This window comes from Melospiza melodia, chromosome 1 (genome assembly GCF_035770615.1).
Source record: "Melospiza melodia melodia isolate bMelMel2 chromosome 1, bMelMel2.pri, whole genome shotgun sequence".
NCBI classification, from domain to species: Eukaryota; Metazoa; Chordata; class Aves; order Passeriformes; family Passerellidae; genus Melospiza; species Melospiza melodia.
In genome coordinates this window covers 162560844-162632932 of record NC_086194.1, presented here as the reverse complement: position 1 = coordinate 162632932, position 72089 = coordinate 162560844, and the positions used below count along the sequence as shown (strand labels likewise).

General features: G+C 41.5%; 1 long non-coding RNA gene across 1 annotated transcript; it reads right to left on the bottom strand.

The window, feature by feature from the left end:
* Nucleotides 1–13912: 13912 nt before the first annotated feature.
* Nucleotides 13913–26706, bottom strand: LOC134430635 (uncharacterized). The gene is made up of 3 exons (XR_010030870.1): nucleotides 26597–26706; nucleotides 15102–15201; nucleotides 13913–13959 (listed from the first exon to the last, which is right to left on the bottom strand). It is a non-coding gene; the product is annotated as an uncharacterized LOC134430635 (long non-coding RNA).
* Between the last annotated feature and the right edge of the window lie 45383 nt (nucleotides 26707–72089).

Below are 72089 nucleotides of genomic sequence, written 5' to 3'. Positions count from 1 at the left end.
TATGTTTAACAACAATGTATTCTTTGTGTTCAAAATTTCCTGAGTTCTTTCCCTCTCCAAGGACATATGAATGACAAGCAATACTTTTTGAATTTGTCTAGTTTATTTTTTCCCTGCCTCTTTGTCTATGGCTTGATGGCAGACTGTCCACCTCTACAGGGACGCATTTAATCCCTACTACAATCAATTCTGATATCATTGAATATTATTATAAATTGAGATGGAAACTGGGGAATATGAGAAAATAAGCATGCACAACATAGGAAAAGGCAAAGTTCTGCAACTCCTAAGTCCTAGTAAACTCCCGTGAATTTACACATAAGAGGAAGGCCTAAGAAAGAATTCAAGCCCTGGTTATGCTTTCAAAGCCTTGTATAGAAAGTGTACATTTTCTTCCTCCAAAGGGACAGTCAGTCTGCTCTGCTCTATGACCTCCCAAGTGGAGGAGTTACAGACCTCCCCAAACTGCAATGTCTAACATACAAGTGTGAAAGATCCTGGGAAGCAGAGGAACACAACAAACCCACAGAAATTACCAGGAACATTAATACAGCTTTTGCTATAAATTCCTGACTGCAGTCTTCTCTGCAGCAGGCTCCTAATGTGCTTCTTTCTGGACAGACATCATATATAGATGCTTGTGTGAGCTTGAGTGAAAGACCACACTGAGGTGAGAGTATCCACTGCCAGCATCAGGGCAAGTGAAGACCTTCACACTGTCAGAGAGACTGGGGAGTGGAAATTGAGACTGATTAAGGACAACAGGATTTGGTCATTGTCTGCAAGTGGTTCAGGTTTCCTCAGACTGAGAAGGTAGCTCTGTAATTTAAGCTCAACAACACAGGGCACATTTCTAGAAAGCCTGTCAAGCCACAGACAGTCAACAGGGCTTGTAGGCTTCAAATAAAGATAGTTATTCCCCAGTCACACACAACATCTATTCTCCAATTCTGAAACAGAACCACCATAAATGGTAACAAATGACACTGAACATGAAGCTGCAAAACGTGGTATGTTATTTAACATCGACCGCTCCATTTAATTAAGGGAGCACAATTACTTAAACATGCTTGTGATGTAAACAACCATGCAAATTGCATTTCTAACTACTATGACTGTACCCACAGGTAATTAGAAGTAGCAATTTATTACTCAGTGTAATAATTAGAAGTAATTACCTGCAAGAAGCAATTAGAAATAGTAATTCATTTCTTAATGCACTGAGCTTCTTTTGCAGGGTGTGTGTGTATGTGTGCATGTATGTTCACGTGGATAATTATCATTCAATTATAGAATATTTTGGGTTGGAAAGAACTTCTAAAGGTCATTTAGTCCAACTTCTCTGCAATGAGCAAGGACATCTTCAACCAGGTTAGTCTGCTGATCTAGGCCAACCTGACCTGAATGTTTCCAGGGATGGGGCACCTACCCCATCTCTGGGCAGCCTGTTTCAGCGTTTCACCCTGATGCACAATTAGTGTTACTTAGAGTTACTTCAGGAAATACATTTATTCAGGGCTTCTGATTCTGTCTTGCATGGAAATTACCTAATGTATGGGTAAGATTGATTATAACTCTATACTAATTATCTCCAAACAGCATTTGTCAAGAAGCAAATGTCCTCCAGCCAATAAGTTGGCTTTTTTCTTTCTAAGGTCAAATAGTGGATGGACAGCCTCAATGAAAAAAATCTATAACAGTAACCAGATCCAAGACAATTTTCATATTTTAATTTGCTCACAACTCCTCATGGAATAGCAGGCACAGGTGAAGCACTGGAATAGAACCTAGAGTTCATTAACAGTCACACATAATAATATTAGAAAAAGCATAAATTATCTGTACCGTGGCATAACTGTTGTGTACTTATTAGAATTTTAGAATGTGCCCTGGCCTAAATTAACGGGTAAGAGGAAAATAAGAAAGCTGCCCAGGCAGTCTAGTGAAAATGTGTTTTGCACTTTGTAAATAAACATTCAAAGGCTGAGCAAGCTGGGGGTATTTAGCCTGGAGGAAAGGAGAGTGAGAGGGGATCATATTGCTCTCTACAGCTCTCTGAAAGGAGATTGTAGCCAGGTGGGAGTTGATCTCTTGTGCCAAGTAATAAGGAATAGGACAAGAGAAAATGGCCTCAGGTTGTGCCAGGAGAGGTTTAGAGAAAGGTATTAGGAAACAATTCTTCATGGAAAGGGTTGTCAAGCATTGGACCAGGCTGCCCAGGGATGTGGTGGGGCAATCCCTGGAGGTATTTAAGGATGTGTAGATGTGGCTCTTGGGGTCATTGTTCATTGGTGGACTCATCAGTACTGGCTCAATGGTTGGATTCAATGATCTTTGAGGCCTTCTCCAACCTCAATGACACTTTGATTCTATGACAAGCTCTTTGTATCAGGCAAACCACTTCCTGCCCCCAGGAGGTTACAAACATCAGGGGAATACAGCAAGGAGAACCAGGCAGATTTCGCGGAGGCTAAGGAGATTTGCCTCAGGAAATATAAACAATCCATGTTTGTTTGGAGGGACACCAGATGAAAGATAAAACAACATGTCAAAAGCAGAAAACAGTGGGCTAGTCCCAGTCAAAGGAACGGTGAGACTAGGAATTAACAAATACAAATGAAAATACCATAACAGAACTGCAGATCTATTTCCTGATTGTCAAGTTGTTGCCTTCAGTCCAGAGTTTAGACCCTTGTGCTAAAACAATCTTCTCAAGCAGAATTCCCTAGAGAAGAGGGAAAAACACTCAGAAGATACTTTTTCACCATATTCCTTCTCTTGTTTAACTGTAACCATGATCATTATTGCTGAGGTGTAGTGAAGCACAAGTGAAAGGAGACTCCAGCTTTCTTCACTGATTTTGTTATCATTATTTATCTTTATTTCACTTTAGCTGTTGTATTTTCACTGTAATGTTTGATAACTGGAGAAAAACAACATCTCTGCCAAAGGTATCCTGGATCAGGGAATTATCCCAGATGGGGAAAGAACAGGGATATTCACTGAAAGGTCATCCTGATCTGAAGCTGTGGTATGACTGACACTGAAATGAAAAGCTGCAGTCTGTTGCCAGTGTCCCTGCCTATGTCAGAGACATTGGAACTAGAAGATCTTTAAGGTCACTTCTGACTCAGACTGTTTCTATCATAACAGGTTTATAACTGTAGAAAAGAGTCATTGCTCGTGTCCTGGTGAGCACTGAGTTTCCAACAAGGATCAAGCACTATTTTCCGAAAGGCACTATTAATGGATAATTCCTAATTTTCTAGAACTAGATGACTTTTAGACTCCCTTCCAATCCAAATTATCCTATGATTCAATGTTTCTATGAACTTGCCAGAGCTGCCCTCTGGAGATTTTTTCCTTCTAAGATTCATTTATTCCAATCCCACAGTTGTAAGGGCAACTCTAAAAACAGTCTCAGCTAGATTTCAACTTTTAGGTCTCTTATGTGCTCTAATAAAAGCAAGAGAGAAATTTCATCCCTAGCTGGACAATTTCTAGTCCTCAGGCTAGAGATAATACAGTAAGAGGAATTGAGGGTAGAACAGCAGTTAATCATTGCCCTCACCTGCACACATAAGCAGGAATCTGAAATTTCAACCCGGGCCTTAGTTTATGTCAGTAAGGTTGTCAGTTCCACAGACAGCATTTTTCTTTTGTTTCTGGAAAGAGTGAGGTCAAGAGAAGATGGACTTTGGCCAAAAGCTTTAGTCAGCATGAGTTGTCAAATTGTCTTTTTAGGCTGTATGCATGACACACTACAATCATGCTGAGAAAGAGATGGTTCACCCCACTTGTAATCTCAGTGGCAAAGTGTCACAAAGTTCAAAGGACAAATAAAGTCTGTACTTTCCTTTAGTCTTACTGGTACTGTTCAAGCAAAGAGCAAGCAGCATTTCTATGTGAAAGGGTTTCCAAGGACTAAGGACACTGGATTCCCACAGCAAGACAGAGCTGGGAAATCCCACTTGTGCACTTGAACTATAGAATGGCTTGGCTTGAAGGGACCTGAAAGACCATCATGTTCCACCCCCTTGCCATGGGCAGAAACACCTTTTACTGCACCAGCTCCTCAAAGCCTGATCCAGCCTGGCCTTGAACACTTCCAGGAATAGAATCACTACAACTTATGGGAGCATCTGTCCTTGCCAGTTTGGAGGTATCAACCCAGACAGAGCTTCAGGCTGTGAACACAGCCCTGGAAGTCTCAGGCTTCAGGACATGCCAGAATGAGAGGGAAAATATGGTGTTTCCTGTGAGGAAGTGATGGATGCAGTTGAAAAATAAATTATTTGGGATGATATGGACAAAAGAGAAAAAATCAATGAACAGGACTTCAGTAAGAGCATCTAAAACTTTTGCAAGCAAGCAAGAAAGAGCAAACACTTTCATACTGTGAGGGTGACCAAGCACTCTAAAATGTTGCCCACAGAGGGAGTACAGTGTCCCTGCTTGGAGATATTCAAAATCCACCTGGATGTAGCCTTGGGCAACCAGCTCTGTGAGGTCCTGCTTGAGCAGGAAGGGTGAGGCCAGATGAGGAGTTAGGTCCTTCCAACCTCAACTGCTCTGTAGTTGTGTGAGTCATAATATAATCAGTTTTGAAAGCTGTGAACCACTTTCTGTGTTTGAATACAAAATATTATTCAGCTTGAGTTATTTCTCTTTAATGAACAAAGAGTACTTAACCAGATGGTTTCACTGTCATCTAAAAGAGAAAGCCCTCAGACCCGTTCAGCTTTCATTTAGCAAACAGCCATATTCTGTTCCCGATGACACTAAAATCAGTGGTAAGATTACCATCCATGTCAGAAATGACCCTCCATATAAGCCAAGTAGAACAGCCTTGGTGTCGAAGTCACACCAGAATGAGTAGATGAATGAAGATGAACACCATGGTTTAATCATAAATCATAGCCAGGAGGAGAACCAGGCACACTGTGCCTGCTTTCCTATAGCACGGAGGATGAAGAAACCTTCTGTTCAAATTCCACCATGCTTGGATAAATTATGGACTCCTGACTGGTATTTACATTCCCACAAGGTTTACAAAGCAAGACACCTCAAAAGAAATAGGTGGAATCTTCACAGATTCATGCCAATAACTCTTAAGCTCCTAAGCCAGTGTCTGTGATCAAAGGCAATCTGCTGTGCATCCACAACAAAACAGTCCTGGAAGCCATGGTCATCGGAGATGAGATTAAAAGGTGATGATAGATGCATAGACTACAAACAGATGTTAGTGTGAGTCAGTTACTAGGTCACTCATTATCAAATCTATTCCAAAACCAGGCTCCATTAATCTACTACTCACAAATTATTGTTTACAAATTTTTATTTTTGTCTTATTGTAAACAAGTTCATGAGCTTAATTCAATATTTCCTTTTGTGTTTTACGTGAGTGAAATGGAGCCTTGATTTTAAACTAATCAGAAGCATTTTATTGCAGTCACTTTTACTAAAGCAATATAGAGTCATCCTATTTACTGAGTGAGAAACAGTTTAGTGACTGTCAGTAGAATCCTGGCATTCAAAAGACCTGACCCTGCTTTTGTGCTCTGTCCTGCCAGGACTTAGGCATGACCTTCCATGGGGCTTGCATGTACCTGAACAGACATATCAAAGTGTGAGTTTTGTGAACATTTTAATTTAAATCAAAAGGGAGTTCATGCATTGATTCTTCAGACCAGTCTAATTTCTCTGCTTTCTCTCCAATCTAGAGTTGTTACAGAGCATATAGACTGGGTTCCTGATGAAACTAAAGCAGTTGCTGGGCTTTAAGAGGGCACCTACCTAATGCACTCCAACCTCCAATGGACATTCAATCCATGGAAACAGGTGGGAGCCAATTCAAAATATCCTGTGCACCCTGAGGAATATGTAGGGTGAAGAGCAGATCTTTGACACTCAGTGTTTCATTCTACAGATCTGCTCCTATTGCACCATACTGCTTGAAAATGTACATATAACTCCTGTGACTACAAGACTGAAACCTCATATGAAAGATCTCTGTAAATAGGGCCTGAAGATGAATATTTATCATTATATGCCATTGAACTGTATATAAATGGGATATAACTTGTGCACCTAGCAAGTTCTGGCTCTCTTTCTAGAACTGAGTTTTACTGCTTACATATAAGACTCAACTCAGAGATTCCTCAAATTTCAAAAGCTTTGATTTTAGAAAGTGCTGTCTGTTTGTCACACACCCACAAACACATGCATGTTCACATAAACACATTCAAATATTTATACAGAGTGACATTTAAGGAGTCATTACTGTTGTTGGCTACATGTTCTATTTCAGATTTTAAATAGCTCGTGACACTATATACACCATTTTTATATCTGGCTTTTCATTTCCAAAAATGCTTTTCTAATATTACAATTGGTTTGGTTTATCCTTCATAAATGAGCAAAGAGAACTCTTTTTATTTGTCTTTTGTTAACATCGGGTTAAGATGAAAACAGTAATGGCAGCACGGCTGTTCTGATACAAACACAAATCTAGCTACATGAAACAGAAACTCCTTCCTAATGAGGATTTTATTTCTGCCACTTCAAGTAAAGAATCATTTTGTTAACAACCTACCAAGACCACTATTTTGATATTAACAAGTCTAAAATCCATCATCTGGCTAGAAAATTAAAGGGACACCAAATCCTGCATTGATTTCACAATTTCAAAATTTTTTAATCACAATTTTATTATCTCATCTGAGAATCTCAAAGGGAAGATATCTGGAATATTTTCATGAAAATCTTGATAAAAAGTGCCCTCATTTTCACCTTGTTTGAGCTAATTGGTGTAGTGGGCTGTGTGAGTGTTTACTCCTGCTTGTGCCTGTGGCTGGGAGCTCATTGCACTCTAGTTAAAGGTGGCTCCTGGGGGAAAAAACAGCAAAATTTTAAAGCATCACAGTTTTCAGTTCTATTGCTGCTATATACAGCACACACTACTGCTCTGTCTCAGTTGCCATGTCACTGGAATTCCCTGAAAACACCAGAGTGAAGTCCTGAATCAAGAACATCTTCACTGGCCAGACCTCGGGGACTGAACACACACAGGAGACAGGCAGTGCAGCATCCCTGCCTTCTCCATGCTCTGGTAGGAGGTGTCAAATGTTCCAGGCACATAAGATTTGCAATATAGACACAGCTCCATCACACATCCTGCACATCACAGTTCATGGAGAGAGCCAAAGTGACAAGCCTTCACCCAGCCTTCTTCTTCCTTCTCCATGACCTACATAAACTCAGAACTGATGGCTGTTAGAGAACAAAGTGGATGCAGATTTGCTACTGCATATTTGTTGAAATTTTACTGGTTTTTAAATTAAAATATATATATTTTTTCACTTATGCATGCAGGATTTTATGAAAACTCACTCTTTTGCTGAAAGATAAAATGCCCAAAGTTCTCTGTTGTCAACAACAAAAGTAGGGGAAAGTGTACTTTTTGTCTCTTTTGTTTGGCACTGGATTTTGCTGGGAAAAAACATGCATGTAGACTGAAACTGGCCCAGTTTATAGCTCATTCCAGCAGGATATCTTTTTTTCCATTAAAAGAAGAATCCAGCCTACCTGCAGGCATTTCTAGCAGATGAGGGAAATATTCAATCAAAAAGCAAATGAAACATCAAGGGAGCTGGCAGAGCTAAAGAAATCCCTAATGCTTTGCTTCACTAACACTTCTCAGAAATCATGGATCTAGGGCCTAACAGGATCTAAACCACAGGAGCCAGATAAGCTCAATATTATCTCGTCAATTTGTACACTACCTAAGGATTAAGTGAGGTTTCAAGCTCTATGGAAGCTTTTCTCATTCAGCCCCTGGAACTGTTGCTTTGTACAGCTGACCAGCTTTTCCACCAGCTCTGACCACTAAAGCAAACTTCAGGATTACTTGGCAGAGACTAATGTGAAGCTACAGCAGAAGCAAGTATCACACAGAATAGGCACCATTGCCTTTGGGAGTAGTCATTTATTTGGTTGGAAGCCTGATTTTGTTTGGTATCCTTTAGAAAAATTGATAGAACACAAAGTTCTAGTACCTCCAGTCTTGAATCATTATTTTCTTGCAACCCATGGTGCTTTGATGGTGCCTAGTTCTGTCTCTTCACTGGAAGTGCTATGTGAGGATTACTTGCAATTTAAATAATATTAGTGCTAATATTACATACCTGCTGCACTATGAAAGGCCTCAGAAAGAAGACTTAGCAAACAAAATTTCTTCTGCACATGCATCACTTGCCTATGAGTTCTGTGAGCTGTTATTCTTGTTATTAAGCAGGAATGTCATTCACCAAGTTTGACTATCAGAAAGAGCTAGAAGTTATCCATCAGTCAGTGTCAAATCAGTGTCCATCAGTCAGTGCTTTGACTGGCACCTCTGTGCTGACTGTGAAACCAGTGCATGAAAATTGAGAGGCCCTTATTGGTTGTTAAAGACAAGGGGTAGAGAGGGAGAGCTAACAGTGCACCTTGGACATAGCCCACATCAGGTCAGGGCAAGGCACCTGGTGAATTCTCCCCCATGGTTTTAATGGGCCATAGGACGTTCTGTTCTTGCCTTTCTGCTCTTTGTTCTTGTGCTGTGCATAATTCAGCACCAGCTGGGCTTGGCTCCAGCAAGATCAGGGTTTCAGAGAATAATAAGGAAGGGCATATATTGCCAGTGAAACCTAACATTTCCAATAAATTATTCATAGAATGGGTTGAGTTGGAAGAGAGTTTCAAGATCATCTAGTTCTAAGACATGGACAAGGCTTCCGCCACCATCAGGCTGCATTTCTTTGAAAAAGTTGAGTCAGCTTTCACCTATCTCAACTCCTGTAAGGAATTACAAACTAAATTTGTGAAGATATCATCAAAGGAGACCACCCTTGTAGGTAAGGACCTAGAAAAGTTGAAACAATGGTAATGAAAAGGAGAAGTATAAGGCTGTAGAAAGGCCTCCCACAAAAGCAGAGTTCTTGAGGAATAAATCCATGCCACCACTTATAAAGGATGAAAAGAGGAGACATCAACAACACAAAAGTGGGAGAGACTATCAGCAAGGCAAACAGAAAACCTTGAGATTTTTAAAAGATTAAATGATTATAAAAGGTAGAAAAACAAGATACAGAAAGACACAATAGCAACGAGTTATAAACTGTTGTAAAAGCAGGTGCTGCCAAAGAAGTCCTAGCGCTCACAAAAGCCAAAAGAAAGCAAAAGCAGTTATAGGATGCACTAACTGAATTATTTCCAATGGATCTGTGCAAATATTACCACATTGTATGGGATTTTAGAAGGATCTAATTAGAACTAATATGTACTGTATTGGTAATCTAGTCTCAGGTCAGTTAATTCAGACTGAAGCAGGTTGATGAGGGAAATGAGAACTTGTCTTACAAGAGAAGCCTGGGAGACCTTGACTTGTTTAACTTTCCAAACGAAAGCTAGATGGATTGGTTTGCTTTCTACAGACATTTTGAGGAAATAAGTACCAGAAGACCTATTTAAACTATAGCAAAGAAAAAAAAATTAAAAATGGCAGCAGAACAAAAGGATTTAAACAGGTCATGAATAAATCTAAACTAAAAATTAGAAGTTTTATAACAAATGGCACATAGAGAGTAGAGATTCTGAAATAGTCCTGCCATGGGAGCAGTAGTAAAACATTACTTGATTTTAAAATAAGAAGTTATTTTTCTAAACAGGGTAGATATGTCATGTCGGCATGCAATAACAGAGGCCAATGGTCAGAGATTCCTGCACTCTCTTCCTGTCCTGTGTTCTCATGAATCCCCAGTTAGTAATATCTGTGTAATTTGTACTGTGGCTGGGGACCCATCAAAAGCCTGTGTTGTCCAGGCTGTGTAAACTGCTGATGAAAGACAGGAAGTCACCATGGCTCTTCTGTGACTTCCCATTTTCCTCATGCTGGTGCTATGACCCAAAAAGGGTTCTGCCTTAAAGTTCATACTTCATGCAAAAATTTTGGTGGGCAAAAATACACCAAATCCCATTATTATAAGATAGTGGAGACTGAAAGGAACCTTAGGGGGTCCACCTTTTAGCCCAAACCAGGCTTAGCTTTAAATCAGATGCTTTTGTTGAGTTTTTATCTATTTTTTGTGTCTTGAAAAACCACAAGCAGAGAAGATGTAGGACATCTTTGGATAACTTGTTTCACTTCTTGAATGCCCTCATGGGGAAAAAGTTTCTCCCTTATAAACCTATTCTGTTCCAGTCTACTCCTCTTGACTCTCATTTTCACACCATGCATTGCCATGAAGAGCCTGGCCCCATCATCTCTGTAACTTCCCCATAGATACCAGGGGACCCCTTTCAGGTCCATCAAAGCCTTCATTTCCTCCAAGTGAAGAAGACCAGGTCCCTCAGCTTGTCCACATATGGCATGTGCTCCAACTCCCAACCATCTTGAGGACCCTTCTTCTGTCATTTTATGATGAGGTGTCAAGAACAACATGTACACAATGTTATTATAAGGTGTTATTTTATTATAAGGTGTCAAGAACAACGTGTACACGGTGGCCAAACTTCTTACACAGGCTACCAAGAGGAGAAACTCTAACTGCACTTTTACACCAGTCAGATATTTCTCATGCATAAAAGAGGGGTGGACCTGCTGCATGTTCCATCCTTTCAAGCAATGTCCTGTAACTCCTATTCCCAGTATCCAAGAGCCTTTCCTCAAAATCCAGCATTTCGGCATTACACTTCATTACAAGAAGGGAGAATGCATTGTGTAGCACAGCCCTGATCACTTGTGTTGTCCTGCAAAACCAAGAGCAAGCATGGAATTCCAGCTGATGTCTTTGAGCAGAGAACAGAGCCAAGGAGTCAAGCATATGGGACTTGGAGGAGATCTACATTTACGCATTCTTCAGTTAAGATCCTAATTACCCTTGAAAGTAGAAACTTCAGTACTGAAATCAAGAGAAACAAAAAATCACATTTCTAGCAAATCAAGTAATCCAAAATACTTACCTCTTCAGAAGCAGCCAGCTTCAGAGATCACATGGCAAAAGATGCCACTGCCTTTTGGCAGAAGACAAAAACTACAAAGGTTATAGAAGTATAAAAAAGGGAACCTTCAAACTAAAAGCATACAAATTTTCTTACCTCTGTAATTAACCCTGACAAACTTCCACATTCACTTAAGTACATAAAAATAGAAGAAGAAATAAAGAACTCAAAACATTCAATGTCACAGCAGATGCTGATTATGCTACAGAATTCCATCTCAGTTCTTTGCATTAGAGTTCAGCAACTTCTGGTTTAAATATTTCAGCTGTTCCTTTGCTCTTGCCTGCTACACCTACAGAAACAGTGCAAGCCTTGAAGCACAGTGGGAAACATTAGACATAGTTTATGAGGACAGCAACTAGCAATTCGGAATCCAGAAGTGAGACCAGCTTGAGCTGTTCCCTTTCTCCCCTCTCTAAAGGCTACAGCTGCCTCTGCCAGGATAGCAGGGCTTTGGTGAACATTGCAGCTGTGGCACAGATATTGCCATCTGCACAACCACAGGCGGCTGCACAATCAGCCAAGCATATTTCCAGTGTTACACAGAACCACCTTCCCTCTGCCTCCTTTTCCAATGTACATCTGCTCACTGCTACAGTTAACTAGAAACAAATCTGTTTCTTAGCTAACTATGTCAGTTTACTTGCATGTGTCCCATCATGCAAATACTTGTAGGATATTACCAATGGTGATGGCTCAAAAATCCTGAATTACAAGCCAGTATTACTTTAGAACAGTTCTTCCTTCAGAAGGTTGAATTTTAGGAAATATTTATGTTAGTAATCCTTGCTATCAATGGTTTGCAATGGAAAGATTAAAAACTGACATAAAAAAGCCACAATATTAAGCAACATGCAAAATGATCCAGAGCAGAGCTTTTCTATCCTGAAGATCAATGCAGGCACTTTCACTAGATGGTTTTTGAATTTTCTAAAATTTTAGACTTGGAAGACAAGGAAAAGTCACATAGCCAAATCAGTCTGTAGCAGCAAAATTTCCTGCCTTCCCAGCATTCCTGACATCTGCTCTCACTCCAGTTCCAAGAACAGATGAAAGCAAGACAGTGAAAACAAACCTTTTTGTTTATCCTGCTTTTTTCTTTTGAGTCTCCTTCAAAGCATAAAAGGTGAGATTAACTTAGAGGATGTAGAAATCACAAATCGTCTTGGCATGGCATTGTATTGGAAGGACTAGAATTGATTATCAGGATCAAAGCACCAGTGCTCTCAAGTAAATCATGTTCTGCATGCAGGGATTTAGTATGAACTACGCTTTCAGATAGAATAAAAGAAACAAAAATGTAATGCAATACAGTCATGTAACAGAGAATGTTACAGAGAGGCTGAAGGCTCCAAACTTACAGGGGCATCATCTATTCTGGGAAAGACACACTTTCAGATTAATTTAATTGTAGGAAATATCAAGATAACTGAAATGTTACTTCAGTGGGTTCTGGGGGGGAAAAACCAACCAAAGAACCAATAGACCAAACAAAACACCAACCAAGCCAGACCAGTAATGAGTCTGTCAGTGTGGATGTTCAAAACACCAGATATGATTCCATCCAAGCCCCAAGAGCAACCTTGACCTCCATTCTCCTCCCTATAGCTGCAGTAACTGCACCTCTTAAATCAGTCACCTCATGTGGACACAGAGGGGAGAAGGGAGCCCCAAGCCCAGCCATGATCTCTTCTTCTGCCTCTTCAATGGGGCACATCAGCTTCATTTATTTCCAGGGATTTGCATCTGAGGCTTATGCATTGGACTTACCTTATATGCTCATATGCTCAAAGCTCATAAGAATGCATTCGTGAAGGACTGGAAGTACTCCATTTCTCTAAAAACCAGCCTGCAAACCATGGAGACAGGATGGTAGAACAAAATCACACAGCAAACTCCTCTTCCCTGGTCTACCAGGTCAAGAGGCAAAGCTCCTCACAGAGTGGGGAGGAAGTTACAAAGCTCTCAGCCCCAGTCTTTTACAATATGTCCTTATTTGCCTCAAACTGTGCAGAGCCATCCAAGGAGTTCTGAAAAGAAGGCTGAGATCTCTGCTGCTGCAGAAAAAGAGATTACACTTGAGCTCTCTCTGCATGCAGGTCTCATAAGCGTGATAAAACACATGAAAACACCTCCTTTGACATGGGAAGTTGAGCTGCTTCAGATGACATCAAAACTTACTTGCAGCACTACTGTTCTTGCTGTGTTCTAGCCATAAGACATGTTGGATTTTTTAATATAAACTGTTGCTCAAAAAACTTGTTTACTGTGCCGTTCAGTTGTCAACAAATGAAGCGAGACAAAGGTAACTTTAAAGAACATGTGTTCAAATATTTAAAATTACATTAGATAGAGCACTGACTAACAATGCAATATTCTTCTGCTTCATTTATTCAGTGCTCAGTAGTCTACTGTATAACAGTAGCATCTGGCTGTGTTGAGAATCTTTTGTGAGACCTCAGAAGTGAAAACTCAGACAATAAAACAAATATCCCACAATGCAAGCTTAGCTGCTAAAGCGAAATTTAACCCAAATACATTATTAACAGTGAAAAACATTTTTCCAGACTCTAGGACAAATTGCAGGACAGCAGTGTCTTTCATGGTGTGCTGTTTAACTAAGAAGGCTCTGCAGAGCTCTCCTCCCCCTGCCCCATAAAAGTCACACTGGCTCCATCAGTGCACCTGCAGAAATGACAAAGGCAAAGGAGGAGGCAAAGCTGCACTTAGCATCTGCCATCCCTCACAAACTGGAAATATGGAAACCAGAGGGGGCGAATATTCCCAAAGGAGTAGGGATGTCTGTCTTGTCTTTTTTCCTCCTAGAAACAGCACAGTATTTTGTGAACTAAATCAGAGAAAAGGCTTCTCACCATTAGAGCTAATTCCAGGGGAGTTCGTGGTCCTGGGAGTGTCATTCTGCAAGAAACATGAAGGCCAAAGATATGAGGACAACATTGTCCCAGCCTGAAAAGCTTGCTGCTCTTATTGCAATAATGGGCTCCCCCAGAAAACACTGTCTGCCCACATTTACTGGCTAGTTCTGGTCACACCAAGAGGAATTAAATACATGGTTAGAAGGAGTGAGCACTTCCAAGTCAATACTTGAACTGATTGGATTAGTGAACCAACCAAAGGTTTAAATCAATTATCAGTTTTTCCATAATGATGGGAGACAAATAGGAACAATTAAAAAATATTTTGTGGATAAAGACCAGGAAGAGCAGTAATCAGCCAAAAATCTAAATAATTATTTTATTGACTGAGAGAAATTACTGTTATTTCTGATAGGGAAGGAAGGGAAGAAAACAAGGTCAGGTATGTGTTCTGCATGTAGAATCAGCTGTTCAAGTAATACACAACTTTTGCAGCGTCTGATGAAGGTTACATGGAAATTCATTGAGTTTGGAGAATGGGCATCTTTGTTCTTAAAAGAAGATTTCAACCTGCTTGATGCTGCAATTTTCTGCATTTCAAGGGAGAAGTTTGTTGTTTTTTTCTTTGTAGCTTTTTGCAAATATCCCTGGCATCCTTGTTGTGAGGGGAGGAAATTATTAAACCAAAGAGTTGAAGAAAAATTACATTTTTCCATAGAGGTGGATGTGAATGGGGAATGCAGGGACTAAAATATTCTTAGAAAACTCCTGGAGGAAAAACACCTATCAGCATGGCCCAGGTGCAGAGACAGACACCATGAGAGTCCTGACATCTGCCTACAAAAAGGAATGAACACCCAGAGCAAGGAGTGTTAAACCTTGCAAGAAGTGAGAGACACCTGCCTCTATCACTGTTCAGCTGCCTAAAACAAAAAAGCACATGGCAGATGCAGCTGCACCAGCTGGGCCCACCTCTGCAGCAAAGCTGGAGCTTTTGAGTGAGGGCAGGGCAAGAAAAGCATTGAGAGTTTTCATGACTGAGCACCAGATCAGATTTCTTTGGAGCAAGCTCCACCACACAAAAGATGCTCCTTGGAATAGTTTCTCCAGCATGCACTGTCACTTGAGTGACAAAGACAGCATACTGTGTGTTACCCCATATCATTCTGCTGGTGGCAAATCTACCTTGGAATTTCATCCTGGATGCTAAATGGTGGCTCTGCTCTGGAGTCTGAGTGATTCCATTTCACATCTTGTGCCCCCTCTTTCTGCTGATGCTTGCCTGCTAAAAAAAAGATATATATAGCAGTACCATGAGTGCAGAGTAATTCCTCTGGCAACTTACTATGAGCCAATCTGGGACTATTCAGCCAAGCATTGCCTTTGCTTGACTCCCACAGCTTTTAGAGTCTTGGAGCCTGGTTGGATCCAACTTCCAGGGAAAAATTACTCTCTGATTATAAATATAGCTCACAGGCTGCTGGGCCTCCAAGAGAGGGAAGATGACCCCACCAGACACCTTTGCTCAGGTGTAGCCGGCTGTGATCACACTGAGAGTGCCAGCCCACATCTGTGAGCGAGAGATGCAAACAGTAGAGAGTAAAACAAATCTGCTCTCACCCCCATTGTGGCCATTTGAAATCCTTCCCACTGGCTTTCTGAGGCTTCCTCTAAAACTGGTTATGAGGTGCTGTAAAATCAGAATCTCCAGTGTCAGATAAGAAACTGTAAAATAAAGCATTGAGCCAAACAGAAAATGGCTATCCCTTACTCTTACATTTGCAGTTCCTCTTCCTAACCAACCCCCCCCCCCAAAAAAAAAAACACCAAAAAAAAAAAAAAAAACCAAAACCAAAAACAAAAAAAAAACCAAAAAAAGCCTACAGCTGTTTAAACTGCTGTTTGCTTTATCAAAAGTTGACTGGGTCTTCTCAGTGCATCCTGTTTTCTGGGCTCTTTGGCCAAGGGTGGGCCATGCCAGTGCCCCCACTATGGCAGTAGCCTATGTGAGTAAACCCAACCAGAACCAGCTCTGGCTCACACTTGTTCTGCATCATTGCAAAGTACTCACTCCCCTGTGAACAGACAGCAGCAGATTGAGCAGATGCTCAGTAAGAGCATTCAAATTTCTAAATAAATGCTTTTCTTGTCTGTGATGCACTTTCAGAAGCAGTACAAATAAACATTCAAGGATGATAGCTAAATCTATCGTCAGGTTCCACTTAGCACTTGTTCTAAATTGAATTTTATGTGTTTGCATTAAACACAATTGGGGTAGGGAAAAAAAAAGGAAACCATCAGCAGAAAAATCTTTCTTAACTAAATTCTATTTTTTTTTCTATCTGTAAGTGAAGCCATTCTGTTCTGTGAAACATTGACAACAGTTGCTTTGCACCAGTTCACAAGTAGATTGAAATCCTCATGAACTGAAGAATATGAAAAAAAATAGTTACCAGTGTAATCAAATTCTTGATTAAATCAGAGACAAGTGTGAAGTGAAAGTAACTGCAATGGAACTATGACACAGCCATGAGTTTTTAGAGTTTTAGGTAACTCATCCTGTGCTATTCAGCAAAACACTGAGCAAGTGGAGCTTAGTGACTGCCACAAAAGGTGGTCTTGAGACAGATGTGAGTGGTTGACAATGCATGGCCTCTGAAATGCAAGAGGTCATGTTTTATAATCAGAAAGGATTCTCTAGCATGGGAATGTATTAATTTATGATAACATTGCTCTTAGATTAGCCACAAGGCCCATCAGGTCATGGAATATGCTGATAAACTTGACAGTAATCAGAATATATGATTATTGGAAAATGTTCACAGCTGTTAGAAATGAGCCAAAGGTATTCATACACTGTTATTGAAGATTTGGCTTTATGACACCAGATAATTAAAGCATTACCCATTTAGCCTTTATGGCCAGTATATTACCGTTTATTTTTCAAACGCTTCAAGCTACTAAATATGATGAGGAATTAATAATAAAAGAAATAAAGCAGGAGAATAATTCTACTGAGCCAAGTTTCACATATATAATTGATGCTCATTCCATTACCAGAGGCCAAACGTTCCTTGTTTCACTGACATGAATAGCCCCATTGATAAAGTGCAAGCGCAAAGTGATCCAGCCTCCCATGAGATCCTGATGTGGTATTCCAAGCTCAAACAATATTGTACTACTTTAAATGGATGATAAATTCTCAGGGATTGAAAAATATTGATGTGGCCCCGTTACTTTGTAGATGTAAAAAATTACACATGGTCCAATATTTTGAGTGAAGGCATTTTACAGCAACAGCCATTACTAGAAATCCTTACCAACATTTCTTCAAGAGTTTGTTGAAACACTTGGAATGTAAAGTATTCACAGATAACTCTTATTTTTCTTTGGCTGAAAGGGAACATTGTAAAGTAAAACCACTCCTGGAAGTTTTCAAATGACACTGAGTATGGTAACCAGTGCCCTTTTTTCAGGGCAGAGTAAAGGTCTGCAGCTGCTGTTGCTTTTGTTAAAATCTGATTCCGTTTCCTTGAAGATAAGGCAAACTACATAAAAGCAAGAAAAAAGATTGATGTAGTGTCTGTGTCAGATAACAGCTCTTTCTTGTAGCTCTTTTTTTTCCTTAGTTTGAGCACAGCACTCAGTTTTACAGGCCAATCTGAGATGTTGCAGAATTGTTGTTGTATCAGGCTTGACAAAGTGCTGCTTGTCCAGACTCAGAGTGATGGTCCTGGCTGGCTGATTCAGGCTTTAAAAAAAAAAAATGGAAGGAATTAACAGAAGTGATGAAACAACACGTGAAAGAAGGTGACAAAAGGAAATTCAAGTCCTGTATTCTGGATGATATATGTTAACAGAAGTTTAAAGTCTGCAAATACAGCATATGAGGCTCAAACTGAGCATCCTGGTGAACACCAAGGCTGTGTGATCCCCACTGCTGTGCTAAAATTTCCCAAGGGAACATATTAACTCCATACTGAAAAGAGAACTGAAATCAAATTAACTGTCCAGGGTCACACCACAGAGACATTCTTCTTCTCTAAATTTAGTGAAGAGCACGAGATTCTGAGTTACTTCATCCATCTGTATCCTGCAATACCCTCTATTTCAAACCATGTATCCCAGATCAGTGGAAAGCCAGCCTGAAGGACAACCTGTGTATCTTATGGCACCATTCTGAAAAATTTAATAATTGCCTTTTCCTAAGGGTGTTCTCTGAAGCTGCAAATAGCAGTGACTGAAAGAAACTGAAAAGTGTTCAGACTTGCAGGCACCTTCCAGAAATATCACAAGCCGTGTTTTTATATCTGATTAGGAAGAAATCTTTTCATGCTTCTTTCCCAATTCTAGTAATAGAATCCAAATGCACTATTCAAATATCAGCCCTTATACTTGAAAAGGGATGCAGAAAAGCAGGAGTCTTAGATATGTTCTGCATGTAGATGAACTGAGGAAAACTTCCATTTTCAGTGCTGGTTCTTTTAGACACCTAAATTATCTGACTAAAATCAGCCTGGTTTCAGAAATCCAGAACATTCTCACCACTATCCCTGCTTTTGAGCGGTAGTTTCCAAGATGAAAACCTGATTTTAAAAGAAAGATCAAATCCAAATTCTGTAGTATCTGAATATGGTGTGGCTACTTGCAATGCAAGGATCAGGCAGGGCTCAGCCAGCTCTTTAATAGCCAGAGCTTTCCACTCTTAGTCATAGATTCATATTTACCCTGAACACCATAACCATATCCCCAGAATTCTTGGTGTTAAATTCAGAGTTAAAATGGGAATAGATGCTTTTCCTGCTGAGCACAGAAGTAAATAAAAACGAAGCAATAAAATGAAAGCTTCATTGCTGTCTAGCAAAGCTATTTTGTATTAAGAATTTAGTATACAAAACTGTACTCATGTTGTGCAAAATGTTTGGTATACTTCGATAAGAAGCCAATGGTAATGGCTTTCTTAGACAATTTAATTTATTTTATACTGATTGCAGGACCTAACAAAACCACAAATTCTTGGCTTGGCATGCATTAAAGGAAACATAATGAAAATTGCAAAATACCCTGTGCACAAAAATATCCAGCAATAGAATGAAGGAAAATGTGACTACTCATAAGGAAGGCAAGTGTGTGGATAGCAACAACATTGAAACTTATCTAAACTTTACATTTGCACAGGAAGAACTGCCACTTGCAGTACTTTTAAAAGAAATTTAAGAAATTTTTGCCTTGCTAATGCAATATACTCTTTCTGTCATGATAAACAACAAGGTAATGAACTTATAGCAATGAGTCTTCCTGACCCCCCTATCTTATCCAAAAGACAATGAACTACAAGTGTCAAGCAAAGAATCCAAAGAATGCCATCTCAGCAGCTACTTTTCTTACACTGGCACCTAATAATAACAATTAGAAGCCAAAGTAGGAAGAAAGTCTTGCCCCAGAGGGCTCATATCCCAAGGTCTCAGTTCTGCAAAAATTCAGGTAGAAATAATTCTTTGGGTTTTTTAAAAAGCAGCATTAGTGTGCATGAGCAGAACCTGATGTCAGGTGTTTGAGGAGGGTTTTCTACCACAAATCTATCTCTCTCCAACAGATAACAACTTTTACACTGCCACATACACGCTGGTTGCTCTATCTAGCAGCAGACCCAAGGGTGCAGATGATCAGTCACCTAAACTGAAGTTCTGGGATTTTTACATTTCTATGCATATTTTTTTTAAATTCCACTCCTGAGATTTTCTGCAGGAAAAGTCAAAAGCCCTGCAGCAGGTCTAGTCTACTTTTTATTTATTTATATAAATAAAATGTATATGCAGGAGTAACTGCACCAAAGCTGTTGAGAACTCGGGAGGGAGTGGGATCAGTCTGTGGACATGAGGAGTCCTTCAATTTTGTCGTATTCACCTCTGTCATTTTGATATCAGAAAACACAAGAGGAATAAGCTGAAGTAGCAAGGGACTTTTGTCCCCATGATTTGAGGGATATTGCAGTTAGAAAAGGACCCTTATTCCTTTGGCTAATAAACACAGCACCCAGAGCATTTTAGGAAGCTGAATCACCCTGTTGGAGATGTGTCCTTCACTCTGGACTCTGACAGAGCACAGCCACTGAGATCTTCAGACCTGCTCATCAGTACAGGCCTCATGCCCCTCATGAACCCATGGATTAAATCACCTGAATTTTGATGTCATGATACGTTCAGAGATTTAACTCAAGCTCACACTCCAGACAACAGCCTTCCCTCACTTTCCTACAAGCCAGGCTCCCAGTCACCCTTAGAGTACATCCAGCTTTGCCAATATGTAGCACAGAAAGACTATTCCATTTTCCCTGGTAGCTTAGAGCCCTGAACTATAGCAAGGAGACACACACAAACCAGTCTTTGCTATGCCCCAAGTTGGAGCAAAACATTGGACCCAAAGGGGTCTCTTTTCACCAGCCTATTAAGCATTCCCAGTTAAGGATTTCTAAACTCTGCTGAAGCTGTAAACTGCACCAGAAAATTACTCTCTGAGCCAGAGAGGAAGGAAAACTAAATGGTTGAGAAAGGATAATTCAAGACCATGCTCTGAGGGGTAATGAATTCTTTACAAGAAGTAAAACAGCTTCACAAGCTAAATTTGTCATTTCTCCTCTAAGAGCAGCAAGATCCAGTGTTGAGTTTCTGAGCATAGTCTCAACCCTGAGTCTCTTAAAACCCTTCAGGCTTGTATAGCCAAACACTTAACAGTTCATCCTCCAAAGGTTTTGGGTTTGTTCCTGATAACTTCAGCTGTAAAGATTAATCCAACAACAACTAAATCAGACCACAGAGGAGAGAAACAAAGGGGACAGATTATCAGAAAACCCAAAGGGGCCATAGCTGGGTGACTTTGGATACCCCCAATGGGACTGTGGATGTCTTGGGATATTAAAGCCCAGTGTGTAGCTGAAGAGGCTTTGAGACTTTCAACAATGCCAAAGCATTCAATTTAGGTACTCAATGAGGCTTTTAAGATTCTAACGTCATTTATTAATAAAATCTAAAATATTTTTGCTGCAGTTCCTGCACCTTTTGGACCTCTATCCTTTATTTCCCCAGCAGAAGCAAGCTATTAGAATTAATGGAGCAAAAATCTGACACTACAAATTCAGTCCAAATAAAAACCACCCTACAAACTCAGAATATGCTTATTCAGATGACTTACTGGACTATACCTAAACGTACTTTTGATTGTTAAATGTTAAAGGAAACCATTGTAGCAGTCTTTCAAGAGAAAGAATTTTTATAGCAGTGAAAGAACATTTTTACTAACTGGACTAAATGGGATAAACTGCTCTCTGATAGTACAGTTACCAGTGGCAATGAGCAGCCTAAAGTGAGTCAAATGTTAGGGGACAGGGACATAGCTCTGCATGTCAGAACATCCAAACTGCTTCTCTATCCTCAAGCAGAAGCTTGGCCAGAAATTGTTAAATCTGTGTACAAAGCTGCCACGGAGCTTCCACTCTCCTTTCCTCTCTTTCTCTCCCCCAGGCATAGAATCAGCAGCTTACCTGACTTCTGATTTTGCCCTCTACAGAAAAACATCTTTTAAAATACTCCATCTCAGCTCCTCTCCTTCTGGGGAAAAAATCATATCAGCTGCATACCCTGATGTCTCCAGCCTCCAAAGGAAAGGGCAGCAGGTGCAGGTCCAATTAGTTGTCTGATAATGTTGCTATTTGTCTCAATATTGCAGACAGTAATACTGCTCTAAACATAACTTCAAAGCATAAATCCTTCAGGTTTACTGTGGAGACATGTAAACCACAATTGAGAAAGTCTTAGGAGGGAGATCAAAACCTAGACACAGGTATGGACTCTTTGGGGTAAAGAGGCTTCTAAAAACTCCAGGCAGTATCCCCCAGTGCATTGGGGTCCATAATGGCTGAGTGCAGTTCACACCTACAAGAGCTGTCCATTTCCCCACAAGGAGGGCCTGAGTTTTAAGCAGCAAATTAAGATTAGGAAAGCAACAAAGAGACCAAGGTATCACTCCAAAGAGACCTGAGTAAATGTCAGAATTTTTACTTTAAAATAAGCAACTTACATCTTACTGCCATGTACCCCAGGGTCTGCCCCAAGCAGCACTTTGAGGTGCTCAGGCTTCTAGAACAAGGCTATGGAGGGCATTAGGCACTTGCACAAGGAGGCACAGTACCAATACACTGAGCAGAGACCCAAGCTGGGGCACCTTGGAGACAACAAGGTGTGCAAGGTGCATCAGGCCTCACTCACAAGCACTCCCATGCTTCAGCCTCCAGCAGAGCTGGCAGTGTGAGCCCGCTGCTTGCTCATGGAAGGAGTCATTTTCCCTAGGATGCACCATCAGTGGTGCTGTAGGTAGTCACTATTTGGCTACAAGCCATCATGTAGGACCATTTCCCCAGCTAGCAGAAGACCAGGGTTTATTTCCTGGTTCCACTGCCTTGTCTGAACCTGAGCTTCTCAAACTGGTCCCTGTAACTGCTTTTAGACTGTGCCCTCATCCATGGGAAAATGGATTTGGATTCCCTAAGGGAGTTGCCCTATGTGTGTTGGAGTGCTCTGACTTCTCTGCTAGCAAACAAACACAGAAGTGGTGTTCATCCCACAGTAGGACCCTCTGCGTTCCATGGTACAGTTTGTGAGAATGTATTCTCTGGGTAAAGTCCTCCAACTAACACTTAGAAAAAAGAAAAGAGTTTCTGACTTCACAGGCACTAGGATGGGAGATAAGCACTGAACTCTTCAGCTCTGAGAAGTCAAGATATTCCTGAGCAATATCAGTCAATGGATGGATGGATGGATGGATGGATGGATGGATGGATGGATGGATGGATGGATGGATGGATGGATGGATGGATGGATGGATGGATGGATGGATGGATGATAAGGATGGAGCCAGTCAGTTTAGGCAATAGCTGAAGTTTGAAGATGACCTTTTCAGATTAAGGCCTTCCAACCCCACCCAGCTGTATGGCATTGTGGTGGCTTGGTTGTCTATCATGACACTAGGAGTTTGGGAGAGAAAACAAAGGTACATAACATCATCCTTCAGAAAAGTCTCAGGATCTCTGGACCAGCTTTCCTCCCCTGGATCACATAGAAACCCATAATCTTATGGGTCACAGCCTGAGTGATACTTTTCTCAATTTTATGCCCAAATGGAAGATATTGGGGGGAGGAAGTAACCTTCATTAGGGTGGACTATTTTGGCTTTACTATAGTCCTGGCAATAAATAACTCACTGATCACTCTGTTGACAAAGTACAGCTCCTCAGTCTTGGGACTGTTACAGTGATATATCTGTTAAAATTTTCAATCCACTCTAAAATCTTTTTTAAAAAAGTATTTTTCCCCAGTTCATTCTGTTGTCAGGAGACAAATGCTGTAGTCCACACTCCTTCAGACTAAACACCAAAAGAAACCAAAAAAAGCAGCTGTCCTGATTTAGAGATAATGATTTGCTGTTCTACTTCTGGTTTATCTCCTCTTCCCTTTATTAATCTATAGCAAGATAGGGAACACCTCCTCTGCCTTCAGTACCAACACAGAAAAAGAGAGAGAGCTAAGAAGGCAATGCATCTCACCTTGTTCCTCAAAACCAAATCAACTTTCCTTTCATTTTAAAACAAAATAGAGACTACATCTTTCTTTAGGGCACTTTCACCGCTATGGGCAGTGGTGTTTTTCTCCTAAGTCACCTTGTCAATCTCTTTAGAGAAAATTTCCCCTGCTCTCCCTGTTTCTAATCTCAACCTACAAGAAACTAGCTGGGTTTAAGAACAATGGCTGGTTAATCTATACCCTGTAGTCCTTAGCAGTCCATGTGAAGCTGCATTCCCACTGTAAAAAGAGACTGACAATTATTGCCAGCCCAGGTTGGCTGTCTCATGGTCCCACCGCAGCAGGCACTGGGCTAATTCACTGCAGGCCTTCACACAGGAGTTGAGTCAGTTTATTTTTTAAAAAGCATCTTTGTGGTGCTGAAAATTGTCGAATTACAAATAAGAAAACCACAATCCACTTTTCCCATGGAGTCTGAAATTTCTGACTTATCTACAGGCTGTTTCACCAAAAGCCAAATTCCATACTGGGGGAACCTATTCCCATTTCCTCCTTGCTTGCATAAATCCCAGACTACACAAATTCATTTCAAGTTCTCTTTATATTTGACATTAGTGTCAATCCCATTTTCTCCTAGTCTGTGCAAAATTGTGGGTTTGGCCTATGGAAGCTCCCATGCAGCCCTACATGAGCATATGCTTCAAGGGATGCTCTGAAAACATATTTTCAGTGACAACCCTGACAGAATTTTAGAAGATAATGCTAGAAAGGTTCAGTTCTCTTTTGAACCCAACCCCAATGCATCTTGAAAGAGACTGCATAGCCTTCTATGAAAACCAGTTTATTGTTAGAGATATATTTCTAAAATGTCAAGATATGCAAGAGCCTTTTAGGTAGTCTGTTGAGGGATTTTTTTCATTTTTCAAGTTTTCCATGATCACTTTCCACTTATCTTATCTGAAAAAGTGCAACATACTGAGCTTTGTGTTTGCAGTCATTAAGGAACTGAAAGTCACCACCAAAAGGGTTATCTGGGCTACCAGAAAACTGAAATATACTCATCCTGGTACTAGACATTCTCTGGTATGAATAGCACTTCCTTCTTACTCACACAAATGCTGGAAAATCCAGTGGAGGCAAGAGCAACTTTGTGAGAAAGTCATATTTTAGAAAGCCTGTTTCAATAAACATAATGTTGCATAAGTGGAACTCAAAACAGAAATAAAAAGGCACCTTTGCCTTTTATTAAGTGTTGATTGCTAGCAACTGGGATCTAGGCTCTCCCAGTTCCATCTCTTTTTGCCTGTGGACCCTGCATCACTCCAGACACACTTTTGTTTCAACACAGCCATTCAGGCTAGAGGGTCAACCTCTGCTCACAAGGATTTTTGCAAAGATGTTCTTGTATCTGGGACATAAGTCTTGAGCTCCTTCATCAAAGAATTCAGTATTTCAGTTGTATTCTTCATTCCTGAAAACCTTTTCCCTAGTTCTGAGGAATTTCCACTGAGGAAAGTTTTTAAAAATCCATATTTCAATGTGTTTATCTTTTAAGGAATCTTCATATAGGAATAGCTTAAAGGATCCTTAAAATTTTCCACTATGAGTGAAAGACAATTGGGTGAAGGAGTTGAAGGAGTTGGAGCAGAAAACCATCCTCAAAGCAGCTGTTCCAGGATAGAAACACAAAGGAAGACTCTTGTGGTTTTTGAGTGAGTGTGGGGCCAGTTGGTTTTCCAGAGGTCATTATCCTCCACTTCACCCCCATTGCACTTAATGGGTTAAATCTGAATCCCTGAGGAATCTGAACTATGTAGCTTAGGCTGCCAGGGTGAAAGAATCAGGAACAGCTGTTTATAAAAAAGTGAAAAACATATTAAAATAGAAACCTAGCACCCAGATGCAAAAGATGCATTTTAATTCATTGCTAAAAAATAATTGATGCAAAATCCCTAGATAAATGCTGAAATGCCAAACTCATCTTATCTGCTGCTGTCGTTGGGCTAATTATAGTGGTTTCTGAACCTCTGCAGTTAAGCAAATGACAGGGTTTCTATTATAAACTTAATTTTTAAAATTCATCAGTGAAAAAAGAGCCCTGCTTTGAACTAAAACTTACAAGCTAAAAAAAGTACATGATTTTTTAGACATAGAAAGCTTGTTTTATAGCAGGAGAAGTAAAAATGTACTAATAATTTTGATTAGTAACTAGTTTCAAAATACCTCCTGCACTGGATTTACCTCTAGTATTTTTATGATATATTTTGCTGCATAACCTAAACATTTATATTTCAATAAGTAGGACTGAATAAATTTTAAATGGTTTGAATATAATAGCTGTAGAAAAAAAAATAGCAAACAACACAATTCATTCCAGTAGAAATAAAGAGATCATATTTCAAATAAATGTTTAAGCTTACACAATGGATATCTAAGGCATCCCCTATTATTTTTCAGATTTTCCATTTAGACTATTTGAAAATATCTCCCTAAGTGTTATTCCCAGCATATTTACAAGTATTTTTCACAAGGAAATGCAATAAAGATATGATAAATAGTCCTATCTGGCCATGCCTTTCAATATTGGTGTAATCTTCTGAAGTCAAGGAGTGCCAGTCTAAAACATCATTATCTAAAAATATGCTGATGGCAGGCAGGGCCCTCTCAACAGCAAGGTCCAGGCTCAGAGAAATGCAGCAAGGCACAAACCCACTGCTTCAAAAAGGAGATTTTCTGTTTAATGATCCCTTACTGAACTTAGCCCCTTTCCTGTGCCATGAGCAACCAACAAGTAACATATTTAGGATCAGCTCTTACTGATCCCTTGCTCCATCTTGAGCTGAAATGCAGTTTTCATGGTGATGGGCACTAAAGCCACACAGAATAATTTCTGCAAAAGCATCAAGCACTGAGATATTATTGACCAGCAATTCAAGAAAACAGCACAGGACTACTTTTTAGTAAGAGGGTATCTTTCAGTAAGAGTGTATCTTTGAAGGACCTGGACTGCACAGTAAATATTCACTGTGCAACTTTTCAACATTCACTTCTCCAACTTCGGACCGCTCTAATAATACAAAGAGTACAAATAGATCTTTTACTTACTTGCCGTCCTTTTTTTGTACTTTACACCGAGCTTTTCATTGTTTGTGAAAAAAACCTCCAAGTGACTCCTCCAAAGAATACTCCTTTGTACCATCAATCAGCCTGTTCCTGAAATTCAAACATCTGTAAGTCCCACTAAGGACATGACCCCAAAACATTCATCCAGCAACCTCTACCCAATGAGCTGGTGGCCCTTGCAAAGAGATCAGAATTCTTAAAAGAGGTTACTAAAGTATCAGTAAACTGAAATAACATTTTAATTATTAGGAATTCACCTGATTACAAATACATTTCTGATTTTTAAAGATTTATCTGTACATTTATCAAAATTATTTTGCAAAGGAAGTCATATTGAGCCTGGAGAGACTTCAATGATTTTACTTTATATACCTTCACTAATCTATGGTTATCAATTCCAACAATACAATGTTATTTTTTCAACATAGCTGTAAAGAGAAAACAGGACAAAATTAAGCCACTGGAATAACAGATCATTCATCACAAAATTAAATATTCTGAAAACCAGGGTCTACTTTTAATTGCAACACCAGCCCAGTATTTTTATGAGTGCTATTTGTGCACTAAATTATTTAATAATTATGCAAAAAGCCCTGAAATTATGCAAGTTCAAAGCTATTTCTCTTTAACCTTTGTCCAGTATGTAAAGTAAGAAAACTACTTGTCTTTGTGCCTTTTTTCATATTCTCTGAAGACTGTAGGTTTGCTTTTCCATGCTAACATTAAAATATCAAACATGAACAGATGTTATAAATAAACAGCCTGTACTCCTGCAATAAGTTGGGTACTTGCCTTTTCTTGGTGCCCAGTTGCTACTGGTTATTCTTTCTCTTGCTGTTTTGTTGTTGTTTTTTTTTTCCCCCTTCAATGGAGTACTCCAAGGATCTGCTCTCCATCATCAGCTGAGGAACCAAATCCTGAGTGGCAAGTGGTCTGTCCCACACTGAAACAGACTGGGATGGGATAGAAAGGTTTCTGCTTTTTCAAGTTGTACTGAAAAAAACTGTTTAGTTTGAACCATTTTCTCTTTGACAAGCTGTGCATGTCCTCAGACTCTCTGTGATTTGCTGGAATAGGGATCTTTTGGCCAAGAGCAGTTCCATTTACCAGACCTGCAGAGCAACCAGGGACCTCAGAGGTCTTCTGGCTGGTCAAAGGTCCTCTGCACAAAGCTCACTGGTCAAAGCTCACTGCAAAACTGCAGCTCAGGACCAAATATAAATTTCTGGAGTTTGGTGCAACTCATTCTCAAGCCAAGCTGCAATAAAAACCACATGGATGAATGTGGTAAATGTATTCATGGCTGGGAGGGAATAGCAGGGGGTAGAACAAACTACCTTTCCGAAACAGCTCATTGCTGTCATCCTTGCTTTTGGTGCTGTTAATATGCTCCTGTCTTACCCACAAACAGAGCAGCAAGGCTGCATGAGACATGCTGGAGAGAAAAGTCAGAGTTACAACCTAACAAAGCAGGTTAAAGTTTTCCCCAGAGGACAGTCTTGTACTGGAATATATCATTTTTTTATAGTCCTGAACCTTCAGTGTGGAAATCCTGATTTCTGTAAAAACTTTGTTATAAGAAAGTAAAATAAATCAGTGAAACCTCAAATTGCAATACTTATATTTAACTCAATACCTATATTTAATAGATTTTTTTCTTGAGATCTTGTAAAATACATCTACTACCAACATTCGAGTAAGAATTAAAAGGTGTTTATTTTGTTGAAACACTATTGCCTAAGAAATCCAGTATTAAATAGGTATAAAATTTCCACTCCACTCGAAATTTCAGATTTGCTAGTTTTACAGCACTTTGTAACAAGTTTTGAAACCCTTTCCCACAATACAGGAATTCCTATTTTTGTTCTGATCTACAGTCTCTTACTTGACATAAATCATACACACATACCCCTTTCATACAACTAATGAACATGGGTGGAATGTCACATTCCACCCATGAGTAAATAAATGAGTACATTATTCTATAGGTGCTGTCACTGTGTTCAGTGTTGGCACCCAAGGCATCCAGGGAGCACACAAACAATTGAATGGTGTGGGTGGATCAGTGGAGCATAGACCAGTACCCAGCTGCTCATATTTACCCAATACTGGTTATATTTGCTAGGATGGTGACAGCAATGAGAAGATACTTACTCCTGAGTTGAAGCAGGAAGAGATGAGCAACAGCCAAATAATAACTTGAATAGGAATTCCTCAATATGACACAGCCTCACCCTAAGTGAGCCACAGGCCCAAGGGGTCCTGTCTCTGCAACTCTTTCTGTACCTCATCATTTCAAATTCTTTGACAATGATATAGCCATATAGCCAAATATGAAGATATAGCAAAATGTACTGGAGCTAAACAGGGGGATCTGCTTCATGGGGGCCATTTCATAGACATAAAATGGATCCCCTTTCCTCTTCAGTGGTGGTTACATTCTTGTTTACCAAATACATTAATTAGAAAGCAGAGATCTTGACTAATTTTAATTTATGTGACTAACAGATTGAACACAAGGTGGGTGATGCCAATTCCAGAATATGAATATTTGCCACCTGGATCCACTCCATTTTTGATTTAAGAAGATTTTTCAGTGATAAGAAATGAAGCTGCAACTTCTATATCTTTGACTCTGTAACCACGGAAACCAGCATTAATTATATGTATCACTAAGTTTTAAATGTATTCAAATTTAACACATAACTCTGAAAATATTGAGGTTGTTTTTTCTTTTCTCTCTCACCTTAATATGTTACAGTTTGCCTTCTGGCTTATTTGGCTTATAAGCAGTTTCACTTATAAAATGATAAAAGTATGTAGGTGAAAATTACACTCATTTTCTTTTATGTAACCAAGAGGTAGAGCCATGTAAATGTTTGATCACTCACCACCTACCACTGCTGTAATCACATGTGTGGGGTTACATTTATGTTAAGGAGGTGCCATTCCCAACAGTGAGAAAGCAGCAAAGTTCTGCCAATGACTTTACAAAATAGCAACATCTCTATGGAGGATGGCAGTGAGGGCTCATGGAAACAGGAATATGAAGAAAAGGAAACGGAGGAAAGAACCCCAAAATTTTCTCATTCTTCCCACTGCTGTACCATAACCCCATAATAAATGTCAGAGGAAAATTTGAAATAAACCTCTGAGGAAGTCCTGATTCCCAGACTTGCAACCGACATTTTGGTTTAGTGAACTGCCAAATTTCTAACCATGATTGCTCTGTTTTACCAAGTTCCATGACTGATGCCTGAAGGATCCTGAACGTGCAAATTCATCATTTGGTCATGAAATTATCGGAGACACATTCAACTACTTCATACTTTTCTCTACGGCTAAAAGGGCATCTGCTATAGTCAAAATATGATGTGGAAGCACCAGAGAACTGACAGCATAAGGGTTTTAGATCAAAAGCCTTATCAGTTATTATCCCTTTTTTAATTCATACCAATAGCTGAGTATGGACATGCAGCTCCAGTGCACCCAGGTGAATGACAACGACCCAGGCTTGGACCAGAGCTTCTGGGTATGATCACACAAATGAGCTGAGCAGTATCTGGGATTGATCCCTGGAAGCAGAATTCAATCATAGCAGTGGTAAATTGCGAGGCACATCCTTTGGATGGTTCTGGCCAGAAACAGGAAAGTTTCCAAAAAATTCCCAGACACAGCTCAAGAGCTGACACAGATCCCTCACAGCACAGTAAACTGAGGAGCTTAGAAATGTCTGGATCTTGGTCACTATTTTGTGTACCTTGGTCTCTGGGTTTGTATCTGACTTTGCTAATGCTGGGGCTCAGGAGGTGAAACTGAAATGCATAGATGTCCTTTTTCAATGATGTCTGAAACTTTTTGAAGTGCGGGACTTTTTGAAATGCATATTTTGGGTGTGGCTCCTCTATTTTGGACCCCAAAGGCAACTATTAGCATGGACACAGCCCATAAGTGCCAAAACCCATACCCAATATGACATATATTATAGCATAAAAGAGACCACTGAGGTAGAAGTAGGACTTGACACACAAATGTACTTGGCCGTGTAGAGGAACTTGTTCAGTTCTCCATGACATCTGGCTGTTCGTCTCCCTCTATATTTCACAAAAATTTCTCACATTGGTATCAATCAAACAACTGAAAGAACTGCACAGGAGCCTGAGAAGGCTACAGTATCCTCCAGGGCTGTGTTTTCTCTGACCAATTTAGTGTTCATAACCAGGCTGCTCAGGGAAAAAAAACCTACCCATCCCTAAAGTCAACAAAGGACAAGGGTTATTTGGGTATTTAGAGAGAGGTCACAAGCTTTTCTAGGTTCCTTGTCTAGTCAATGCAGAAACAGATCCCTCCCGTAGGTGATTCAAATGAATTGTTGAAATTCAGCTGCAGTAGAAGGCAATTCAGGGCCATGAGCCTCCTTAGACAGGTTAACTTCAGGTGCCTCCCATCACAGATTATTTCCTCAGAACATTTCAAGATAATATTTGATCATGTATTAACTTAAATCAAACACTTTGCATTTCATAATAAAACTTCAACAAGCAACTGCTACTTTAGAATGTCACCTCTAGTAGATAAGACCGAGGAAAAAAGGGGAATGCCAAGTGAAAGTCTTCTGTTAAATGGCCACAGGCAAATCAGCTTAAACAAAATCTGATATCCATAGAGAGTTTGATTCTCTGTGTTTAATAATATCCAAGAAATGCAGGTGGGAAGAAATACCTGAGGCTATCAACTGAAAAGAAAAAATTCCAAACAAAGCAATACTGCAGGGGTTACCTCACTTTGTCCTGTCCTGGTTCACAGAAGTGACTTTAGATCCAGGTGCTTCTTTCTACCTGGTCTTATTGTGCCAACATTGTGAATCAAAGATCATGTTTACTCAACAACAAAGTACCAAAATGATCACTTCTTATTTCAGGAAAAGAACAGATCTGAGAAGCAGAAGTAGATACCACTGAACCAAAGATACTGGCTAAAATATACACCTTCTCCTTCTTATGCTATTGATTTGCTCACTGGTGCTGAGATGCAACATTTATCTTTGGTTTACTTACTTTTAATGGTAGCTTTCAAGACACTAAAATGTGGGCACTGTAATGAATCTCCTGAAGCCTATGGGAGCAATTTAGTTACCTCTGGGAATGACACATTAGGACTGCATAGACCTTCTTATTTATATTGTAATAGCTCCTATTACAACTGGATGTTTTGGAAATAAGCTGGTGCAGCCCCTGTGCCAGGCTGGGCCAGCAATTATTTGTCCTTGCTGAGAGTCAGGGCACAGCACTGCTATGCCAATGGGCTAATTAATTCCTACAAATGCAAGCTGCCCTAATTAAAAAGCTGTAAAAACACAACACGTTTTGAAACAACCTGAGTTCCACATGGGGTAGCAGTAGTTGACACCCCTGAATTTTCTCCCCATTTTGAGGGGCCAAATGAAGTTAATGGTCTGATGGTTTCCATGCAGCAGCCACTGAATCTGATTTACTCTCAGTATGTATCCCCATGCAAAAATCAATTCAACTCAGATTCCTCAGCTTAAGAAAAAGATCAGCTGGAAAGAAAGTAGTATGCACATCTGTACTGTCACAGTAGGTGTGAGGGGGAGAAACAAGGAATGATTACCAACTGTTTCTTACTATACAAAATTTAGAATCAACTAATGAAGTTACCAGGCAATAAGATGAGAATAAGTGAAAAGAAGTTGCCTACCTCCAAGAAACACACACAAAACAATAATTAAATTTCACAGCTTGTCACCACAGGATACAGTGGTTTATAATCAAGTTCAAATAGGGATAAATTCAAAGAATCCACCAAACGCAAACAGCCCAGGTGCAGGATCTCCTTGAACACTGTTGTTTTATTTAAATACTTGCTGTAAGCATTTGTTACCAACCAATGACCAGGAGGGGAGGTAGGATTTGTACCTGAGTTATTGTGCCTGTGGCTCTCTTAGTCTTGGTCATATCCTCAGGACTTAAGAATGAGAACAAATTGTACTTAGCACAGACACCAAGGGGATTGCAAGGCAGTTTTGGACCCTCACCCAGCAGATCAAGGGCCTGATTCTGCAGACCTATTCCTAAAATACTCCCAGATGACCACACATCCTCTGGCCAACCCACTGTAAATGCTGTTGTGTTGTATCACCACACAAATCTCGCTTATTGCACTTAAGAATTCAAAAATCTCCATTGGTGGTTATTTTTTCCTATGTTTATTAAACATTTTTCCATATTACTAGATTATTGAAGTCTTAAACTCATCCCCTTGTTATTTTTCAAAAGACAATGAGCTGAGGGGAGAGGGGGCAGAGAAGAGGATGGCAGTGCAGAATAATGGAGTTTGCCTCCTCTTTACTTAATCAAGAGGTCTATCTCTTTAAAAAGCAACCTCTTTGTTACAATAAGCTGCTTGCTACACAAAGTCACTGCTCTATTGATCCTGGAAAATAACACTGATCTTTCATGAACTCTTCTCAGGCTCAGGATTTTCCAAATCTTTTTGGATTTTTAAATTTTTAACAAATTAAATACTTTACATTCAGCTACACTTTTACAGAAAAACTACTCCAATGAGAAATATAGTGAGACTAAATGAAAATGGTCTCTGAAACTGGAGTTGCTGAGAAGGCTAACTCAGATGGGTTTACCTTCTGAGTTCCAGTTCCATTATTTCCTATTCACTGCAGGTTGGACTGGCTGCCAGGACTCTCTGATATTAACCCTACTTCTGAACTCACCCCTAATTATCTCCAGAATATCTGACAGCCAACTGAGTGCAAAACTCATTGGCATTTCATCCTATTACAAAAGAAAGAAATGGGCCCATTGAACTGGCTTCTTTGTCCAAGCACAGCATTCAGCATCTGCGTGAATTCCTATTCCCTTTCCCACAAAGCAAACTCTGCTGTTGCTGTAAGAGGGTAGCAGCCCTATTCTGCAGTGCAGCTCAGTACTTCATGCCATTGTCTGCAATACATCCTCCTATAAAAGCAAACTCAAGCCCACCCATGCCTGAAACTCGTATTAGATAGTGGAATCTTAACAATCCATCCAAAAAACTGCCAGAATCCATTGTAGTACAAGGCTGTCGCAAGGAGGATTTACAGGTAGCAGGTCTTCGGTAGATGGTGGTGTTACACATCTGTGAATTCCCATTGCTGTGCATAATTAGGAAGTATTTACATATGCTACTGCTTCTCACTGTTGTGAGGCACTCAGAGGATGCCAAGCTATTGTATCATAAATCTCATTGTTGAAGCAGATGGAGCTCCTTGCTTAGTTAAAACTTAGAGTTAGGCTTAATTAGAAAAGCCTGTGCAGAATATTCTTTATTTCTTTACCAACCTATCAAGTTCTTTATATTTCAAAGCAATTCAGATGAGAGGTCTTTTGAAATGTGCTGCTAATAAGCATTTTTACACTGTCTCTTGCAGACAGCTCAATCACTACACACTGAATGATTATTTCCCACCTTTGTCCAGGCACAGTTACACTGCAATTTTCCTCTCTCTTTCCCTCTTCCAGAAAAATTACACAAGTGGCTGTTTCTGTAGTGTTGCCCTTATAAGGATCTCAGAACACTGATCCTGTGAATTATCACAACACTTCTTCAGGATACTAATCTCATAAGCTTTTTAAGAAATTGAGTGCAAAGATATTAACATGAAGATTCTTTCAAAGCTGATGAAGGTTGGGTTGGTTTTCTTTCTTAGCTCACAATAGCCTCACTTTCAAAAGCACGGCTCAGCCACAAACCCAAGCACTGAAAACTGTGAATTCTTCAAATCCTAGTTAATTTTGCAGAGGTCAAGTTGGATCTCTTTTGATATCCTGACTAAGGTACTGTTGCAATTCAAAGCTGAAGAACATCATTTTGCAATTTTTGGTCAAGGGGTGGGCTGGACAAGCCTGCATAGTAGGAAATCTGTTTGGTATTTTAAAATAATTTAAGGAATTTAGTAATTTCCCCACACAGGTTCAGTTTTGCAAGGCTCCATGACTCGGACCTGGGGGTGTGTTTGAGAGGTTAGAGTTTCTCCACGGCACAACCCCGTGCTCTGCTGGGTGGGCCATGGTGCAGACCAGCCCCAAACATCACTCCTTGCCTGTAGCAGCCACACAGCAGCCAAGAGGGTCTCCAAGCCATGTGCTGGGGAGCAGCTGCAGAGACACAGCTTCTGGGAAAAATCACCTCAGATGGTGCACAGTTAGTGATATAAAACCCAGCTAAAATTAGTGTTAAATGTCGTGGCTCTGTGCTCTAGAAATACAATGACGAGACCTGAGCTGGAGCCAAAGGGATTTGTTTATTGGTCTTGGTGATGTGTTGGCAGCCAAGTGAGGTAAGCAAACAGCATTTCTACATGCTGAAGTGATGCACCTCAGCTGAATAGCCCCTGTCAGATCCAAGCAAATTCTTCCACTGGGGCACTGACAATCCACTGCTTGGGTTCAGGGCATTGGCAACTCCAGCCAAAGCAGAATGTTGGTGCTGCACACAAAACCTTCTCCCTCCTCCCATCTGTTCACCACATCTGGATGAGGAACCTGCCCTCCAAACTGGGATCTGTGGTCCAACTCTCTCTCCACCTCAGGCTTCTCTGCAATTTTACAAACTTCCATCTTCACAGCAGTCTGGAGATGCAATCTCTTCAGAAGCACAAAGCTAACAGGAGTGACAGCAGCAATGTCCTCCTTCCCCCACCCAGTAACACCACACATGACATTTTGAAACAAAATTTGATCAGTGTTAGGAGCAAGATTGCAGGATACAGGTTGCTTATCATTCCATGTAAACAAACAGGAGACTTTGTACAGGGATTCTGAGCGTGTAGTTGCACTTTCCTTGGCAGAACAAGCATTTAGAGGCTTCTGCTCCACTCAGCCCTCGAGGATATATTTGCATTCAAGACAAAATTTCTTTCCTCCATTTCATGCTTCTGTATATCTATGTGGCTGCAGCAAGGCCAGCATCCTCTTAGGGGTATCAGACCAAGCCAAAAGCAAAAGAACAGAAAGAACAGTAAGAAGGTAGAGCCCAGTCAAGCAATCAAAATGGACTTTGCACTCTGGTAATTCCCAATTTGTACTCTACCCAAAAAAAAATAAAAGCAAGCTATGTAAAATAATTTAAGAACTGCTGGGAAAAGCAGGCAGGTGAAACGTGCAAGCGCACATAAGCTATCACCACAACCCATCATAATCATGCTCTTCTCATGCTCCTGCTGTGACCACCTGTGACTCCTTAGCTCTCCTGGCATGGGAGAAATGCCAGTTTCCAGCCTCCCACCTTGGCTTCTTCTGATGTTAACTTAGTCAGAAAATTTTGTCACATACTACCACAGCCTGAAAATGCACATACTGTATCTGACTCACCACTCCTGACCCTGCCCAAACAGGATTGTGGCTTTCAGTTTTGGGATCTGCTTAGCAGCAAAATCAGCTGCTGACAAAACATGATCCATTCAACAGTCCTGAAGCCTAAGGGAGGTAATACAGAGGTAATAAAGAAACAAAATTATTTACACTGGAAGAAACTACAGCAACTTCTCAAAAACAGATCTGTGAGCACATTAACTTCTTGTTAATCACAGTAAGTTGACTGAGAGATCACATACCAGTCACTAACTACTTCAAATGTCACCCTGTTATAATTCCCTCAAGCCACAGACAACCTATGCTCCAGAATCTCCAGACTCACGCCAGGGACACAGCATCACCAGCTGTGAAAGCCAAATTATCTGCCTTTCCAGTTCACATCCTCCTAAGCAATGGTTCTTCCACATTCAGAGATTGTGCATAGCAAATTCTTTCTTCCATCAACCTGTTGTCTTCCAAAGATACCCACTGCTCCTCTTCAGGCCCAAATGTCTGTGGAGAGATCTATGCTGAGTTCTCAGCACCCTGGTCTCTCTAATATTGTTAGCAACTATTGTCTTTTCATCTTTATAGCCTTTTCTTGCTATGGCACATTCAGAGGCCTTGTCACAGTTTGATTTCTCTCCCTGGTCATAGTCTTCCTCTTCCCATTTTCAAAAGCTAACTACAAAGATTTCCCACATGTCACCTTTCTTTTCTGGTAAAATATCTTTCCTTCCCATTGTGCAGAAAATGTGTAGTTTGGTCTCTCCACCTGCTCAGAACTTCTTTCTTCCCTTCACACTGTGCAATTATCTTTCACAAGCTGCTTTAAGCTCTGCAGCAACCCCAAGAACTGAAAATCCCAGCAAACATCACTGAACAATTGCTTTCTCCAGTGTGAAAAGCTCATAAATGTCAGATATGCCACTATGTGCAGTGTTATCTGTACATCTCACTCCAATCTCCACCTCCAAAATAATCCCCCCACCTCTGGAACAGGAGAAGATGCTTAACTTCCACAGCCAGAAGCTGCTTGCCACAAGTGTCAAATTAACAGTAGAGACTGAACCCTGCTGAGTTTTTACAGCTTTCAAATCTGTGTCTCACTCTATCTTCTGGTTTTTGAAATGAAGTCTCACCATTCACCCCATTGTCCTAGCTCATCAGCTCCTTTTAATGAGTTAAAGCTGTTCTTGCATCTCATTTATTCCCTCACAGCAAAGTTCCTTGCCTGAAAAATTATGGGCACATTTGCTCCTTATATGTTATGATTCCAAGGTCTTTACAAGGGCACTTTTAAATTTTCCTTGCTCTATACAGCACCAAACACAGCAGGTCCTAACTTTGTGCATCACTAAGCACTGCACAGTGAAAGCCAAATAATGAATAGAGCTGTCAATATTTAACTTACTGAGCATTTCCCTGGGGCCCTCAACACACCTCTCAGAAACTCCTGCTTAGAGGTTCTTTCACAATGAAGAAAACTCATCCATTTGTTCAACTCATTTTTTTGATTTTTCTGCGGTGTGACCTGCAAAACACCAACGATACTTCCATATCAGGTTCATCATCTCTCAGCACAAGATCCTCTGGCTTTTCACTCCCTCTCAGATCAAGGAAGCTCATTGAAGTGTGAGACTCCCTAATCTAATATCTTCAGCCTTTTCTTACCACACATTTCAAGTTCAATTAGTGAGAGTGGAGAGGGGACAATACTGACATGCAGGACAGGCTTTTTCCCTTTTTCCCCCTGATGTGGTTTAACCCCAGCTGGCAGCCAAGCCCCAGGCAGCCCCTGCTCACCCTCCCACCACTGAGATCAGGGAGAGATTCAAAAGGGGAAAAGCCTGAAAACTCATGGGTTGAGATAAAGACAGCTTACTAGGGAAAGCAAAAGCTGTGCACACAAGCTAAGCCAAACAAGGAATTAATTCCCTGTTTCCCATGGGCAGCCAGGTGTTCAGCCATCTCCAGGAGAGCAGGGCCCATCACACATAACAGTGACTTGTGAAAACAAACAGAATTACTCCAAATGTCCCCCTCTTCTTCCTTCTTCCTTCCACTTTATGTACTGAGCATGATGTCATATGGTTTGGAATATCCCTTTGGTCAGTTTGGATCTCCTGTGCCACTGTGATGCAAATTAACTCTGCCCCAGCTGAAACCACCACACCCCACAGACTCTGTGCTCAATAAAAAGTAGGCAAGAGAGAGAAACTTTAATGAAAAAGCTCCTTTTTCACACTTACAATTAAATCTATGTCATCCTTAAGGAGCTCTGAATATTCCAAGGACACCCAGACTAGTCTAACGGACAGGAGAAATTACATGCCAACAGGCTGATTCAGAAAGATGTATTCTTTCCCCAGAAAAATGGAAATTTCTGCAAGCTTGAAGAGTAGTCGGATTTTAAAAAGCAGACCTCATGAGCAGAACAAGGCACAGGAAAATAAAAAATAAGGGGGAGAGAAACTGTCATAAGAGTGTGTTTAGCAGCCATGCTTCAAGGTCTTACTGAGCAGTGCATAAAATGTAAAACACCAGGACTTTTCAGCTTGAGGCAGCAGGGAAGGGAAGGAGGGCTAATTCTGCAGGTCCTACTGCTCACTGGTGCTGTGCCAGCATTCAAACAGGGGAAAACCATGAAGATAATCTCCCTTCAGCTTGCAGATCAAAAGTACATATATGAGGCAATTTCAAAATATATTAAAGCTTCCCACATAATTTCCAATATAAAGAAAATTAAGAAAGTCAGGCTTTGTCTTAAAGAATCACTTTCTTCAAATTGAGAAAGTGCTTAAAGTTGAAAGAGTCGTGAGCTAGATTCACAGTGGGTACAGACATAACCAAAACTTTTGAAAGGAATTACACTGACTTTCCTCTGATGAACATCTACCTCTGTTGTCCTGGTTGCAAAATCATTCATCTCAAAAACAGATCAACTTTTTGGAACCCAAAAATGCATTCATTTTTATATATTCTTTGTTGTAGCTTTGAAGGAGGATTGCACAGTCACTGATATTTAAAGGAACTTATTTTGCCATGTCTGGATGTCTGATCCTGCATAAATAGATTTTTGTTTAACAAACCCTTTGTTTCTTGTAGCTTTGTTGCCCAGGGGTTAATTTTGGCATGCCACACACTAAGGAATATATTGCTTTGAGTCAGAAAACAGCAGGGATGCTGTTTGTCTGGAATGCAAAGAGAATGGAGCCAATCACTGCAGAAAATAAATACTGGGCCCTATGCTTTGTCACTGCTCTGGTTCTGAAGGTGGCACTTGGTCTGCCTGATCACAAAAACCAGACATTTTTAATTCAGTGACTCAGCCCTTGTGTGTTTGCTGCACAGTGATGTGCTTCAGTGCTGTAAAACACTGAAGCATGATTTCCAGAGGGAGGTCCTGTCCCACTGGATGGAACAATTAGTGAAATTTTGCAAGCACAGCTCTATCCTGAAAGAATTCTGACTCACCAGGATACCATGGGAAACTTGCACTGGATTAGAAAATACTTCAATCAATAAGACTCAATGGGTGTTCCCAAATACCCATGCAAAGGGTGAGACCACCAAGAATTAGGGGACAAACAAGACAAGCAAAAAGGCAAGTGTTAGTGGCAAAGGATATTCCAAGACTCACCACATTACTCAAGTGCTGCTAGAGGATTTGTTCTGGCAGCCTTCCAGGTCACTGCACACCAGCCTCAGCCAGGGTGTCAGAGCCAAGCAGATCTGAGCTGATCTTGTCCACTTGTCCATCCCCATGTTCCATGAGATGGCTCTTAAGAGATCCCAACACCTGTGGCACTTTAACAGGAGAGAGGTACAGAGCAGGGGTGTAGCAATAAGAAAGGGAAAGCTCATGTCTAGCCCTCATGTTTAGCCAGAAAAAGAGATTGTAGAGACAGTTCTTTGGAGAAAAAAGAGGAGTTCATCATTTCTGTAGTAGGAGGCAACATATTCTGCCTAGTACAAGGGCAAAGAGGCATCAGAATTCTTGAAAACGCCTCATTAAAAGAAAAGAAGGAATATTAAGATCTCCAGGGTGTGGCCCTCCAGGCTTTGTTTTCTGATTAACGTACTGGAGATTTTGTGGCGCTGGCTTTGTAAAAAGGTATAAGAAGGGCCCAGGTGACCTCACCACTTAGGGAAAAATACTTTTGTCCTTCAACTAATAGCCTCTTTAGTCAACAGTCTGTTGGGTTGCAGTGGGGAGAGAGAAGTAGCCCACTGAAAATGCCCCACATGAGGAATCCAGGCAGAGGGATCAGCCCAAGGCTACATCAGTGCCCCTCATGCCAGGCTAGAAGCCCTGTAGGTATCAGACAGTCCTGCTGCCCTCGGTTGTGCCCACACAAGAGCAGCCTTCCTTTGGGACAAAGGGGCAGGAAGGTTCCAGCATCACCCCCATTCCAGCAGCTGATGGAGGAAAAGGGAGGGTTTACAACCATCTCCTCCTCTGCCTCAAGTACTACAGAGGTGAAACCTGTCTCACACAGCTCTGACCAGGCCCCTGGATCCTTGTTCATAAGAGAAGCAGGGAGGGTGGTGGAGGCAGTCTCTGAAAGCTCCACGTCTCACTTTGTCCTAAGGAGAGGGCAAGAAATGGGTTCAAATACCCCCAGGGTCCTTCTTTGTCATTGTCCCTCTTCCCATCTCCACCCCTGTAGCTTACACCTTCAGCGAGGGGCCTGAGAGACTGTTCTGCTTTCTTGCTTCATGCAGATTTTCATCCTTCCTTTGTCAGAAGCCCTTAGCTTTCTATTTGAAAACAGCTTTCAGGCTTTCTGGACTTCCCTGCAAAATGCAATCCAAATAAAAAAGTCCTATTTCCCCCTCTTAGATTTCTTCCCAGCCTGGCTTTGGGTCCACACCAGCAATGCTGGCATAGACAGACACTGCAGGAATCCTCTCAGCTCATGCAAGAGCAGCCAGCCCAGAAATCCTTTCGGATTTTCCTCCAGAGCATGAAGAGTCTTAGCCCTGAACATTTAAGCCAGAGGTCTGGTTCTCAAGCACATAAAGAGGCAAGAATCAAAGAGGTGGTGCTGATTCCTTTCTTTTGTCTTTAGGGCAGGGAACAAGTATAGGGAGAATAAAAGGACAAGAATAGGGAAAGGAAGGCTGTATCTCAGGATCTCTGCTTCAGTGACTCTCAGATGGGAAAATAAGGCTGTGCTGGTCCCCTGCAAGTCTGGAGAAGGTAGGCAGATTTTGGACCATGCAGTCAGTCAGACCTCAGGAGATAGGAAGGCATCTACAACAGAGCCCAGAGCTTAGCTGGGCTGTACATGGTGTATTTGTTAACAGCTTAGGCTCACAGCAGCCTCCAGGCTCACCCCTCTTTCCAGTCTGTGTGCTTTTCCTCAGGTATTTGTAGAGCCTAGAGCGAGTCTTGTTCTTGCTCCTTGGCCCAAATTACAGCATGTAGCCCACCAATCCCTCATGTTCTCTACTGAATAATGCTGTCTGGACTGTGAGATCAAGGAGTGAGGTCTCCACGTTTGACCACAGTGAGGTTCCTGCCACCCACAATTGCCTATTGCCTATTCCTAGTTCCATTCCTATTCCCAGCATAAGTACAGTGACAAAAGTCTCATGCTTTGGGTCATGGCCAAGCCTGGGCTCCTCTGACTGCCCTGGGAAATGCACACATGAAGGACCCATAACTGTAAGACCACAGATCCATAGCCCCTACCTGCCTGTCTTCTCTCATCCTGACACAAGGCATCCCCAAAGTAATGTGCCAGTCCTCACTGCCCCCACTCCCCTTTCATTAGCCAGCAGTTTTCTTATGAGAAATATCCACTAAATCAGTGCCACACATCTAAGAGCGCTTCTGCATCCTCCTTCCCCTCTCCTGTCTATCTCTATAATTCCCAAGCACCCTCACAACCCCATCCAAAGCAACCACAGCCTCAAGACGTGCCATGAAAGCTGACACTACAAAACCTGACTTTCAAAGCCATCCTGCCTGTGGGGAGCTATCAAACACAGCTGTTGTGGGTATGCCTGCAAAACCACAGTGAAGCAACAGCATCACTGGGAGTTTAAATCCAGACATGGTTTTCCAGCAGCCATTTTCCTGGTTGAACTTTTAAACATTTCTGAAGATTTCTCTGCTGCCTATACAGAAACAGCAGCAGTTCCCAGTCTTATAGAAATTAACTCATAGCACTGCTCTGAAATCTAAGCCTGTGAGCTGGTGTATTCAATCTCAAAGGACTGGACCAGCATCCATGACCCAAGCTTTGCTCACAGATCCATTTTCTATCAAAGGCCATCGCTTTTCACAGCTCTTGAAGCTGCTGGGTTCTTTCTGCTGCCTGTTGTATACACGCAGTACTGAACAGCACTGTGGGGTATGTTTACCCTGTAGGGTAAAACCTAAAGCACAATTCAATCACTAGGAAGGAAAAGGGTTTTACTGTGGGGCAAACCTATCTGAGTGTCAGAAACTGATGCCCAAATGGTACAAAGGGTTTAGTCCAACTGTCATTAATTTCCGGGACAGCTTCTTGGCTAAATTACACACACTCCTTTGAACCATATCTTAAGGCCTTCATTCCCAAAGGAAAACAGCTCTTCAGACAAAAATTAATGCAATGAATAAAACATTTAAGCAAGATCCTTGAGACTTTATTTTCCCTGAGTGTTTGCCCAGTGGGGGCCTGGCATAAACATGCAGGTCAGAGACAAAGCTGCAGAACAAATAATTGGTTATTACTTCTGCCAACCTTAGAACTAATCACTACATGGATATCTGTGCCACTCTTTCTGTCTTCTGCTTTTGACCTCTGCTTTAGTATGCTCTTTAAACAGAGAATTTTGAAAAAGAGCTTATGTATTTTGCCACTCCTCTGCAGCTTTAGGGAAAGCTCAGCAATGCAGTTCTTTAGGTACCTTCAAAACTGCAAGCACTGAATCTTAACCCATTTCCCATTTTACCCTCATACTTCAGAGGTCTTCAGCATTAGAAAAGAACATCAGTAGACTTTAAATTCTCTTTTAATAATTGAAAAACATATTCCTCCTTCCTGCTGCTATGAAAAATAAAGGATGCCAGCAACAAAAGTTAAATGTTCCAGCAGAGTCTTAGATGTCCAGTCAGTTATCAGTATCTCTTTCTTCATGCTGTTTTTAGATCTCATGTCTTTATCCCCTCTTCATTTCCCAAGCCAATACAAGCCCACTCCTACAGCACTGTTCCCCAGCTTAGTGAAGAAAATATTTTGCTGACTAGTGAAGAAGAAATTGTAATTCTGTTTTCTTTACAGAAAGACTGGAATACTCTCCTGAGGAAAGTCCTACAAGGCAAATTGAGTGAAACAGTTAAAACAAGGTATCATGTTTCTCAGGAACAAGGGGGGAATACACTGTAGAAAATAGCCTTTAACTAGCAAGAAGTAATGTTACACCTAAATGTACAGAAGGTGCTTGATGATAGTGGGATGATATGGCTTCCACAGGGATGTTCTGCCAGGGAGGGGGAAAGTAGCTGAGACACAAGGGGAGATGTTCGTATCCCCCATCAGCACTGCCAGAGCACAGGACTGAGGGGATATCACACAAAGACAATGCACTCCAGCATGTCCCTTCCCTCCCTTAGCAGCATTCATGTCCTCTAGATCCCTTTTCCCACCCTGCTTTCCCTCCTCCTGCCTCTAGAACACCTGTGCTATATTGACACACCAGCAATCCTGACTTTTCTGCTCCTGACATGATCAAATTTTGTAATGATAGGGGAAAGAAAAGAGGAAAAAAACTTAACTTGTCTGCCACAATTTGTATTCCACTTCCTGCATTTTTGGTGCACTTCTAATGCTTTTTGGAAAGAATTATTCTAGATTGGGCCAAATAACAAATACTGTCGTGGGAAGCCCCTACAAAGAGAAAGGCAACTGAAAAGAGGTAAAATCTTGTAGGAGTGCTGTGGAGTGACTCTGACAGAAAGTGTTCATTAGGGTCTAGAAGGGGCTTTTCAAAATCAATATTAGCAGGGGAGTGGGTAGTTTTGCAAATGAGTTACAGGACAGGGGGAAGAATCAAAGCACAGTTCAGTCAAATTCTCACCCGCCAGGCATCACTCCTGACACATCCTCACCTCATGCATGAACTGAACAGTGCTGTGGCTTCTGTCCAACATCATGGCCCCACCACATGAGGCTCTGCCAGTGACTCAGACCCACCAAGCATCTGCAATGGGGACACAGTCTCAGTGCAGGAGGGAGGAGCACCTGGAATGTGACATCTAGCTGAGTCTTACTGCACACATGAAACCTGTACAACACGCTACTCCCACCTCCAGCCCATCTTATGACCAGATAGAGGAGGTCTCACCCACTGGGGGAACAAAAACACACCAAAAATGTGAGCATGGAGCTGTCCCAGAGATAACACTAGATCCCAGACTCAGTATCTCTAAGCAATGAGTGATCTAACCCTAGTACAGCACAGGAGAGCATCCACAAAACATGTGAAGAACAGTCAGGCCCAGCATAAAAACCAAAACTGTAGTTAAAGTGAATGCCTGAACATAAGTTCTGTACCACAGCAGTGACCTTACAGAAGATCTTCTTATAATTAAATCAAATTCCACAGCAAATGTTTAGGCCATACTATAATTGGACCAGCTGCAAGATCTGCAATGATGGAAACCCTTTGAAAAGGTTAGAATTATAATTCTATAATATGAGCCTATTAATGGACATTTTACCATTTCAACAGTGAGTCAGGAAAAATACTTCTTTCTCTTTCTTTCTTTCTTTCTTTCTTTCTTTCTTTCTTTCTTTCTTTCTTTCTTTCTTTCTTTCTTTCTTTCTTTCTTTCTTTCTCTGTGGATGCAGACATTGTGAGTAACTGTCATTCATACTTTTTTTATTTGCAAATGTTTCTCTTCCTTTAGGAATAGCAATCATGAGATCATTTGAAAAGAGGGCTTAAAGGCTTAAAAAAGTTGTAGCATTTTGCACTAAAGAGAAAGCTTTGGAAAAAAATCTCTAAAGCAGTAGGGTTTTATATTGAATAAAAGCTAGGAATAATAATACTTTCTTTTCCTTTCTTTTCTAAATGCCACTTTGCAACTTCAGAATTTAGAATTCAAAAATCTACTTTATTCCCAGCTAAATATAGCCCTGCATTTAGCCCTAGCTGAGGTTAAGGTGTTGCTACAGGAGCTCCTATTAGTCTGCCACATACTCTAACCACAGCAACAGACAATTTTTTGTCATTATTTATGTGTGGCGCTGCATTTCCCAACGTTCTTGCAGGAATATGAATCACACTGACATTCAGCAGGATTTGTGCTCCTAGATAATATTTGAAAATTCTACCCATAAATATTTATATTCAAAATATTGCCTGAAATATATCTCAATAAAGCCACTGTCCCAGTTGCAGAGAGTGACAACAGGGCAACATAAATAGTATCAGCAAAGCCCAGGCACTGCACAGGTGAGCCACAAAGGTGGGTCTCACTGAGGGGGAAGGCTGAGCATGGTCCAGGGAGGGACAACACAGTGAATCACCTCCCTACAACCCTGACAGACAGCAGCAGAGCAGAAAAGCCCAGGAACAGCTGGTATTTCAGTGGCATTTCAGCCCAGCACTTCATGTACTAATTACAACAAATGCCAATATCCTGTTCCAATGGGTCAAGGGGCAACAGTTTCAAACTGAAGGAAGATTAAGTTAGAATAGATATAAGAAAGAAGTTTAGAAGTTTTTCATAATGAAGGTGGAAAAACAGTGGAAGAGGTTGCCCAGAGAATGGCAAATGACCCATTCCTGGAAACATTCAAGGCCAGTTTGGATGGAGTTCAACAAACCTGGTGCAGTGGAAGATGTCCTGTCCATGTTGGGGGCTGGACTAGGTTACTTTTAAAGGTGCCTTCCAACCCAAACCATTCTGTGGTTCTCTGATTCCATTAAATAAGACAGCCCTGTCCTGAAAAGCTCAGTGAAGACTCTTGCACTCCACAGAGCACACATGCATGGGCACAGCAGGACTTTTACCCCTACAGGCAGGGTGCAGGCATGGCTGGCTCCAAGGGGCTGCTGTGAAACCTCCTGGCTGCTCAGTGGGCTCACATTTGTACTGTTGGACTCGTAGAAAGGGCAAGCCAGAAACCCCAGACTTCCATTTCCAAAGGTGGAGCTTGGTGGAACAGGGAGATAATTTTGCAAGGTTTCAGGGATGCACCTGAAGTGCTGCATGCTGGGATGAAGGTGGGAAAACAGGACAGCTGGGAGATGGCAGCCCCAGAGGATGGGCCAAAGAACAGTTCAGTGTCCTTCCAGATGGCCCTTGGATGTCAAAGTAGAGTTTCAGCAGTGAAATCATTGAAGGAAACTTTCTTATCAGGAAGGAGGTGTGGAGGAGAGGTAAGTATGTCAAATGAGTACAAAAGCTGTGAAACTGGAAACAGCAAATCTCTGGGTGAATTGGCATCAAGAGATCAGATAGTCATCTGGCAATACTTGTCTAAGATTTATATAGCCCTGAAAGTAAAGTTAGAAAGACAAGAAGTAGATGCTGCACAAGTATTTCTCACAGGTGGTCAGGGTGAAAACCCATAGGAATAAAACTCTATAATAACCCAAAGACACCCAGAAGCTACAAGCAGACAGGTAGAGCCAAGAGAAGACTTTGATAAGCAGTTTTCCTATGTCAGAAAACATGTTCCCACAGAAAGTAGTTCCAGAGGCCCATCATCTCTCCTGCCAGGACATGGCTGTCTTGTGAGGGAAATGTACCCACATAGACCACTCCAGAAGGGAAAAGAGAGCAGAAAAGCTAATTCCATGGAAGGACATTTAAGAAAAGGAAGTTTCCTCTGTAATGCAGGTATTCACAAATTCAGCTTTGGCCCCAAAACAAAGACTCAAAGTTCTTAACACAAAGCAAACATCCCAGCACTCAATGGAAGTGTAGAGCAGTGGTGCCGGTCAGGTATGAGATCCTCAGCTCTGGCTCAAGGCCCACATTCCCCTCAGCGCTTACTTATGTTCTGGGTATCTGGGCACCCAAGAGTGGTCTAGATCATCTCAGCACAGCAGCAGAGTTGCAGCAGCTCATGCAGCCCACAGTAAGAGGCATGGAACACTCACCTGAGCTGTGATCTGCTGTGATGACTCTGCAGCAGATCCAAAAGCCAGCAAGTGAGAAGTTGCTGAGTATCTGCACAAAATTGCTGAAGTGCCCTGGCAGAATTTCCCCAGAAGAGAAGTGGATGCCCAGCAACATAGCACCCTTTTGTTAAAAGCAATAATTTCTCAGTTTCCTAGTGTTACACTATTTTTCTATTCACCATCAAGCAAGAGAGAGAGGTTTCAAATATACACATGACTGATCAGATTGCCTGAGTGATCCAGTGATTTCCTTAGGCAAATAAAACTAACAGAAATGTTAATGCTGTACAAGAGCTGCACCTGGTATAGCATACCCTTCTCATCTGCCATTGCCTGTGTCACACAGGGCAGCAAATGGGCTTGCTTTCATTAAAGTCACAGCTTCAATAAATCTGTTGCTCTAGCAAGAGCTACCCTGTGCAAGCTGGTTTGAAAAACATTAAACCCGTTTTTTTTCTGTTCTAGTTGGCAGCTCTTGCTAACCCAAGTGACACCCACTTTTTACAGAACCCTTTCTCGGCACACCACAGTGCTAGAGCACTCCCCAGCATTGAAACACCTTTGTCTCACATCTACCACAATTATCAGGATTTTTATGAGTTCACCAAGCCAAGAAGTCAAGCAGACCAGCCATAATCTCTAGCCATGCATGATGCACTGCCCTTGATTCAGTGCTCCTGAAACAGCTCCTGAGTGTAAGGCTGGGCTGATGCCCACATCTCACCACAATTGCCAGGGTGATGTGACCCAGCTGGGTTACACATGGTTTGATACATACTGCAACCACATCACCCTGCTGCACTAGAAATAAACTTTCACAACTGCTGTTTGATAGGGGAAGGAGTGTGGTGAAAGGGCTGGGTGGGACAGAGTTAAGATTACAGTAAATGGGCTGTAATGTCACAGGCAGCCATAGCAGCCATGAGATCAGTTACATGCCATTAAGAGTGGTAACTCCTCATTTCCTTGTTTTTTTCTGGGTCTGAGTCTAGCATGTGGCTGCCTGAACAAATCAGCTTAATGTGTTTCTCCATCTGTTGGGATACAGTGTGATAAGCTTGTATAATTTGTAAGTTAATTATTTACATATGTTCCTGAAACTGGAGGAAAAGAGAAAACTGCATGCAGGGAATGAGCAAGGATGGAGGAGAGGCTGGGGGACACAATGACTGCGTTCACTTCTGATCTCACTGCAGCTCCAGGATGGCTTATTTGTTCCTAAGGATTTTCAGAAAAATAATATGAGTGAAAGAAAGGAACCCAAAATGCAGTCATTGGATTTCCAGCTGAGAACAAATAATGCTGAAGAATTTAAGGACTGCTATGAATTCCAAAGTTACCCTGCTGAAGCACCAGGCTTCAAGTCTGGCAGGAGGGAGCTGGGAGCCACTGGCACCCCATGATCCTACTCCCCTGCTGCAGCTCACCACCCTGGGAAACACACTCAGACATGTCCAGGGGCCAAAGAGTCCCTCAGACACAGGTGCTCCAGGCAATGTGAAGTGGAATCTTAACAATTTACCAAAGCTTTTATAATTTCAGTGTTTACCAAAACCAGTGTTTGTGAAATAAATATATTCCCATCAAAAGAAAATATTTTCCCCAAACCTTCTACAACTTGTTATTAGCTAATTTCACATCACCCCATCCTACCCTATAAGTGCAGCCTTCAAGACCACATTGAGGCCATGAGAAGATGCAACTGGACCAGGCTACCCTGAGATGGTGCTGTCCCTTGCTATATTAAAGTAAACACATTCTCATAAGAATTCTGGCCTGTGAGAAACAAATACAAAATTATATTGAATTAAAATTTCCTCTACAATGTCATATTCCGGTTAGAATTTTATTCCTAATGCAGACTTCCCACCAAAATCAGTGACACTCATCTTAACCAATCAGAACAGATGACAATAATTGCTGTGATTCACTTCTCATTTCTGGGAATGAGGATCCTGGCTGGTTTTGGTAAACAGACAATGCTGAGAAGAAAATGCCACAGTACTGGAGAGGTTTTCTGCAGTTCTTACTCAGAGAAATTCTTACCAAGACAAGTAGCACCATCCTCTGGACAGCAGTGGGAATCCAGCACAAAGCAAACAGGCTTGGTCCCTCAGGTGGTGCCAGATGCAGATCTCACCATCTGTGGGGTTCCTGGTGTCTGCAGCACTTGCTGGAATTCACCATGAGGTCTCCATCCACCCTGTGCTCAACAGTCTCACAAATTTAATTCAGTATAAAAGAAAAGCCACCAGAGTAACAGATTAGGGTTATAAGGAAAAAGAAATCAGCTAAAGAGATAAAACCAAGGAAAAGCAATATATATCAGGCTGTAAGCAGAGGTCTTCTGAGAGCTATTTACTGTACAGTTTTACAAAATGTAGATCTCTATCACATTCTCCAGATTAACACAGAGTCATTGAGTCAAAGCATAGCACAGAATTCATTCTAAGATTTACATTAAGGAAGGTTTTACTATGCTTTAATATAAAAGAAAATCGTGGGGGGGTTTCATATTTCATTCATGAATTTAAGGACCTTGCAGAGAAAGAAATCCAAATGCTAGGAAGACTTATAGTTCAAAACAATTTCTCTGTCAATAGATTCTAGGAGATGCCAATTTCTTTATGTTATTTTCATATTTCTGTTTATTTCTAATCTGTTTTCAAGTTTGCATGCAACTGTGTAAGAACAAATTAATAACGTAACAGTTTCTTCTTAAAAACAGCTCTAAATTGGGAAATTCATTCTTGAGCAGAGATATCTGATTTTTAACTGTCATGGGACAAAAGAAAAGATTCAAATCATCACCCCAGCTGGAAAAATCAATGGAGAGGTCCTGGCAGTAGTTTATCAGAGAGCGTTGATAATTCCCTCTTGTTCCAGTGATGTCCCTAACAGCATTTTAATTAAGTAAGCTGCTTAAATGACAGAGCTTGAAGGCTGACATCACTTGTGCAAGATACAGAAGCAGAATTCATGGAAGAGGTGAAATTCACAGCTCTTCAACGTACAGCAATGCTAGATAATACACAGGCATTGCATTAGGGGATTTCCACAAACATCCATTTAAACATCCATTTGCAAAATCTCAGTGCTTATTATATAGCTGCTACAAAAAAAAACAAAACAAGACAAACAAAAAAAAACCAAATAACCAAAAAAACCCAAAAATAAACAAAAAGCAAACAAACAAAAAAAAAAAAACACACCACCTTTTGAATAAGCAGAGGTAATGACAAACCTAGGTCAGATGAGACTGTAAGATTATTCCATTAGGTTTTCTGGGTGTCCTGAAAGGAAAATCATTTGGACCTTTAGGAAAAAAAACGAAGACCTTATTACTTTCAATAGAGAGCAGAAAGGGAGATTTAGTCTTTAATTCCCCTAAATACACTGCCAGTGCTAGAATCTGAATGGGAATCAGATGATCAGCCTGACAGGTCGGTGTCTTCCTCTGTTTCACAAGATCAGTTCCAAGTAATAGCATCATCCTTATCGAGAAACATAAAAATATTTCACACCAACAACTGGAGTCTATTCTTGGACATGGCTGAGAGTGTCCAGTTTTGGTGACAGCTATGGGAACAAGTGTTCAGCTGGGCCCATTCAAGAAAATAGTACTTGACTTTTGCTCCACTCTAAGTACCTCCTACGTAGATGTCAAGCACAGATCAAACTAGGGTTTGGGGATGGTTCCTTATAAACCTACCTGGGTCTTTGTGCAATGGTAATAATTGATTACAGCAACAGATAGGACTCTGGACCAAACTTGCAATATTTTCTATGTAGAACCACATTTGGGCTACAGAAAAAAAAAGGCAAAAAAATCTCATATTCATAGATGCAAAGACATGTTGCCCAACTTTGAACTCTCTCCAGACATTGCAATTGGGAGCCGAGCTCCAAGCACTGCAGCCCTGGCCTCCCGCCAGCTCCCTGCCCAGGGCTGATAGTGCAGGCTGCTGCTGCTGCTGACAGAAACTCTGAATTGGCTCAAGGCCATGGTTCCCAGCCCAAGACAGAACTTTGCAGCACAGATCAGGAGAGCTGAAATCAAGGACTGTTGTCAAGGACAACTGCAAAGCACATGGGCCTTGCACGGAAAAAAGGCAGTTGCTCAGTTCGGCTGTTCTTGTTGGAGGGTTGTGCTCTATTAGAAGGGACCCCACGTTGTGTATGCACATACCCAGGTGTGCCTTCCTCTCACCAAAGGAGCAGAGAGATGGCCCTCCCAACCTCCAGACAGTCTCCTGTCCAAGTGATGCTTCTTCTCTCTTGATACTCAATGAAGATCCACTGGACCATCCTTCTCCTTGTCGTGCTCCAATCCCATTCTCCAGTGAGCTGCTTTAGTAACATGTCCATTGCATGGAAATATAAAAGCATGTCTTCCTCCACCTGCCATGCAATCTTCCAACAACACCCATCCATTCTTTGCAGATGAGTTTCTTAAATGGAAACCAGCTCAGAGCATGAAAATTTATTCATGCAGTCAGCCTAAAAATAAAAATCTAAAGGTGAGGGATTTAAAATATGTGATACAATGACTGCAGTTATCAGTCATTGTAAGGAATGAGAGAAGAAAGATGAGAACACAAGGACTTGAGCTGCACAGTAGCTTCTAAAGAGATGAATGTACTGATCACAATGCTGAAAAACAAACATACTCCTGTCTTACCTTTTCTACTAAAGATGTAGAAAATTTTCACATAATACCTGTGTATTCCTCTGCTATTGGTGTTGAGCTCCCATGCATATTACACTGCCTAAAGCTGAATTTGTTTTATTTAAGTTAAAAAAGCAGTCTGCCTAATTCCCATTTCTTAAATGTTACTTGTTCTTAATTGTTCAGCCTTTCTTCACAATGGTTTCCTAAAACCTCTCTAATGGCTTGGTGGTTGTTTAAAACAAACACAAAAACTATTTTAATTACTTTTTTCCCCCTAGAATGTTCTGGCCACTGAAAGTGGAATCACAACCCCAGGGCCATTGGTTTGGGGAGGTAACTACCCTCAACCAGTGCTGGGAACCTTTGGCCTCAAGATTCATGGCTCATTACCTACTGAAATGCAAGAAAATACGATACAGCCTGTAAGGGATGAGGGCCTCACTCCTTTTGCTCTATGAATGACTCCCCTTCCACTTGGGAAGAGGTGCATCAAGTTCTTCCATGCACAATTCATATACAGCTCAAGGACCCAGCAGCTTTTATCTGAGATGCTGTAGGATAAAACACACAAAAATGTCTTTCCCCTCAGTTCAGCAAACCAGAATTCTTCTTGCTCTAGTCTCCTGTTGTAATGCATGAATTGCACTGAAACAGAAAACTGCCTGGAAATCCAGTGATCACAGATACTCTAAAAATGTTCCCAGTAATTTCTGGGTTTGTGTCTGGCTGAAATTATCTGATATTTCTGATCACTTTTCTAAATATCTAGAATTTCAAAACGTGGTAGTAAGCACTACAAACTAGAGGGACAGTGCTTGAAAGACTTGCACTGGGAAGAGAGCAGGGAATGTAATAGATGCTCATCTTCATCCTGGAGAGCATTGAACTAGACCTGCCTTTGAAGAGTTCTAGTGTTCAGAATGTACCACATCCAAAAGCCCTGGTTTTTCTTCAAAAAAGCAGACTGTGGCAGCTTTGCTTTCACAGGTCCACTTCTGGTCCAGTGCTGACCTGGATGGAGCTGGGGGAGGGAGCAGGCAAAAGGAGGCACAAGGATGTGGGGGCTGATGAAGGATCATCAGGCCTTTGACCCAAAAGGCATTACCACTTCCACAAGGACGGTGTTTTATTGTGTCTGTTGTCCTACCACAAACCTCAACATCTCCCTGAGAAATTGCAGCAACTGATCTCCCCAAAGGAACCCCAGTACTCATTTTCTCCGCTACAATTCTGCATTTTAGAGCTGATTTTCTTCACCGTCTCCAAAACAGCGGTCTGAATTTCTCTAGTTTTATGATGCTACACTTTATAGTCCACTGGATAAAAGGTTTAAAACACCATGATTCTTCCTTTGCATTTATTGCACAGTTACTAGGAAGAGAAATTTTTAATTGCTAAATTTTTCTCTTCATTGCAGCCAGCCCTTGTAGTTATTCACAGGAGTTTTTGTTACTGTTGCAGGCACAAAACTCACAGTGATGCTAGTAAAGTTGCTGTGGTGTAAGTAAAGGCTGAGATTTTCTCATCCTAGAAAACTCCTGTAGCTTCATATTGTGACCTTTTGTAAATCCTCTCCTCTGTGCTGGTCTAGATACATCTCCAAATGTATGACATTTGAAAAGTAAGAACTCTACATATGCTATAAAATTACACTTATTTTTGTCAAGGTCTGTGCAACTCTTTCAAACACTTGCAGTAGGCCACAATCCAGCATAGCCTGTAAGGCAGAATCAGCTTCTAAGGAAACAGATTAATGTATTAAATATACTTGCATAGTAGTCTGCACAAGCACAATAGTGAAATTTTCAGCAATGAACCATCTCAGCATTTTCCATGAGCTATTTTGAGCAGAGCATTACTACAGCTCCTTCTGGGGCTGCTTCAGTGCACGCAGTACATCAGTCTGATGTACTCAGTGAGGAGAAAGGGAGTCCCATAGTGGACACTGGCCAAGAATCTGAATCCTTGTAATTTTGCCAGGCTACTCCAACAAGCCTTCTCTTTCTCGCAAACAGTAAGATGAAAAGGCTTTATCTGTTTACCAACTTCAGGTCAGAATTCCTTTGAAATTTCTGTGTCTGCTCTAGAGAAGAAGAAAAAGTTAATACTGTCCCTAACTTCTTTGCATAAGCCTTTGTGCTAATACTGTCCTGCTATTTTTTATTTGTCAGACCCCTTAAGGCCATTGCTACATGCATCTAAGCATGCTACAGCTTGAACAGAAAGGTTTCCCACTTAAGAGTAGTACTGATAATTCTCTTCTTGTCAGTATTGTGTCCTATGACATTTCAGTGATGTATAAACCTGTTGTATGGAATACAAATGTGAGCTGAGAACCGACTTTGTAGCAAGAGTAGATTTTAATTTTCTTGGAAAAGTGATTCAACCTTTTGATGTTCCGATTCCAGCTTTTCCACTGGACAAGCAGAGTTTGCCATGATTACACAGCTGTGAATGAGTACTTCAACATAAATGTTACCTGACAGAAATGATTACTGCAATGCCCAGGAAAATCCAGTTTTAGTGAAATCTCTTCTATTTGCCTGTCCTTAAGGTTGCTTCTGCTTTGCAGGAGGTGCTGAGCTTAAACTGCAACTGGCTCATTAAGCAGATCCATTAAAATCAAAGACTGCCAGCACTGTTTCACTTTGAAGGCTATACAGTAAAAATCTGGATGTAAAATTGTAGGTTCCAAAATTTTCTTTATGCCTATTTACAGAAATGGCAGACTAACTCCAGATCCCCACTGCAGGAGGCTGCTCATCCCCTGGCTGAGCCCTTGTGCTTCCAGAGAAGAGACCTAAACACTTAGGCATAAACTCCCCTCTGGAGAAATGTATTTCTCTCCACTGATTGCCCAAGCCTCTTGTCTTAGAGACCATTATGGAAAGTTATGGAAAGGTAGGTAGTCTTCTCCACTGTCTCCACAAAATAAAGCTCCACTTTTCTCTTAAAAAATAAAAGAAATAAAGAACCACAGTTGCAGTTATAGAGTTGATGTGGTAGGGACAGTCTGAGTTAAAGATTTTAATGAGAAAAGTTACCTTAACCAAACAATAAACCAGCTCTTCTAACATAGTTTGAGAAACTATGTTCTGGATAGGTTCAATTCTCTTCTGCTTGAATACCTCAACTCCAAAATTTATTAGGGTTTATTTAAAGAGTTGCCAACCAGCTTCAGACTGTGACAGTGGCTTTTCCCTGAATTAGTGGTGAACCATTCTCTGCAGTCACACATTTTCAAAGTGGTATTTCAGTGATAGTGATATGACTTAAGGGGAGGAGGGGAGGTTAATAGACCTGACTTGTTTGATGAAGTTCATGAGAAGCAGTACATTATGTATTTTACAGCAGCAGGCTCCGTAGCATCAGCTTCTCCATAATCCCTGGCATACCTGTGGCATGTAACTGCAAAGCAACACTAATGAAGGATCAGTTTTTTCAAAATCTTAATTCACCGCTATCTATTAGCATGTTTCAAAAGCTTCCTGAATCTCAGACTCAGCTGTAAATTAAACAGTGTTATGGGAGGATGAAGGGGAGTTTGAAGTTTTCATTTAAATAGCCTTTGCAGGTAAGATAATTCAGGCTCCCTTTTCCCTGCTGCAGCTGTGTGCAATTTCCAGTCAATAAGCTGAGCAAACAGCGGCTGCTCACAATAAAGCAACCAGCAACAGCCACAGCAGCTGATAAAGAAGCAGAAACATGTCCTAGCAGGGATTGCCCTTTTCCACAAAAGCCTTCAGGGCCGGGCTTATGTAGGGGAGACCACACACAGACGAGGGAGGCAACAAGTTCCCTGTGGCCCCAGGGCTGCTCCTCCTCCCAGCAGCACCGGTTCGGCAGCGGCGCCCTGCAGAAACCAGCACGAGGTACAAGAGGTGTCAGCAACCTCCCAAACCAGGCGCAGTGACCGCCCTGTGCCGCCCTCTGAAGGGTTGGTGGGGCATCTCACCTCCCTGAGGCCAAGAGCCCTTTGCAGTCCTTTCCCACCATGCACAAGATGCCTTTCTTCTGCCCAGCTGCCTTTGCTGACCCCTTGTCAATGACCACTCTTCCTTGCCTCATTCTTTCATTCAGTTTCACTTTCATATACTTACAAATTACTTATTAATACACTTAAGATTCAGCAGGCCTAAAGCTCCCTCACCATTAAATGAAAAGCAAAAAGACAGCCTAGCATGGCTCTTTTCTCAGCTGCTTCCCACTCCCCCACATCCGCCTCAGCTGTCTCCATGTGCCTCCTCTAAGACAGTGAGACTTTGCTGTCTCACTGCTTTGGCATAGAAAAGACCCAGATATTTGTCTGCAGCATTATGCAAGTGAGACAAAGGTGACCCAAATATGGGGTTTGCCAGTTGGGGTGGCCCATGAGCAAGATGCAATCCAAGAATGAATTTGTCTCAGTTCTGGTGCCATCTACCACTGGGCTATGAAGCACACACAGACCTATGACCAGACTGCTGTCTTCTTGTCCCAACAAAACATCAGGTGCTGACTCTTCCATCATGCTGTCTCAGACACTTGTGCTTGCATTTATGAGTCTTAATCAGCAGTGAGGATCCACTCCAGCGCTTGGTTCCCAGGCAAAAGTCACAGCAAAGCTTGGAGAGGCAGGATCACCCCCCTGGGAGTTTCAAAACCAGCACCCTTTATTAATTTCTCAGTGGCTGTTGTTTTTAAAGGAGAAAAATCATCTCTTTCAACATCATGGTAAAAAAAAAAAAAGAAGTGAAATACAGACTTTGAAGTGGTGGGGAAGCACCATTACCTATTCACAGACAGCAGTCTGGTGTTCATGACTTTTGATAGGGAGGCTACATGCAGCAAATGCATGTAAGGACACATTTCCTCCAGAGAGCAGTAAAAGTGCACTCTTCACACTCACATGCTGTATAAGCTACTTTTCACACAAGCTGTCTCCACCTGTCCCCTGCTCTGGGGAGACAACTGCCCATCCTTCTTTATCCTTTCTTCTTTCTGAGGCGTTCCAAAGTTGCTGAGTTCATCATGCAGGCAGGTGGATTGTCATCCAGCTTTGGCCTTCTCAGTTCAGCTTCTTCTACCGAAATTTGCTTCTTCCAGCTTTCATCCCCTGCCCACTTGAAAGGCGCAAGTCCTTGATCTAGTTATATTTTATGTATCCCCAATCTCTGACAGCACAGTCAGTAGCTCTGAGTTTTACACGGAATACTGGATTCATCATTGACATCCCTTATCTTTTCTCTGCTTCTACTACTGCTCCTTTGTCCATTCATAGGTTTACTACAAATCCTATAATGGAGGCAGAATTCCCAAAATACTAAGGTGGCTTTAAAAGTTAATACTTGGGCCAGGTCTAAAGAAAAAAAAAAAATCTATATTTTGTCTAAGAAATTACAGTTCCTTCTAAATAATAACAGAATATTACTTGAACGTATGATGAAGATAAATAGAAAAAGAAAAGGGTTTAGCTTTATTATTGCATTTCCTGGTTAGTCAGGAGTTTATTTTCTCCCCTTGGAGACTGCATTGGCATTGTTTGCATTGGATACTGTAGTCAGCCTGCCCAGAGTGTTACCAAAGTCACTCATGATTATATAGTCACTCAAAAAAATATCACAAAGATATCTCACAGGGAAATATTGCAAATAATAAGACTATGACTACGGCTTGACATCTAGGAATATTCTCTCCTTTTCTTGGCTCTGTGGATTATATGTTTCCCTCCTCCAAGCCTCACCACAAACTCACCTTGCTCACACAGCCCTGAACAGCCATAATTCTAAAGACCTGGGGACTGCTCAGTTCACTTGAAAATTTCCAAATCAGAAGGCATGCACTAGGGATACATGAAAGTATCCCCAATGTCATATCCAGTAGCAGGATGTAAAGACAGTAAAATCATCACTTTCCCACAGGGAAAGTGTCTTTACATCCTGATACTGGATATGACATTCCCACCAGAGCAGATCCAGAGAGCTGGGTTAACACACTTCCCATCTTCCCCAAAAGTGCACCCATCCCAAACCTCTTCAATGCCCCTGTCATCCTCTGCCAGCCCCCAGCAAGCCTCCCCACCTGCCTGTGCAGAGATCTGACAGGCTGCGGAATCTCAGGGGGCTGTGGGGAAGCAATTGCAAATGAATTTTGGATTCTGGATGAAAGAGCTTGACAACAACTGCTCCAGCCTTTCTGGGAAACACAGAGAAGCCAGATCCTAATCTCCCAACCCTGTCCTGACAGTGTGATCTTGCATCAGTCACTGCCATCTGGGTGTTCAGATTTCTCAGGCACCAAACAAAGCCTGGCTGTGCTCATTTACCTACAGAAGTGTGGGGATGCAGAGTGGATTAGTTAGTACTCATGCAGAACTCAGAGAACAAAGTAACCTTATGCTTCTAAGTACCTTCAAGCCAAAGTCACCCCTGAACAACTAGGTTCAAGCATGGATTTGATCTATCATTCCCAGGTATTATTTTCCTCGAAATAAGAATGATTTCAGCCTTTCCCAAATTCAGAACCTGATGGGGACTGATTCCACGAAACAAGTATTAAAATTGCTTTTGACCTTTTGCCATAAAAGTAGAAAGATTAAATACACACATGTAGAAGGTCACAAGAACAATTCCAGTAATGCTCCTGTTCTACATGCTCTAATTGTCTCCCAATGGCACACTGGGGAAAACATCCAATTTTGTTAGAAGAATCTCACAAGTGGTTGGGGTTTTACCCCTGGTTAAAATAAAAATAATTTCAACAAACTGAACTTTCTCGGCTTCGTTTATATTCAGGCAGGATCTGAGCTCCCCCTGCTGTTTGCAAGAATAAAAGCGACGTGTGGCTGAGCCCGCTGAATTCCTCGCCCCGCGTTTCTCTGGCCAAGGCAGGCTCTAGGGATCGCGCAATTCGGTCTTTGGCTCGGGCTGCACCATGGAAAGAAATAAGTAGCTAAACATCAGTAAAGGCCCGTTCTTACAGCCACACCACTGAACGCGGAAAATATTGCGTTCAGAAGCAGAGAAGATAGCTTTGCGTAAAAACAACAATTTGATGTATGAGTCAGAAGAGGAGAACATTTACACTAGCCCAAAAAGGTGTTGACCTTAAACCATCCTCTAATCTGTGGCCAGAAGAGGATCCAGCCCTTTTATAGCAGGCAATAGTCCCAGCAACATTCCCAGAGCTGAGGCTCCGTGACGCTGAAATTACTACATCCTTTGTGCAAAGAGTAGTCTGCCCATGGAAAGATGTACTTTATATGTGTGAAAATATCCTGAGCCCAGTGCCCCTGCCAGAACAGCCCTAAGTCAAAAGGGAGCACGTTTACACTGGGGAATCAAGGGTTTGGGAATGCTCCCCCTGACAGAACCAAGAGTCCGGTTATCACGAGCCAAGGGTTTCAAGCCCCATTATTAAAATGCCTCTGGCACCTCGGTGTGTGGTATGAATTCCCCTTAGATTAACCACTCATTGCCCTCAGACTTTTAATTCTCTCATCAAAGAGGCAGACACCTCTGAACTGCTCTCCAGGGAAGGCTAAATTAGATGCTCTGAATCACCCTCTGGAAGAGCCCCTTGCACAGCCCAGACAGGGAGCACATGGCAGATCCTGAGCCAGCTGCAATGCACCAGTGCCTTCAGCTCCAGCCCTTGATCTCCCCATCTCATTTGGTGCTTGTGAAAAATGATGTCTTTTACTGATGTTAACACCAAGGGGGGAAGAAAAAAAATAAAATTTTTAAAAATTTAAAAGTTTGGTGTAAAAAAAAAAAATAAATAAATAAAGGCAAGATCTTCTAATAAGGATTCCCAACTACTAAAATATTTTCCTGTTTTTCTGGTTGTATGTCAAGTTTCATTAGGCTGTGTTAATGAACTTGTTCCAGGCAAGTTTTGGCATAGTTGTTGTTTGTGGTTTTGCCTAACACATGTTAAACAGCAAACTAAGTCTGGCTCTTTTTCAAGTAAGTTTAACAATCAGAAATGTTGGGTGGGAATACAAAAGGAGAAACAGCTTACAGTTTGCAATTCAGTACTTACTCTACAACAGTAAGAAGGAAAAATTTTAAAACAGCGTTCTGCACTTAGATTTGTCCCTCTACCATGGTACAGGGATGAATGGCACTTTTAAGGGGGATTCAGTATGGTTTTTTCTACATTTGGGTTCTGTTTCAAAGAGCAGCAGTCAGAAGGTTCTTCACAAAAATCCTGCTGTGCTCTTGATGCAGAAAGTATTTACACCAGCATAGCCATTGTCATTCCTAGAAGGTTTCAGTAGATTAGATACATCTTTGTGCTGTAAACAGAAAGGTCACATACCACTGGGTAGAACTCCCAGCTTCCAAGTGTACATGGCACAAAAGAAGCCAGGTACGAACAGTAGAGATATCCAAAGCAATGAGGGCTACTAAAGCAAGAGCTTGGCATCATCAGTATTTTCAATACCTCACCCCAGCCACTGCATTCCTGGAATATCAGCACTCATTTCTGAAGAAAAGGAATTTAATGGCTCTAAGGAAAAAAACTCCATCTCCGAAACTTTGACTACTGCAACAGAGAAATTCTGCAAGAGAAATTGAAATCTCTAGCAGCATCTGGATGATAACAGAGGGGATGAGTCAGCCACATGTTGCTACTGCTTGCTTTGTTTATGTTTCCCATACTACTTTGAGTTTCTCCATTATTCATTTTTATTTATTTTACAGCACTGGGATTGCAAAAACTGAGAGCTATTACAAAAACAAGGTCAATGCCCTGCTGAAAGCAAAGTTTAGCAAAACTATCTGTAGAGCTGATTCTGCAATCCTCATATTGAAATGAATTGTGAGAGCCCAAAACAACTGCCAGATCCCAAACTTCAAGTGGAAGGCTTGCTCGGTCTTCATCCAACTGCTATGTGCATCAAAGGAAATCTAAATAATTTGTAGATGTAAAGATTTCCACATCTCTGTAATCAGCCAGGTACACAATATGCACCATTCAGGACAAGCCTGTTAATACCAAGAAGTTAAATGAAAGCTGTACCACTCAAGAGCTATGTTTGACAAGTCTGTACCACTGTCACTGACAGTAGTACACAGCAGTCACCCTGGTCCTAGAGAACTGCCTCTTCAGGACAGGTTTCTGAGGTGTGTTTCTTTGTCCCACTGTTATCCAGTGACAAACTGCTGTAGAACAGGAAGATGTTTATTCCTACCACCCTGTTTCTCTCTGTGTTCTAAACCCTACCTTTATGCCACTACCATCAGCTCCAACAAGTATTTCTGAAATCAATTTAGCACTGTGTTAGCAGCTATCAAAACCCCTTGGTTAACCATCAGCCAGAGAACATCTTTCCAGCCCTATTCCTTCCTCCAGCACAATAGCAAGCAGCACCCAGTAGTTTTCTCTTATCACATCCCAACTCATACCTAAGAGGCTCCCTTTACCATTTTTCTACCTACCAACCTCTGCAAGCAGTACAGGTGCTTAACCAAGACCGGAGAACTTTGGCCACATTGCAGCACTATCACACACATTTAACAGGCCAATAAAGGTGGCTACACCACATGGCACATTGGCAGCACACAGAAGCACCAGGAAAAGCCCATAGCATCCTCTGATGCAAAATTGCTTAACCTGCCCCAGAGCAACACCACTGTCCTCTGCTTACACCCTTTGGGCAGTTGCATCCAGATTTCCTGAAAACTGGCAGTGTAAACACAGCTGTGGACTTGGGTTCTGCTGAAGCCTCATTGCTGCAGTTCAATTATTGCTGGCTTCTCTCCTCCAAGTTCCCAAATTACCTCCAGCCTCTATGTTGTTATAAACTAATTAGGCTTTAATAAGTCAGAAAAGAAGGCAGATTAGGATAATTAGGCCCTATGATTGATTACTGGGGCTGTTTTGGAATATACAAGGTGAAAGACAATGAAGGAGAGGGTGGGTATTTACAGAGGCTGGACAGGGCTAGAAAAACAGACTGATAAACCCTGAACAATATTAGTCTTGAGCTAAGCTCAGTCAATTCATAAAAAAAAAAAAAAAAAAAAAAAAAAACTCAGCATAGATGCATCATTCTTTGGTTGCAAAGGAAAAACCAAAAGCTTAGACAGAAGATGCTGAGGTGTGGGCCCTCAGCATCTCACCTAATGTGCTCGTCTCCCACTTGCTGAGGCAGCAGCCTGAGGGGTGCAGTGATGGCTGTGCTCTGTCCTTTGCATCAGCCTGTCACACAGACAGCACAGGAACAAGGAAAGCACCGAGCCCTCCTCAGCTTTCCTTGCCCTGGGAGCTTTCAGTGAGGCTTTGAGTCAGGCAGAAGTACCTGCCCCTGTGGCCCATTGCACTGAGTGCTTGCAGCCACCCAGCCAAAGGGCTTTAGCAAACACCCCAGAACAGAGCCAGCTCTGTGCTCTGACTCATGCCCTCTGAATCCAGGCATGCCATTTTATTTCCCACATGATAATAAAAGGGTAGTAACACTCAGCTAGTCGGCTCATCACATCAGCATAGCAAAGGTTTTATTTAATAACCTAACCCAGCTCTGAAATACATCCAGTTTTAAACCAGTTTAAAGTAAAAACTTCTCCAAGTGGTTATGACTGAGTCAGTTTATCATGTTGCTTTAAGTGAACTTTGATAAAATGTTCAAAGAAAATTGCTGTCCCTGTGTGAGGCAACTCTGAGTAACAGGGAACATTTTCAAGAGACAGCTACATTTTGAAAAACACCCAAAGTAATTAGATTAAACCAAATAATTTCACCCATCCTTTCTTCTTATTATGTATCCTCAACACATCTGAAGATATTTAGAAACCTGCAAATGTTAGTCATATCTGGGCAGAATACAATTATGGTTCATTGAAGCTCTGGCTTATCAAACCCTGGGTAAAACTGTATGGCAAAATTAGGAAAGAGTGAGATTACAACCCTGTCTCCTGTGAAAATAAAAAAAAAAAAAAAAAAAAAAAAAAAAAGTTTTGTTCCAGAACTAGAAAGTTCCATTTGGCAACATTAGGATGATGATTACTTAAATATGCCAAGTTTTCCATCCCTTGACAAGCACATTAGATGTATGAATCCTTTTAAGTTGCCAGCCCTATAAATACACAGATTTAACAGGAAGCAGGTATGCACTGATCAAAAAGAACCTCTTATCCAAGAGCTTTCTCTGAAAAGTATAGCAATGAGGTGTGGCTGCTTGATAAGATGAACTCAGGACCCAGGACTAAGTCACTGAACTGACACGTTGCAGTAATCTACAGGACAAAGGTTTGTAGTGAAATATAACTGCAATAGCCTGGTCTTAGAAAACAGCTCTTAAGTAAAGGTCTGTGGGGTCAGAACACTCAGCTAAGGCACAGGAAAACTATTGTGTCTCCAACCTGCATGGTTTTGGGCACATCATCAAATACTACTTTTATTCTGGATCCAGCGCCCACATTAGAAATAATTGTAAGCTCAGTTCAAAGTTGTGAACATGAACGCCCCTGTTCAGCTGCCACATGAGCATCTCAGGTCATGACCCCACATCTTTTGACAAAATGCCAAGTTTTGTGAGGTTGAGCTACATCAAACCTTGTTCAAACCTAAACCCAGAATCCAGGTGTTCAGTCACAGCACTTTCACAGTTTTCCTCAGGGAAAACTGTAGCACCTGATGCTCTTCTTGCAGAGCAGAAGTCTAATGATTTACAATCTCAGTCAGTAAGTGGGAAACTGAAAGCTGAATTATTTCTTCTGCTATCAGAAACAAGAAGCCCTGTTTCTCCTCTAGTAGGTTACACATTAAAACACAAATACTCTGAAAACAGAGGTACAGGTGCACTTCTTCCCTAATAGTTTGGGAGTTTGCCTGCAAAGAACTGAAAGGTTGGGGACAGTTCTAAACAAAATCATTGCCACTTTATGCTTTTTCTGAACCAACAAGAGTGAGATTATTTTCTGCTCAGTGACAAGATTTTAAAATAAAGTACAGATGCTATGCTCATATGGCAGCCTGGATTGTGATATTCAGGGCTTTTTTCAAGGAATTACTATTTGCACATTTGAAAGACTGGAGGTTCAGGAGAGGACAGCTTCTCCATAGCTGTTGGACTGGGTAGGTGATATCCTCAAAGTCCTTTTCTGATCAAAAAAATGAGACTCACAAAAATTAGAATGTGTGCGCATTTCCCAGCTTTACTCTTTTGTCCCCGCTTCCCCCCCTCATTTTGGAGCAAGTGTTTCTAAGCAGGCACAGGGTTACAGGAGGTGCTTGAATCAAGGCTTCTGGGGCTTGGGATTTACCACCCACCCCTGTTCTCAGCCACCCTGACTAATGAGCTGTAGGCAGCTGCACGCTGCATACATTGACTCTGGGTGATTCCTGCTTGATGTTCCAGCTCTTTGGGGTCATCAGCTTTTCTGTGCCTCAGTCCTCTTCTAGAAAGACTGCATAGCCATGAGGGTACTTGTGTACATGGAGAGTGGCCCCAGGAAGGAGATTCTAGGGAGATGCCAACTCCCTTTTTTCAACCCTTCTGATACACTAAAGACAGTGACAGCTTTGGATTCTGCTCTAATCTCTCATTACTTGACTTTTAGATGTTGAAGCCTTTTCTGGGTCTCTCCTTGTAATGCCCCTCTCAAGAGCAGCTGCAGAGAGGTGGGACTGACTCATGGCACTCTCAGCTGTTTCTGCAGCACTGTTGCTGAAGGGCCACACTTCCTCTGCAGGTTGCTGAGATGCATGCAGGGAGCTGCAGTAATTAATGCCAGGCAGATACAGAAGAGGAAAGGGTTGTTTCTAGTTGTGAAGAAGCAGGTTTGGCAGAGGTTCTGCTAAGACAGTTCCCACACTTGAGCTGTAAAGCAAATGCAAATGTTTCATAGTGCCCTGAGCAAATTTCACAAAGTTCAAGCCAGGCCAGCAGAATGACTCCTCTGAAGAGCCTTCCTCCTCAGCTCCTCCTCACTGTCTTCCCTGCTGCTCCTGTGCAAGAGAGAGAGGCACCAAGAGCTTCCTTTTCCTGGTGGACTGCTGAAAATGTGCCCCTCCACATAAGCCATGAAGAGACAAGTAAAAGCGTGGACAAAAGCTCAGGCTTCTTTTCCTTTTATGTAGCGATGATTGCCATTATTAATCTCACAGCAGCAGAGGTAAATATGATAACTTCATGACTCAGGATGTGCCTTAAAGGTCATTCTCTATTCCTATCCCAAGCCAAAGGGGAAGAAGGAAAAAAGCCTGTTGTATTCATGTTCTCATTTCTCTCTGAGGTGAGTCACCCTACCAGTTAAACACTATAAAATGACAAACATTGGTAAATAAGATAGGATTAATGATACTGATGACTCAACTGAAATAAACACACATCAGTCACAGCTCAGCAGCCTGAAAGAACTTTATGAAAAGAAAAAACCTGCTCAAATCAAAGACAAGATGATGGTTGCAAATCTGCTATTAATAAATATTTTTTTATGACAAAGCATTCCACGCAGTATTTATATTTCATTATGAACAACACAAACCAAGCGACTGAAAACATTACTCATAACAATTGTGGAAAAAAACTGTGAGAACTCTTTCTCATTTCTGCTAGGGCAATGCAATTGCCTCTTTTTAAAAGCAACAAACTTTCCTTCATATGAAACCCTTTTGTTCCGTGGCCTGGAAGATGAGGCTTCATTCACAGATTTGCACCTGTTTTCTAAAGCTAAATCTGAAAAATAGCCTGAGTGACCAGCCAGCAGAGAGTGCCTGGCTCCCTAAATCACCAAGGAACTGCACATCATAGCAGGTGTGCAGGTATGGAGTGCATGGAGGCAAGCCTGCAGCAGCTGAAGGGTGACAGGTTGGCTCTCCAGCTGCTGTGAAAGGACTGTAGGCTTTCAGCCCCAGGGTGTTTCAGGGCAGAGCAGCCATCATGGTCTTTGCTTGCATTGCTCTTATGCCTACAAATATTCCCTAGGGGAAAAGCATGAACAGTGGCACAGCACCATCAGCAATGTTTTATCATCAGCATTTTCTCAGGATAAGCTCACCTCTGCACCTGTGACCTCCCTTCTCCAGCAATGGACTCAATAGACCCTGTGCTTCCTGCACATGCTCTCCCTCCTGTATTTTCATTGTTCCTAGATAAATAACTCTCATTCATCTGATACCATTTTTGTCCCTAAACAGTGTCTTCATCTGGAAGAGTACAAATTAAAAAGACTGAGCCAAAATGAAGCCTAGCTATTACAGGAATTGATGTGTGGGCTCTCTTGCAGGAGGCAATTCTTTTTCTGCCTCTGCAACAAACTCTCTTCCTGATAAAGTCTGGAGATATAAATCTTGCCTCCCAATATGTGGCTCTCACTGAAGTCACCAGCAGGTGTTTGCAGACAGAGGGTGGAATTTGCACATGGGGAAGAATCATTTGCAGTTTGCTTTTCAGAGCAGTTAAGCCTGATCTGTTGGAGATATGTATGTGAGTCATCTCACACTCACTCACTTTTCTCCCCTTCTGAAGAGTCAGAAAACTTCAGTCTAGTAACCACATATCTGCTCTGCAGCATCTTTATGTTTTCTTCTCCGAATACTTCACAGACAACTTACAGAGGGAGAAAATTTGCACAAAATATTGAACAGTTTTAGGCCTGATCTTGTGGAACAGAAATTATGGACTTTCCTTCTTGATCACGTATCTCAGAGTGTTTTAATTTACCAGGATATAAATACAGAGAAAATTTAATGTCTTTGGGTGTAAATCAGAAATAACTCAAAGGAAGGCACTAGAGGATTTTTTGTCATTACTGGCAATATACTCCATATATCACATAAACCACAGACTTCAAGGCAAAACTCTGTTCTCATCTAACGTGGTATAAATCCAGAGGAGCTCAGCTCAGCACAACAGTACTAAATGACTGAGCTCAGCTCAGTCTCCCCAGTACTAAATTCACTCAGCTGTGTTTCTGATTTAGCAGCTGCAATGCAAATGTCAGTGCTGAAAAGACTCTGAGGACACCAAGCAGCTCTGCAGTTAACCTTGAGGCTGGGAGACTCCTTTGGGCACCTGGCTCTGTTCTCTAATTTCCTCAATCCCAAATCAATTTTGCCCCCTGCAAGCATAGTTTATAGTTTTTCCCATAGTTTCTCTCATTTATCAATTCTTCATTACAAGGACAGTAGAAGTTAAAAATCTCCAACTAGGTGGAGAAATGTTCTGTGTTAAGTGCTCTGTTATACAATAAATGAAACCTAATCCCTCCATGGCACTACTCTGGCATTGAACACTGTCCATTTCCTTGCTCAGCTTGGCATTAATCATCCTTCTCTACAGGCTTTTTAAGCAAGAAGACTTTTAGGAGGTAAGTATTATTGGCTATGTGGCCTTGTAACAAAACTCTCCTTTGGAACTTCTGAATGCTTCCCTGGGCAATTGCAATAATTTCAATAGATCTGTGTCCCCCCCCCTGAGTTCATATGAAAACAATTAGGTTCTGAGAAAGCATCTACACAGCTGAGCTTCCAGTCCAAAGGAATGAGGAAATCTCTCCTCCAGCTGCTGTGAATTTTACGTAAAATTATCAGTGAGCACAGTCCCAAATATAGCTTCTCCCCCTGAAAATAGTTTCTCCAAGTTAAACTCTGGGACTGAGAATTTTTCCATCATTTATTTAATCTGCTTTGCTTTAATGATTCCTAATAAAAATTTTGGGTTTCTGAATGCTCTGGATTATTATCACATCATTAACAGACACAAACTAGAGTTATAAAAAATAGCCATGGCAGGGGAATATGATTAAGATGCCTGTTCCAGGTAAAGCATTATTTTCACATTTGAAGGGATATAACAAATAAAAATTTGCAACATGAATAATTGAATGATAAAATAAGATAAAACAAGTGGTTTATCACACTGGCACAAATGTTACAAGAGACAGAGGCAGTCACTGGAATCCCATACTGTGAAACTAGATATGTTCAAGCAAAGAGCTGCTCCTGCTGCTGCCCCTGGCCTCACCCCCTGCTTTACATCTCACCTGTGCCACTGTGCCTACAAGAAGCTCTCTCCATCTCACTAGTCCTTTCCAAAGAGGAATGGATCCCATCACTTGCAACATCCAAAATAGGATAACTCCTTGGAATCTCAATTACTGCTTATTACCAAGAGAATACAGGTGCCCTGAGGTGCACTTGAATTTTGCCTGGGTAGCTCTTGTCCTTGGAAGGAGTCTCGTGATGACGTCTCAGGGCTACTTATGTAATTTGTTAGGCAAACCTCTCTGCATACCAGAGCTGATCAGTACATTTTCTACAAAGTAAAATTTGAAAATTAAAGTATTCTTGTCAAGACATCAGGTTTTGAGAAAGTTTTTTTGCAAGAATCATATCATTTACATCCTTAATGTTGGTTAGGAGATGGGGCAGATGAAAGAGCTTGAAACTCCTTTCCCTGCACAGTGGAGGAAGAGTTGCAATGAAATCTTTCAACCAGGAAGAGGGATGGGGCTTAAACAAGAGACTCTCACACTCAAGGCACCAAGTGCCTCATAGATAAGGAACAAAAAAGCAGTCTGACACCTTGAAAATCACTGCAAAACGGACTAGTCATCTTCTAAGTCAGTTCTGCATATACAGCAGGCCTGAGTAAAGTGGTTTCCTGCAGAGAACAGTAATTGAAAACAGTCATTGAAGTGGTAAACAAAACCAGAATGCTGAATATGAATGTGCAGTAAGTGATGGTGTAGGTTTTCCTTCAATATTAAGGATTTAAACCCCACAGTGCATTTGCAATAACCCAGCCTTGTTTTTAAAACATTTTGTTCCAGATAGCTCAAAACCCTGCTCCCTCCTGGCAAGGAGAACAATAGTTTTGTATTGGAAGCTGAGAATAACTTCTGCTAGGGTGAGAAATTCTGCAGAGTTCAACCAAGGCACTCACAGGCAAATGGGGTCTGTAGCAAGATAGTGGGTCAGAACATTTTTTTTTTACTTCTTGTCTGAAAAACACACCTCCAACAACACAGAGCCACATAGCAACATGCTCGGGCATTGACTCTGCACTGAGTCAGAGGGAAAAATGCCATTTCATGACTCACCAGCACCACTTATGCTGCATTGTATAGTGCTAAATAATCTAATCTGTCTATCTACTTGAGAGCCTTTAAAGAGCACTACTATGCAATGTAAAGAGTTTTCATTGGCATACATGAAAGGCATTAAAGTCTGGATCACACTCAATGGAAAGCTGCCATCATTTCCACTGGGAGTTGGACCAGAGTTTATATATGCAATGCATCATGTTTGGGAAAGCTCTTTGGGGGGAAAAAAGGAGGCTTTTAAAATCAAAAGGTAATAGCTATCAAAGACAGTGGTTTCTGGACAAAGTTTTGTTCTCAGGTATTCTGCGTTATCTGCAGATGCAGATCTTTCTTTGATGTCGATGAGAAACCTGCTCATCAGGGGAGCCCTACACTGACAGCCACATCTTCTCTTGCATCAGAGGCAAAGGACAGTCGGTCCTGAGCGCCCCGGACACGCTTTGGGTTTCCCGGCGCTTTCCTGCAGGTGGCACTGCTAAATTTTTTAACAAAAGTGAATTTTGTGAACTTGAAGTTCTCAATCGTTTGGTAATCTTATCTGAGTGGAAAACCCAAACCGCGGGCGCCATTTCCCTGTCCCAGCAGCACAGAGGCACAAAGGAGCCTGTGTTGGATCTTTTATCCAGTGAAAGTCCAGGGGAAAAAGAAACGAAAGGAAAAAGACTTGTACTCGTGTCATCAGCCAAATACTTTCCTGCTAGCATCTCAGAGCAGATGGACAATCCTGGATCTAATTTCCTCTCAAGAAGACAATTACAGGATCTCCCTACCTTCTAGGTTATGCAGTAATAGGCAGGTGTGTCAGACATTTCTTGCCTCCAGTGTAAAACTTGTGCTTCTCTTTCAGTTCACAGCCTGGGTTAAATTAGCCATGCTGCCTACTGTTGGCTCCTGCTAGCAATTCCAGTGCCTCACAAAGAGTGCTGTAAGATTACCACAAGTGCCATGTTGCTTTTTATCTGCCAGAAGAATCGTTTCTTCTTCTCCAGCTCTACTGACAAATATGGTTATTTGCAGCAAACTAAAACAAGTCAGTCAAGGAAGGAAAAATCAAAGTGGCAGTGGGAAAAAAGAGCCATCTGGAGGGTAGAGAATAATCCACCCCAAGGACTGTTCACCCTTCATCATACCATCTCAACTGCCTAGGCCACAGAACTTCAGTGCATCTGCACACAGCATACAGTTGATGATGATACAAGAACCACTCACCAGAACATCTCCCTATGCAAGAGCCAAGTTGTCAGCTGGCTGCTTAACAATGGGCTGACACTAGAAGGGCAGTCCCAGACAAATCCAAGCATGTATGAAAATATCGACAATAGGTGTAGTTTCTCCTGCTAACACTATCTACTTAACATCTGATACATAACTCCTGAATAAGTTCTCTGAAGGTCAACACTTTTCTGTCTGAATAGTGTAGGCAAAATCACAAGCTTTCACAGTCCTGCAAAAGTTGTTTTGAGGAGCATCATGTGGTAGGAATTTCCAAGTGTTCAAGAAATTATATTACAAAAATATGCCTCTCTTGCACCAGTTATGGGTGTGTCACCATCAGTCTCCTTGATCCCTTTTGTCATCAGATGCCAGGAACAGTAGGGAACTAACAGGGACACATGCCTTTGGAACATCCTACACAGAAAGCCTTGTTCCTATCAGGCTATCAGTCCAGAGAAGCTTTCAGTTTTCCCCCACACTGGCTGCTTTCCTTACGATGGGAAAGGAAGTCAGGCAGTAATCTGAGCATACCAAAATTATAGCTTCTTTGCTGGCCATATTCAAGGAAACATGAGTATAATGATAAGCAGAGGCAAGCTTGTGTCATGACTGCCTTCTTTGTACCTCTTCTGTTAATGGAGGATCTCTCAGCTTCTTATGCCAGCACTGAAAGATAAGAGCAAAAAATATTCCTTTTTTCTTTCTGTTGCATCTGTACTCATTTGACAGGCACTCAACCCAAGGACGCTTCTTGCCTTCCAAGGTGAAAGCTCTCAAAAAATTGATGCTGATGTATCTTGTAAACCCCTGGTTTTTACTGTCATCATGGGATTCAAGTATCTGGAGAAGAGATTTGACTTATGAGGGATGGCAGCATTGACAGCTCAAAAGTTCATTCATCCTCAAGAGCATATATATCAGCTGAAATGAGTTTCAAAGGACAATTCTCTTGAACTGATTTACAGGTACACCAGCAGACACAGAGATACTTCTTTCAATGACATAATTTTATTCGGCCAGGAGCATTTTTGCTACTGCAGCCAAGATCGGGATATTTTTATTTTGTTTGTCAGAAGAGAAGCTTTACTTCGCATGCATTTAGCCTCAGGAATAGAGTTTCCTGACAGTATTGCCAAGAGCACATAATTTTTGCAACAGAGGCAACACTGGGAAAATTATGTGCTTCACTGGTCTTGACTGCAGTCCATAAATGCTTTTGCAGCCGTCACAAAGGGCCTGAGCCAAAGTGTCCAGCACAGGTGTTCTGAGTGGCCACATGATTCCAGCACTGCCCTTCTCTGTCCTGAGGCAGAGGCAGCTGCACTGGGCTGCTCGTGCCTGCCAGCTCTGGGGCAAGCTGCCCAGCTCCACCTCCAAGGAGACAAAGGTGCCTGCAGGACAGCATGCACTGCCTTCACAGGCAACACCTTGGAAGAGACTCTAGACAAGGTGCAAAAATGCTTTATTTGGATCTACTGGGGTTTTTCTCGTTCCCAGGGATCCCAAGCAAACAAGGCAGTTGCTGGTGCAGTGCATCAGCTCACCAGACAATCACACTCCCAAAGCAGAAGTATGAGCAATGCCCATGCACAGCAAGGCTGATGGTGACATGACAGGAGACAGCTTGTAGTGGGAAAGGGTAAATTGCATAACATTTCCCACCTCCTCAGCAAAGTCAGCACTTCATGAGGAAAAATTAGGTGGCACAATATTATATTTCTTAGGTGACATTTTTGCCCCCACCATGAGAAAAGGAAACTTTTCAGCCCTGACATTTTCACCTCCAAACTGAGCCTATGGGACAAATTTTCAGCTGCTGACTCAGACAAAAGCCCACTGCTTTCCGTGGAAGTTTCACCCAAGCTATGACTGCAGGATTTGGTCACTATTCTATATGAAGTCATTTTTACTCACATCTATGCCACTGTTCATGTAAGAGGTTGCCAAAGTCCATGTTATTCCAATGTGTACTCAAAGCTCTTCTTTAAGTCAATGCAAATTTTTCTCTATCCCAAGGGTGGTGAGCAAAAAAATTAGAGAACTGTGAA